Source organism: Eucalyptus grandis, chromosome 8, assembly GCF_016545825.1.
Source record: "Eucalyptus grandis isolate ANBG69807.140 chromosome 8, ASM1654582v1, whole genome shotgun sequence".
NCBI classification, from domain to species: domain Eukaryota; kingdom Viridiplantae; phylum Streptophyta; class Magnoliopsida; order Myrtales; family Myrtaceae; genus Eucalyptus; species Eucalyptus grandis.
The window spans coordinates 72,558,080-72,629,406 of record NC_052619.1 but is presented as its reverse complement, the minus strand read 5'-3'; the positions used below and the strand labels follow the sequence as shown (position 1 = coordinate 72,629,406).

Below are 71,327 nucleotides of genomic sequence, written 5' to 3'. Positions count from 1 at the left end.
TTCATCGTAACAGCCTACTCCCTTCTCCTGCTCACCTTGATTTCGGGAGTTTCCATGTTTCCAGCTGCTACTCCGTTTCTTCCTTTAACATTTTTGTTTTTTTTTTTTTCCTTATTTTCTTTTCCTCTTTCTTCGTCGTCTTGGAAAGGTTTGAGACGAGCGAGATGTTGGGGACTTTCCTGGCCTCGACGCCGCTGCTGAAGGAGGCGTGGAGGCTGTGCAGCACTGCGAACGCAAGGGGGTGTGGTGGCTTTGTGGTGGAGCAAGTCGGGGGCGTGGGGTACGTGGCATTCTCAGGCGTCCAAGAGCTGCCGGTGCTCGGTTGGGATCCGAACGACGGCATGCTGGTGTCGCTGGATGCGGCCGGCCACGGCCTGTTCGCGCAGTTGAAATACCATTTCGATAGCGAGGAGCCGGTCATGGTCCACTCCGGAGTGCTTCAACTCTTCCTTCGTCACCAGACGCGCTCTTTTCAAGACGAGGTTGGCAACTTCTATTGCCCATCTGCTCTATTGACTCTTCTATAAAGTTAAATTTTACATCGCTTACAGCTCTCATCATAAATTTATTGAATTATCTAAAGCTTTTGTAAGGTTTATTATACTTATGGTTAATCTTTCAATTTTTAATTTTTTCCTTTCCTTTTCTTTTTTTTTTCTTTTTTTCCTTCATCTTCCTTTTTGCGTTTTATTTTTTCTTTCTTTTTTTCTTTTCTTTCTTTTTCTTCTTCTTCCTTCGCCTTAGCCAATCATTGGCAAGCTTTGGCCTCACCCTAGGCCGACAAGGCTTCGTCTTACCTAATCGAGCAATGTCTAAGTCCCGCCCAACTCACCAAATCTAGCAAAATCCGAGCTTGCCAGCCTCAAGCAAGCTCGGTTTTGCCAGATCAGGCAAGGTTGGAGCTCGCCAAAGGCCGGTTGTCAACCGTCACCATAGCCGACAACCGGCTAAAAGAAATATTGTTTGGCGAAAGAAAAAGAAAACATACAAATAAAAGAAGAAGAAGAAGAAGAAGAAAAGAAAGAAAAAGAAAACATAAAAATAAAAGAAATATTGTTTGGCGAAAGAAAGTGAAATGGAAAAAGTTATGAAAAATGTTTTTCACTTTTTGAAAAGTGGAAAACATTTTCTTTATTTTTGAAGGTGTTTTTTTTCCAATAACAGAAAACATTTTCCTTGGCTAATTCATTTTCCGTTAAAGAGTGTCAAAAAATCCAAAAAAAACTTTTTCTTTAAAATTATTACCCCTCAAAAAAATGGAGCCTTAGTGATTAAAAAATAGCATAGTAAAATAGCTCAAATTTGCTATGTAATTATTCTCGATAATTGTAATTTTCTTATAGGTATGTATAAATGTCAAGTTACCAATCGCCATTCTCATATAGTAATTTAACTTAAAAGTAGTAAAATTGAATATTGGAATGATTATTTCAGGAAAAATCATGACCGATACCCTTAACTAATCAATAATGCTCTCTAGGCTTTTTCATAGGCTTGAAGTTTTGTGCTCACCTAATGTTAGTTTAATCATCAATAAAAAGAAGATAAAATGACACAAATAAATTATCCATGCACTTTGGTTCGATTTAGCAAGCCACACGCCACACGCCCTGATGTTCAAAGCCAGGCCAATTGCAACTTTTCTTTATTATATTCATGATAGCAACTTTTCATTTGTAAACTTTCTTTCTTTCCCACGATTAAAATATTTAATTTTATTAAGGCATGGGCTGTCCGAAGTGAGCTGGCCAAGCTCAGGCCCGCGATATTGTCCTTCGGGCCTGTCAATGTTGATCAACCTTGGGCAGCGGGTCTCACGGCCCGTTTAGTCCATGATAACCTCTAGGACCAAATTTTGAATTATTGTGAATCCGATGATTTTGGTTTGGAGTAATGTCAAACCGAACCGTTCATGCGACAGATCTTCTGGTCATGAATGGTACTCTTCTCATAAGATTATTCAAATGCAAGAGCCATACATAAAATAACACTCTATACGTGTGTTAAAACATATTTGCATACTTAACATATTTTGTTGAACATGTTAGTGTTGTTTTAATAGCATAATAAATAGTTCCACAAATCTAGCAATTGCAGTATGACCAATGATTTTCTATCTAATCAGTTCCCATAACTCTTCTAATCTAACATGATCTGGTCAAATTTAATTTTTCATTGAAGCTTTTGAAGAGTTGTAATCAAGATTTTTTCAAGAAGCATTTAACTACATCTTAGGAAATCTTATATATGGATGCAGATTCGTAGCTTGCTGGCTGAAACCAAGTCAATAGTGATCACAGGCCATTCCATAGGAGGATCAGTCGCATTCCTCACAACTCTTTGGCTACTCTTCCGGCTCAAATCCATCTTCCCACTCATCTCGATCTTATGCATTGGTTTCGGCTCTCCTTTCCTCGGCAATAAGTCACTTTCCCAAGTCATCATCCGCGAAAGATGGGGTGGTAGCTTCTACAACATCGTGTTGACACATGATATAATGCCAATGTTATCTCTCAACCAATCACTTGTTCTAACTCCCCAATGGCAGGCCCTCATAAGATTCTGGTACACATCTATGATGTCACCAAACTCTTTGAATTTCTCTAACCTCCAATTAATTGAAGAAGACAAAGCCTGGTTATTTTCCTTCGCTATGGCTGACATGGAGCGCTTGGCCAACAAGGGAGAAGGCTTGGGAGGGAGGTCATTTTGGCCCTTAGGGAATTACTTGTTCTGTTCAAACAAGGGCATGATTTGTTTGGACAATGCTGCATCTGTCAACAAGATGATGCATTTGATGCTAAGGATAGGCTCTCCAAGTTGTGTCATTGAGGAGCACCTTAAGTATGGGTGGTATGTTGAGAGACTTACTCATCAATCTTTAATCAGAAGCTTCATGGAAGGAGATCTCTCTGAAACAAGCTATGAAGCAAGTCTTTCAATGGCTTTGAACTCCTTGGGGACATCTCAACAGGTAGGAACACGGCACCTTAAATCATCGAGTGATCACAATTTGTAATTGTATCAATCTAGGCTTTTTATTATTGGGTGCAATTCCACTGAGTTTAAAAGTTTTTTGATCCTCTACTTTGTAGGCAGTCATTGCACTGGCAAAAGATTACTTGACAATGGCGAGGCAAATGAGGCGCCACCCAAACATAAATGCTGCCAATTTAGCCATTAGGCTATCCAAAATCACTCCTTATAGGATGGAGATAGAGTGGTATAAAGCCTGTTGTGACAAGTCCAATGAGCAAAGAGGATACTATGATTCTTTCAAGCAGAGGGGAGCCTCAAAGAGAGAGTCCCATGTAAACATGAACCGGTTCAAGCTTGCAGTCTTTTGGGATGAGGTCATATGCATGTTGGACAAGAAAGAGCTCCCACACGATTTGCACAAAAGGTCAGAATGGGTAAGCGAGTCGCAGTTATATAAGCTTCTTGTGGAGCCATTGGAAATTGCGGAGTATTATCGGTCTGGGATGCACCTTAGGAAAGGCCACTACATAAGCAATGGAAGAGAGAGGAGATATAAAATTTTCGATCACTGGTGGACCGAGAGAGTTGTGACCAAGAAACTGGGCAATAGGAGAATAAGGTATGCAAGCTCGACCCAGGACACTTGCTTTTGGGCAAGGGTGGAAGAAGCAAAGGAGTGGCTGGACAAATTTAGGAGGCAAAGCGACCCAAACAACCCAACTTTCCTTCGAGACAGACTAGATGAGTTTGAAACATATGCAATGAAACTGGTTGACGATAAAGAGGTGTCCACTGATGTAGTGGCTAAGAATTCGAGCTTTAGTTTATGGTTAAAAGAATGGAGAGCAATGAAATCACATATTTTTCCCTTTAAGAGCATCAATTGACGTGGCATCGAGCTCCTGCCTAGGCTGATAAGGGGTTGTCCCCTTCATATCTAGAAGCTTGGCTTCTGCGGCCATGGAGAATTGGCTCCCGTATATGTTTCTTTATCGTACGCCACTCCACTGGGGATTAATTCGTCATTCTAGTGTAATATTGCAATAGAGCAAGATTCCCTATGGTGCCGGGGACTGAGGTAGGTTATAAGTATGTTGAGCCCTGGCAAACAAAAATCTTTTATGTATGGATTAATATGCTGATGATAAAACTTAATATGATGCACCAGGAATGATATTTTGCAGTTACATCAACTTTCAAAACTTTCTCACCGATTGACTTAAGATATGTGACGGACTATTGAGTGATGTGAAGACAGGAAATGCAATTCTGCGCTATGAACAAATTCAAGCTTTCATGCTCTTTTTGAATGTTAACTAAGTGGTTATGTTTTGCACTAAGAAGATATAAAGTACAAATGCTCATGACATTGCCTAGGGCAGAACACAATAGAATTTTTTTCGAATTATTCTAGGGGCAACCATAGTGAAACATAGGATACAAGAGCATCGGATCATTAATTTCCGCTTTGTGCATCAATGCTCCTAACAGGTCCCTTAAACCATCTTTGGACATCAAAGACCCATCAAAGCATTATCATACCTAAACCTGCACCTTAAGCAACCAGTACATAGTTGAATGTGTCCAAAGTAATGGGACACAAAAACAGCAGAAGAAACACTAAGTAGATATAACATATCCACATAAACGCTATCAACCAGATTGTTCTACTTGCATTGCCCAAGTAAAATGGCCGGGATTGAAATGCTTCTCTTCCATGACCATCCTCACAAATATCGGGACCGCGTGTCCTCCAACCCATCTTATCATGCATATGGAAGTTATGGCAGTCAAGGTTACATTCACTCTTAATATTGGAATTCCAAGTAGAACGTAGATGGCTGGGCAGAGCCATACTACATTAGATGGGACTTTGTGCTTTGGATGCACTTTTCACCATATCGATGAAGTGGGATGCCCTTGTCTCTTGAACACATATACCTGAAGAGAGCCTGAAACTTTTCAGATGGTGAAGCGTAACAAAGGAAAAGAGGAATAGACATCGACCATTCTTGCTGCATTGGTAGTGATGGAAAGCCTGTCAAAAAAGAATGCATCAGAGTATTTGAGCAGGAACAAACACATCCGCCATCTCATTGATCGGATCATATAGATAGTCGAAGTCCTGAAAGTATCGACATGCACAAAATAGCATAATACAGCAAAAACAAATGGACCCCACGTGGGGCTGTTAAGATGCGCAGCCCAAAAATAAAGGGAACCAATCGTATGTTAAAAGTTCACTAAGATAAGATCATTGAAGATCATGAAAAAGCATCAACTCCTTCTTCGAAAGAAACCCTCCAAATAGCATAAGTAAAGCTTATATCAAGGAAAATGAAGCATTTAGTACTTTGGAGGACTTTGTTCCCAACTTCCTTTAAATTCTGTCAGAAAACAGACCAGCAACTAAGTTTCAACAAAATGGTTTTACATGCACCACTTTCCCTTCTAAGTGTTCTTGTTAGTTTTTTAGGGTCAGTTCTACTATCGTCTCTTGAAACGGAAGAACAAAGAATCTCCGTAAGGTTCAAATTTGCCAAACATTTCAGCTAAGGAAGAAGCTTTGCAGTTTGGAGTTACACCAGCATAACTCCCTGTATCCTTTCTTTCTTTCTTTCTTTCTTTTTGGGTCAAAATTCATGTAAGATGGCATGACTAGAGGAGTCTATTTTAGACCCAAAATAGAAAAGATATATCATGATGCTCAGATAAATAATATTTTTTGTTAAGAGTAATGACACCACCTGCATGACTTTCAAACAAGTTCTCAAGTGTCATAAGGTACTAAATGCACAAACAAACTATCCTAAGTTATCACCGAACACTTCAAAGATAATACTAGATTGACAGACAAAGATAGCAAAAAATAAAAAGGAGAACAACTGGCATGGAACAAACTACGAAAGAAAAGCAGATTTAAGCCATTGCGATCCCGCCAAACCAAGTGAAGAACGAAATTACAACCCATCCCCAAACCATGCTTGTAGGTCCTGCATACAAAAGGCTTGATCTATACAGAGGAGTGACCCCAGAGAACAGCGTCATCGTTGAAAATGATATTGCAAGAGTCTTGAATAAAGTCTGCCACCACAAAATATTTAAAAAAAAATTATATATATTTTTTTAAGAAACAACTTTTTATACAATTGAAGTGTGGAAAAAGAGGGGCAATATGCTAAAAATCGAAGTTACCATCTCTCTTCTGAGCTCTTGCTTGTAGCCCAGTTCATTAAACCGCTTCTCTCCAGTGACCATTTCTACGAATTGGTTCTTGCCCTCTGCTGCTTTATTGTTGACCCCATGTTGGATCAAAAGATTTGTAACCTTGTTCTTGTGTTCAAGATCATCTTCAAATTGTTAAAAACCAAATTTGCAGAGAGAGAGAGACAGAGGAAAGGAGAGGGGAAAAGGGGGGAAGCATTGACTCGTGGAGATTTTCCAGAATATGTAGATATGGACCATCATGTTCTAGTGATTTAACGCATAACCTGATCATAAGAAACATACCCAACCAGGAAAAAAAAAAAAACCGAAACTGCCGAAACCACACACTGCGGACCTGCCAAGAAGCTGAAACATCCTCCATCAAAATTGGACATTTTTCCCCAAAGCCAGAAGAACTCCTACTCTCAACTTGCTTATCCATTACGTTGCCAATGCCTCCGTTCTCATTTCTCAACTACAAGTCGCGGTTCAGCATTTAGCAGCCTCGAACGAAAGCCAGAAAATAAAAAATAAAAAGAATAGGACGAGAACGAGAACTTTACCCGACTAGCTTACACCCCTTCGCCCGAAGATCCTTGAACCTCTCCTGCGAAAAAAACAACAAACCAACCTCAGACTCCCCGTCAGACCAAAAAAAAAAAACCTCAGACACCCCGATTCCTCGAAACGAACCCAAACAGCCGTGGCGCCCGACCGCGATGTGTACTCACGTGATCGGTGGAGGAGATGACGTGGAAATCGGAGAGCCCCTTCCTGGACGGATCGCAGCAGACGAAGACGTCGGCCCCATTCAGCTTGAGCGCGTCGTGGAGGGCGTCGAACGGCTCGGGCGGCACCAGGTTCCTCGACATGAACACGCTCGCCCCCCGAGAGTACCGGAAACGCCCCGGTCCTAGCCCGGACATTCGGCTCTGTGGTAGGGGTAGACGCGTCTTTTCGCCTGTCGGAACGCAGCCCCGTCGGGCCGTCGCCTCTCTCTCTCTCTCTCTCTCTGTTCCCAGGAATTTACAATCTTGCCACGTTTCGGCGGTTTTCGGACATCACAATGAAGGATAGCATTTTCCATTTTTGAATATTATTATGATATTAGAGATTTTCATATGAACATAATTATATTTGTTAATAAAGAAATGATTTCATCACATAGATAATGAATTCAGGATATCTGTATTTGAAGAAAAAATTTATGATAGAAGAAAATGCTTTCGGAAAAATTATATTTTTAGAATAATGATTAATTTTCCTCTGTCACGCAGCCTGCCCGCCACCGGTCTTGCCGGCTGGCTGCCGTCCACCGCTCAAGGTGCCGCGCTCGAGTTCCCTCTCTCTCTCTCGCGCGCAACCAACACCACGGTCTTGCGTCTCGCCGTCCGGTCGCCATCCGCCGTCCGCCGACCCAACTTCGCGCTTGAGGTACTGCTCTCGTTTTGGCTCGATTTTCTTTCGCGGGTCCACCGCCTCTGATTTCGCCGTACAGCTCCTGTTCTCGTCCTCAGGTCTCGTTCACGAGACTGTTCATTCTTGTTTTTCACATCATTCCATTTTTCGTGAAACAAATGTGATAAATTTTTCTGCGAGGACCGGATTGTAAGAGTCGATACGGTGGAAATCGAGTGGAGGTTGAGAACTTGCCGATCTCCGTTTTTCCCTTTTTTCCTTCTCGTCTGAAGAGTGACAAGACAAAAGTCAAAAACCATCTACTCTCCTTCGCTTGAGTTCCGTTCAAGGACAAGAGCACCGAGTTTGCGTCAAATCTCCTCATTCCGATTAAAAAATTTTGTGTGAATTAACTGTTAAATTCTTCACATTGATCTGGCTTCATAAAGTTGGTAAGTCTCTCTTTAATTGGTATTGTAACGCACTTTCTTTCATCAGTCGACGCATCTGGCGCTCGCATTCGGTTTAATTTGAATTTGACATATACACTCTTATGCTGACATGCTTGAGCAGAGGTAAAGGGTTTTACTCTCCCCCATGTCACATGCTGAGTGTCCGTGGGTTTAGGATCTTGATCGATTGTCCACTAGACCTGTCTGCTCTCCCTGTTTTCGCCCCTACACCTCCTGGATTTTCTGCTGTGCAAGATGAAGAAGATTTGGGACATCCGGTTGATGAATCCGATGGCTGTAAATCTGGGAATGAAGAGAGGGAGAGTACTTAGAAACCCATGAATGTGAACGCTTTGATTCGTTTCAAACCGTGGGACAAAACTGTGGCGAACCAGCACTTGTGGAATCTCTCGTTCATTGATGTAGTGTTGATCTCGAGCCGCACTGGGATGCTTGGGTTGTTGTTTCTTACTTGAGCGAAGGGCTTCTCAGCAAAAATAATCTTCGTCTCACTGATTGAATTTGAAGTAATTTTTATGTATATGGTTGAGTGCTAGTTTAATTATCGCTTGGTCTTGGGCTTGTGCGTGGAAAGATTGTGACTTGCTTAAAGATTTGTCCTTTTACCTTAGGTATATGTAACAGAGGCGGCAGCAAAACTTGGGAAACTTATGATGGAGTACCTTGTTTCAATGCATGAGGAATTCAGTAGTCCTCACTGGATGAAGTGGGAGGAGCTGGAATCACTTCTGCATTGAAGGGGATAGTATTGGGCACTTATGGGATTGAGCTTTTTGCATGGATGCCATTGTATAGGTAAGGAGCAGCCTTCATGTAGAGTTCTGTTTTGTAGCTAAATCGCAGACAAGATGTGCCTTGACAGTTTATCATGGCTTAGATCCTCATTGTAACTATCTGCAAAGCACAAAACTCCCTTAGTCAGGATAGAGCCCAAGCTTTTTAATGGGCATCAGATCCAGATTAAATTTTGATGTTGGGGGTTTGTCCTGCAGCCAAGGCTCAAAATGCCTTTTCTTGTCAGATGACTTTCTTGATACGTCATGCATCTCTAAATTAAATGCGTAAAGCCTCACATCTCGTGGTCAAAAGCTTTGGCCGTTGAAGATTATGAAGTATTGGTATCCTTGCATTTTCCGAGTTGTGATCACGCTTGTTTCATACTACATTTTACCTTTCTTCCTAGAAACTGCATTTTCGTTTGTTTGATAACCTTTTAAGCGATAGTGATGAAGAGCGCCTCTCGGTGCAGCTAATGTAGAGGATTGTGTTAAGAAGGTTATAAGACTCAAATAAGCAGAGGTGGCATCCTATAATGGCAAGATAAATGTCAAACCAATCAGCACCTGGTTGGAAATAGGAGCCTGTTATTGGACAATAAGATATCTAGATAGAATGATAAGATTTGTCTCAAACCCTGAATTTGTTCCTGATCATACTTTGGAGTTTAATTATAGCACTCTTCTATCATGCGATGTACTAATATATTCAGATTTTTCATCCTAGATATTCTGGAAACAGCCAACAAGGGGAGTAATTACACTGCTCCTGAGGATTCTTTAACTTTGAGGCAACCCGTTTTATTGAGTGTATCTCCTCTTGGGTTGTGAATACTATGGCCAAATGCATGGTTGTATAGTGTAGTACCATATGATACTTCCGGCTCTTCGTTTTTTCTATTATGGTAGATTTTGACACTTGGCATCTAATAAATTAAGTTATGAGTTTACTGTGATGAAACTAGTGATTTGGAGGAGCTCTTACTTCATGCTGAGGAGAGCTAAGAGGAAATGGACAAATTGAACTTTATATGCTCCTGTGCACTTGATGTTGTTAAGCCGGTGATTCGGTACTCATTCCTATAGGACGACTTCGAAAATCCTACAACTCTTGGAGCAAATATCTATTTGCCTAGGAAATCACATTTTAATGTATTTCATTGGTTTGCCTTTAAAATTTATACTGTGACATTAGTCTTTTCTTACTTCAGTGGATATCAGATAAAGCTAATACTTCAAGTATGAAGTCCGAATTTCACTTGAAATGAACATGAACTTAATGATGGTGATTAAAAAAAAAACCGAACTATTTGTGTTCCTACGCAAGAAAATCACCTAGACCAACTTTATTGTTATTGTTTTGTTTTTTTTTTTTTTGGGGGGGGGATGATGAAAATAACCTAGACTGAACCATATGCTTATGTTGTTTGTTATAGTTGCACCTTCAAAAAAAGTCAAGTGAACAATTAGTATGCTATGTTTAAACTATCTGCTATAATCTTGAACGAGTTATATGTTGATAAAATAGTTATTTTCTTTTTCACATGTTGCTGATTTGGTTTTTTAGTTATTAGAGTTAGTGGAGTCATGTGTGTTGGTTATCCTAGTTTTTAGGTGTTAGTGGGGCAAGTGCTTTATGGAGAACATGGGTAGTTATGGTGTGTTTTACGTTATGTATTTTGTCTTTTATAAAAGACTTGGTTGCTTTGTACGTAAGATGGAGTTTCAGCCTCATCTCTCCTCCCTTTAGCAATTTAATAGTAGTATTAGAGCCTGAGAGAAATGTGAGAGTTTTTTTTTTTTTTTTTAAAAAGCTTTTGTGAGAGAATTGCAGTAGCAATATTTTCAATGGCCACCGACAATTTTGTTCAACCAGCAATTCCATGCTTTGATGATCACTATGACCATTGGAGTATGCTGATGGAGAATTTTTTACGATCAAATGAGTATTGGTCGATTGTCGAATCTGGAATTCAAAAGCCACCAGCGGGCATGGCTTTGACAGATCCCCAAAAAGCAGAATTGGAAGCTAGAAAGTTGAAGAACCTGAAAGCAAAAAATTATTTTTTTCAGGCTATCGATCGTCTCATCTTGGAGACTATTCTTTGCAAAGAAACTTCCAAGGATATATGGGATTCTATGAAGAAGAAATATCAAGGCTCTATTAGAGTGAAGCGTGCACAGCTTCAAGCCTTGAGAATAGATTTTGAGACATTAGCGATGAAAGATGGAGAATCTGTCACTAGTTATTGTGGCAGAACAATGGAGGTCAGCAACAAGATGCGATTCCATGGCGAGAAGATGGACGATGTCACCATTGTGGAGAAGATTTTGCGTTCCTTGACACCAAAGTTTAATTATGTTGTCTGCTCAATTGAAGAGTCGAAAGACATAGATGCACTCTCTCTTGATGAATTGCAAAGCTCCTTATTGGTCCATGAACAAAAGATGAACAGAAGTTCAATAGTAGAGGAGCAAGCGTTGAAGGCTTCTACCAATACTCATTCCAACAATTTCAGAGGAAGGGGTAGAGGTAGAGGTAGAGGAAGAGGAGATCGAGGAAATAGAGATGTTGGTAGGAATTTCAAAGCCAATAATAACTAATTTCAAGGCAAAGGCAAAGGACGAGATCCTAACAAATCCAAGGTAGAGTGTTTTAGATGTCATAAATTTGGTCATTATGCATCTGAATGTTATACTAGGCTACCTAATAATAAAGAAAAGGCGGAGAGTTCAAAATTTGTTGAAGAAAAGGAAGCAGAAACGTTATTGATGGCTGTTCAAGATGAAAAGGAGCGCGAGTCGGATATTTGGTATGTGGATACAGTCGCAGAACTACATGAGTGGAAGTAAGTCTTTTTTTTCTCATCTAAATGAAGATTTTCATTCCACTGTGAGTTTTTGGGATTATTCTACTATGAAAGTGATGGAAAAATGTGATATTAAGATAAGAACCAAGAATGGTTTTATGGAAACGATCTCTAATATGCTGTATGTTCCTAACTTGAAAAGTAACCTATTGAGTGCTGGCCAATTACAAGAAAATGGTTATGTAATCACCATTCAGAGGGGTGTATGTGAAATTTATGATTCTGTTAGAGGTGCTATTGCAATTGTTCCTATGAATTCAAATAGATTGTTTCCATTAAAGATTGAAAATATTCAGTTTTGTTTGATGACTGAAAAAAAAAAGATCCCTCATGGCTTTGGCATTTTCGCTATAGTCACTTGAGTTTTGGTGGATTGAAGACCCTCCAACAGAAAAACATGGTGATGGGTCTTCCTCAAATTATTGTTTTTTTTTTATGCTGGAGGAACCGGCTTGCAGCCAACAGCCACGCCGTAAACCCCAAGTGACACTTAAGCAGGAGGACCCACCACCCCTAAGTCACACTTAATACACCTAGCGCCTCCCCTGGGTTTTGAACCCTTCACCTCTAGGGTTGAGGATCAACATGGCCTTATCTAGTGGAGCCACCGCGGCCGGTGGTTCCTCAAATTATTGTTCCTTCCCAAGTCTATGAAGAATGTGTTGTTAGCAAACAGCATCATTCTCAATTTTCAAAAGAAAAGTCATGAAGAGCAAAAGATGTTTTGCAACTGGTGCATTCGAACATTTGCGGTCCCATAAATCCATCTTCTAATGGAGGTAAAAGATACTTAATTACCTTCATTGATGATTTTTCCAGAAAAACTTGGGTTTATTTTTTACAGGAAAAATCAAAAGCTTTCTCCACATTTAAAAGCTTCAAAACTCGTGTTGAAAATGAAGTAGGAAAGACCATTAAGACTCTTCGAATAGATTGTGGCGGTGAATATTGCTCAAAAGAATTTGAAGTTTTTTGTGCAGAGTATGGCATTCGAAAAGAGCTTACTGCTGCATATACACCACATCAAAATGGTGTATCTGAGAGAAAAAATAGAAAAATTCTCAACATGGTAAGAAGTTTATTGGTAAGAGGAAGAGTTCCAAAGACTTTCTAGCCATAAGCAGTAAATTGAAGTATTTATGTTTTGAACAGAAGTCCAACTTTTGCTGTTCAGAATATGACACCTAAAGAGGCTTGGAGTGGGAGAAGACTGGCTGTAGATCACTTCAGAATTTTTGGATGCATCGCATATGCCTATGTCCCGGATGTGAAAAGGAAGAAACTTGATGACAATGCTGAAAAATGTGTCTTTCTTGGTGTAAGTGAAGCATCCAAAGCATATAAATTATTCAATCCACTAACAAAGAAGATTGTGACTAGCAGGGATGTTGTTTTTGATGAAGAGAACACTTGGGATTAGAATAGGCAGTAGCCTATCCAAGTTCTTTATGACAATGATGCTGAACATGAGCAAATTTCAGCACCTTATATGCCCCAAAATTCATCAAATACAACTTCTACAACTGTTAGAATTTCACCAATAGGCACTGAAGTCAATGAAGAAGAAGCCCAATCTCTTCGCCGCATAAGAAGAAAGTCTGTTTGGATGGAAGATTATGAGGTAACTAGAATTGGAGATTCAACAACTCACTTTGCCTTATTTTCATACTATGACCCTGCAACTTTTGAGAGTGCTGTCAAAGAAAAAAAAATAGCGAAAAGCGATGGATGATGAAATTAATTCCATTGAAAGAAATTGTACTTGGGAGTTATCCGATCTTCCGGATGGACAAAAAACTATTGGTGTAAAGTGGGTCTTTAAAACAAAATTGAAAGAAAATGGTGAAGTTGACAAATACAAAGCACGTTTAGTAGCCAAGGGATACAAGCAGCAATATGGGATCGACTATATAGAGGTTTTTTCTCCAATTGCGAGACATGACACGATCAGATTGGTGGTTGCATTGGCGGCACAGAATTCTTGGCCTATTTTCCAACTATATGTCAAATCGGCATTCTTGCATGGATACTTGGAGGAACAGGTATTTTTCGAGCAACCTCCTAGTTATGTCAAGATTGAAAATGAGCATAAAGTTTATAGATTGAAGAAAGCTCTTTATGGGCTAAAACAAGCCCCTCGGGCTTGGTATAGTCATATTGAAACTTATTTTCTTAAAGTTGGTTTTCAAAATGTCCTTATAAGCATACGCTTTTTGTCAAGATTTGAGATAAAGGGAAAATGTTTATTGTCTGCTTGTATGTTGACGATCTTATATTTACTAGAAGTTGTGATGGCATATTTGAAGAATTCAAGAAATCTATGATGGATGAGTTTGAAATGTCTGATCTTGGTATGATACATTACTTCCTTGACATAGAAGTGGTACAATTGGATGATGAGATCTTTATTTCTCAAAAGAAATATGTGGGAGAAATTTTGGACAGGTTTCAGATGAAGGATTGTAATCCTGTAAACACTCCAGTTGAATTTGGCTTAAAGTTATACAAAGACCATGAATGGAGGAAGGTTGACAGCATACTTTATAAACAAATTGTGGACAGTTTGATGTATTTAACTGCAACAAGACCAGACATAATGTATTCTGTGAGTTTAATCGATAGATATATGGAGAATCCTACGCAAATGCATTTGTTAGCTGCCAAGAAAATCCTTCGTTACTTGCAAGGAACTAGAGACTTTGGGCTATTTTACAAGAATGGTGAAAAGTCTGATTTGTTGGGATTTACTGATAGTGACTATGCAGGAGATCAAGATGATAGGAGGAGCACTTCGGGTTATGCTTTTATATTTGGAACAGGTGCTATTTCATGGTCATCCAAGAAGCAACCAATTGTCACATTGTCAAGTACAGAAGCTGAATTTGTTGCTGCAACAGTTAGTGCTTGTCAAGCTATTTGGCTAAGGAGAATTCTTGAGGAGCTACAATCCAAGCAACTGGGACCTACTAAAATTTTTTGTGACAATAACTCAGCAATAAAACTCTCCAAGAGTCCAGTGTTACATGAAAGAAGCAAGCACATTGATGTGAAATTTTATTTCTTGAGAGATCTTAGTAATGATGGAACAATTGATCTAATCTACTGCAGGAGTGAAGATCAAGTTGCTGATATATTCACCGAGGCCCTTAAGATGGAGTCATTTGTGAAGCTCAGAAGGTTACTAGGTGTTTGCACGATGAAAAAAGTCAAGGCTTTAAACTGAATGTTAGCAAACATCAGTTTAAGGGAGGGATTGTTGATAAAATAGTTATTTTCTTTTTCACATGTTGCTGATTTGGTTTTTTAGTTATTAGAATTAGTGGAGTCATGTGTGTTGATTATCCTAGTTGTTAGGTGTTAGTGGGGCAAGTGCTTTATGGAGAACATGGGTAGTTATGGTGTGTTTTATGTTATGTATTTTCTCTTTTATAAAAGACTTGGTTGTTTTGTACTTAAGATGAAGTTTCAGCCTCATCTCTCCTCCCTTTAGCAATTTAACATTATAAGCACTCTATATTTGACATTTTGTCCACATTGGATGCCCCAACATGTCTTTATCTGGTTACAATTTGATGGTGTATTAGTTAGTTCGATTGCTTGTCTTCCTTTTGATGGGTTTTACAATGTAAAGATCTTGGAACTCCTTTTGCACATTCGAATAGCAATGCAATCTTGTGCTTCAAGGCCACAGTGAGCAACAAACATGATTCTCCTATGGTTTTTCTAGATAAAAATAATGGCTGTTGTTAACCTAGTAGTGTTATATTCAAGGTGATCTTGTAGTTTTAGTCTTGGGATTTTATTTTTTGCAATTACTTTTGCGAGCTAGAGTTCTGGTCACTCCCACTTATGCAAGCGAGGTCTATGTCCTACGTACTTCTTAAATGAGATATTCGAGAACGAAAAAGGCAATCGATATTTTCGAAAAAGTGGCTCTTTAGAGTTCTGCGTCTTATAACTAAAAAAAGTCCTTGTAATACCATATGTTATCTCAATAAGTTCCCATATTTGTTATCTCGTCGGTAGCGGAAGGTTATTGGCATATGCCGACATAATAACAAAGGCAAGAAAAATATATGTTATTGCACGTGTCGAGCTTTTGAATGGAGAAGGGCTGCAAGTGTATCCTGCAACTTACTCTCCCAAAGCTATCGTACGAAAACCTTGTCTTTTGACCGCGCAGCTTGTCACCTACTCGTATCCTCAGATAGCTATTAGAATGTGTGCAGACCTCGATGGCAGGAACCGTGCATTGTATTTTGTCCTCCTCACTGGAGTTCGCGATTTGGCCCACCTGTCCATTTGCTCAGACTCTGGCATGGGGATAAAAAAATGATTACTTGTCTGGGAGGTGCTAATATATTCTTTTAATATATTCTTTTACATTCCTATTTTTCAGCGAGGAGAACCATTGCACAAGATCTTTTTGTTCCATTTGCAGGAGGGCATGGGTAGGGATATAGCTCTCTTGCCTTTTGAGCATTTGATGGAGATGAAGATGAAGGTCCTTCGTAACGGATACAACCTGAGAAGCAGAGCGTCGGACGAAACCCCCACCCGTGGCGCCGATGAGCCCCGCGACCAGGTTCGTCATCCCGCCGCAACGCCTCGGCGGCGGAATCTCTTCCGCCGCCACCGGTTCCGTATCTAACCACCATCGCCGCCACCGGGTTTGAACGCTCTCTCAAGGAGTTCTCGAGACTAGAGCAGAGTGACGGACGGCCCTCCTCCCCAGCGGCACCGGCGAGCCCCGTGGCGAACGCTCCGGCTCCGTTTTTGACCGCCGTCGTCGTCGCCGTGTTTGATCGCGCTCTCAGGTGTCGTCCCAAGCGCGTGGGTTCCCTCTGCTGGCGACCAACTTTCTGTGCTGGTGCCTCCTTCTTCGGTTGATTCCAAGTGTTCAGACAGGTTTTTTTGGGCAGCGAGAGGCGCCTTGGCCCCCTCTCCAAGGCCTCCGAAGAGTTCCGCAAGTTCGTTTCTCTTTTAGGCCGGCTATGGAGGAGATCGGTTAGGGTTTTTCTTGATTCTGTTGCTGCTCGCCTATTTTGTTGCTGCGAATGGCCTCGCCTTCGGCCAAGGCCCATGGTTTAGATGAAGGCCCTAGTGCTTTTGCTCCACGTCCCCAACATCAGGGCCGTTCTTCGGTTGATGGGCTTCTTTTGAATGAGAAGGGGCGCACACCCTTGAACTCAAGCTCCCTAACTGCAACTGACAGATCGTGTTCTGCTCTTTCCTCCCTGCTGGGTTGCAAACCGGAAGTGATAATCAATCTCTGTCAATTGATATTGTGAATGAGAACATTAGTGGTGAAAACCAAGCCCCGTTTTGCTAGAGAAACATTCGGGTCACGCTCGCTCTCTCCACTTTGATGGACGTAGAGGCAGGAGCAAAGGAAGATCATCCTCCAAACGCCCCCAGCGAGCCTTCTCAAGGAGCTCGAATCTTCGCTCTTGGGAGAATGTGGCTGTAGCTAAAGTAGCCTCAAAGGGATATGACCTTGATTATTTCCCTCCAACCCGCGTTGGTAACCACCCGGTTGTTGAAATGACAGAGGACGACATCCTAGCTGCAGATCCAAAATTGCAGGAGTGTTTAGTGGGATACTTCATAGGTAGGAGGATACCATTTGTAGTTACTAAAGCAGCTTTTAAAAAGGTTTGGGGTACCAACTTGGCGAGAGTTATCTAATGGAAAGGGCTTGTTTTTCTTTCATATCCCAGATAGGGAATTTCGAATAAAGGTGCTGGAAGGAGGGCCCATTACCGTCTCCAAGATTCCCTTAGTTCTTCAACAATGGAGACCGGACTTAGAATTGAGAAAAGATGCTCACCTCACTGTTCCTGTATGGGTTAGACTCATAAATCTCCCTGCTGCATTCTGATCTGCACAATCAATAAGCAAAGTTGTTAGTGGTGTCGGGAAACCATTGTATGTGGACTCAAGAACAGAACAGATGCACATGCTTATCTATGTTAGAGTATGTGTAGAGATCACAGCCAACCAACCTCATTATGAGTGTACTGAGCTAGTTTATGAAGGCCAATCTTGTATGGTCGATATGGAATATGAATGGAAACCAACGGCTTGTGCAGGGTGTGGAATATTTGGTCATAAATGCAATGCGACTAAGGCTAGACATGTTGCTGTTGATACCTCTCCAGCTGCTGAAGCAACTGCTAGTGTTCAAAATGTGTCTGATCCTACTAGTTCTCGACCTCAGGGCCAATCGAGCTCCCAGCACATGAACCTTCGAACTACAGAGACACATATCAACCCTCTGATTACTATAAGGACTGTTCCTGGAAGCCCTCAAGGAGAGGGGGAACTCAGTCGAAATACACAGGACTATAGAAACAAATGCAGATGATCCTCTGTTCACAATCAAGCCTACTAAAGGCATTGTTGATGAAGAAAGACTAGTTTTGAGGATGACGGACGATCCATCTAGCATCTCTCCCCCGGGTGATTCTGAGTGGAAACAAGTCAAAAGGAAGAAAAAGCCTTTCACAAAAAAGACTGCCTCCACCAGTTCAGCTCCACTTGGTGAAGGAGGCCAATCGCTGAAGCTAAAAGACTTTGTTTTAAGGAGAGTGAGAGTTGCACCAGCATCTTGTAAGTCTGCTGGTGCGGGTGCAACACCCTCTAAAGCTAGTCAGGGCCCCTCTATATCGGTTAAAGGGAAAGCAACTACTCCTCATTTGTCAGTGCCTCATTATTCAGATGAGATTGTCAATCCCAGCTTCCACAAAGAGACAAAAGATGAAGACCTACTTTCGGTAGACTCCTTCCCACCGAAAGGCCCTCACTCTACTACCCCAGCTGTGACAATGCAAGACAAGCTGCTGCTGCAATGCCCGGACCCTCCTTCTATTGCGAATCCTCCTCCGACGGTGGGTAAGAATAAGGGTTCCAGAAAGAGGTAACCCTCTTCCCCTTCTTCTGTAAATATGTATATTGTTGTCTAGAACGTTAGAGGCCTTATGAATTCTGTTACTCGGGCTGAAGTGCGGAAGCTTGTCACTTCTCATAATCTGTGTTTGATTTGGCTCATTGAGACCAAAGTCCCTGAGGATACTTTTGATTCCCTATCCTCCTTTTTGCTGAATGGTTGGAAATGGATCACGAATTATGAACACTCCCCTCGTGAAAGAATATGGGTTGGTTGGAACCCAGACTATATAAATTATGATCCCATCTCGGTTAGTGCTCAAGCTATGCATGGCCGTGTAAGGATTATCTCATCTACAAAGACGTGATGTGTTTCTATTATATATGGTGAACACTCGTTTATTCATCATCGCCCACTCTGGGATGATCTTATTCGGATAAATGCCCTCATGCAAGACACGGCCTAGTTGGTTGCAAGAGATTTTAACGCTCTCAAGGATCCATTTGACCGTTTTGGCAATTCTGATACTTGGATTCCATACTTTGATAAGTTTGCGAACTGCCTAGCTCAAACTGAGTTGGACGACCTCAGGTACATCGGCCTTAGGTTTACCTGGTCCATCTCTGCGGGTGCAAGTAGGAAAATGCGGAAAATAGATCGTGTTTTGGTTAATACCACTTGGAATATGGAATTCTCTTTCTCCGAGGCCTATTTCCTAAACTCGGGCATCTCCGACCACTCCCCAATGGTAGTCAAAGTCATTAACCCGATTCGTAGGAGGAGACCTTTCAAGTATTTTGATTTATGGGCTCAGCACCCTAACTTCTTCCTCATTGTGTAGCAGTAAGAACAGAGGAAGCAAGGGAAGCTCTTCGCTCTGCTCAGCTTGATCTACATCTCAACCCTAATGATTCTGACCTCGCCAATACAGAGCAGATTTGCCGCAAGCTCTTTATTAACTTGCGTAGAGATGAAGAATCCTTCTATAGGCAAAAATCGAGAACCCGTTGGCTCAAGGAATGGGACCAAAATACAAAGTTTTTTTATCATTCTGTCAAGAGAAGACAACTTACAAACAGAATCCTTATGGTGAAGGACTCCTCGGGTGCTTTTATCGATGACCCTGAGGCGGTTCCCCAAGTCTTTGTTACGTTTTTTCCTAATCTGCTTTCTCCTCACTCTGGATTGTCCAAACCTTCCCTGCAGGAGTTAAGAAAGTTCATTCGCAATCCCTTATCGGTGGACCAGGCCGATGACCTAACCAGACCAGTGCTAGTCCCTGAAATTCGAGAAACGGTCTTCTCCCTAGTGAAGGGGAAAGCATTGGGTCCTGATGGATTCACTACCGAATTCTTCAAGAGATGCTGGGATACCGTTGGCTCGCTCAGTGCAGGAATTCTTCACATCAGGCTATCTGCTCAGAGAGGTGAATAATACCATCCTTACCTTAGTTCCAAAGGTCCCTAATGCTTGTGATGTCTCGGATTTTCGCCATATTGCATGTTGCAACACCATTTATAAAATCATTACAAAGATATTAGCCAATCGCCTAGCTGTTGTCCTTGGGAACTTAGTTGACTACTCTCAAAATGCCTTTGTCAAAGGGAGGAGGATTAGAGATAACATTCTTTTGGCTCAAGAATTATTTGCTGGGTTTCATTTGGAACCGTACCTCTCCAAATGTGCGATAAAAGTGGATTTCCAAAAGGCTTATGATACTATCGACTGGGATTTTCTTCAATCAACACTCACGGCATTTGGCTTCCCTGATGTTTTTGTTCAGTTGATTATGGCTTGTGTTTGGACTTCCAAATATTCCATTTCAATCAATAGAGAGCTTCATGGATTCTTTGCCGGAGGGAGAGGACTACGACAAGGAGATCCTATGTCCCTTTATCTGTTCACGCTTGTGATGGAGGTATTCTCTAGAATTCTAGTCTCCCAAACTTCTCTTAAGGAATTCAATCCCTATTGGAGGTGCAAGGCAACTCGGCTGACTCACCTTTTTTTCGCGGATGACGTTTTCCTTTTCCGCCGGGCTGACTAGGCGTCTATCACCTTAATGAAAAAGGGCTTGATATATTCTCTTCATGGAGTGGCTTAATCCCGAATAGAAACAAGAGTGAAATCTTTATGTCGGGAGGATCTTTGTCTCTTCGCAATTATATTCAAATGGCCTTTGGATTCCAAGAAGGTACCTTGCCTGTGCAGTACCTTGGGGTTCCCATCATCTCTTCTAGACTTTGAAAAGTTCATTGTATTGCTCTAATTGATCGAATCAATGCTAGGGCTCAATCTTGGACTCAAAGATTTCTATCATATGCTGGAAGACTATAGCTCATCAGGTCAGTCCTCCATTCCATTCAATCATATTGGTCAAGTGTGTTTACCTTACTGGCGTCGGTTCTAATTAGTATTAAAACAATCTTGAGACAATTCTTATGGAAAGGATCTGCACTTGGTAAAGGTGGAGCTAAGGTTGCGTGGGATGACATATGCCTCCCAAAAAATGAAGGTGGGCTCGACATAAGGAATTTGAAAGACTGCAATAGAGCGGCTATGCTTAAGTACATATGGATCCTTTTCACCGACAAAGAATCGTTGTGGTGTCGATGGATCCATTCTAATTTCTTAAAAAAAATGACAATTTATGGATTGCCTCAACACCTTCTACGTGTTCTTGGGGCTAGAAAATAATATTGCAATTAAGAACAGAGTTTAGGTCTTGCTTCGCTTGGAAGATTGGTAATGGATTTTTGATTTCTTTATGGCACGATCAATGGCTCGCTGATGGCCCCCTTGATCTTTTATTTCCGACATCCATCATTGAATTGTCGGGTCTCCTTAAGCATGCTGTTGTTGCAGATTTATTCTCCCCCCTCGGTCATGCATTTAAGAGTTCACTTGAGAGCTGTGGTTTCTCTGTCCTGGATCAGACTGATGCACCGGATTGTTTCACCTGGAATCATCACTCATCCGGATCCTTTTCTATTGCCTCTGCATGGGATTTCATTAGAATAAAGAAGGAAAGAGTTTCTTAGGACTCCTTTATTTGGAACTATGATATTCTCCCTAGAAATCAATTTAACTTGTGGTTGATTACCAAGAACAGATTACCCACCCAGGAATTCCTAATCCATTCTGGCAGAATCGTCTCGGGTACTTGCGCATACTGTAATGCTACTCCAGACTCTATTGATCACTTGTTCTTCAACTATCGTATCTCGGCCACGCTTGCTTATTTTTGGGCGACGAGATGCAATTTACCTTGGAAATCAAGGCCATGGATGGACAACCTTGCTTGGGCAATCAGGTTGCTCTTCGGTAAGGATTTCTACCATCGGATTGCGCGGTTCTCTTTCGGTGGCCTTTGTTATTTGATTTTGAAGAAAATGAATGATATTATTTTCCGAGGGGAAGCATTGTTTGTCCCTGCTTTGAAGAACCACCTTATGAAGATAGTCAAAGATAAAGTGACTACATTCACAAGTGTTCCAGACACTCCGAGAAATAGGCGTCTCTAGAGAAGCTGGGATCTTGATCCCTCCATCTTTACGGATCGGCTCGAGCATTAGTCTCCCCGCTTTCTTCTCTCGTTCTGCTACAAGCTTCATCATCACTCCATTTCTTCGTTTTTCGAATGTTTGGCGGAGGTCTGGCAGTTGTTTTTGTTTTTGTGTTGTAACTGTAGTTCTTCTCTTTTTGGTTTGCTTGCCTTTGGCTTTTGTCACGGCTCCCTTCCACTCTTTGGTCTTCCGTAGAGTGTAAGCCTTTGGTGCCGTCTTTTGTATTTTGTCCAAAGCTATATTATTCTTTACCTTTACCAAAAAAAAAAGAGATGAAGGCCCTTTGATGTTCATTTCTCTCGGGAATAGCGTAAGGACTAGGCATTAGCTATTTCGCCTTTTCTTCCTGAGAATGGAGCTGTATCTCACTTTAGGGAATTACTTGGTTTACACGAGTAGTGTCCGGTGAATTAACATTAAGGGGTTTTTCTTTTTTTTGAACAGATTACAATAAGGGTTAATACAACAAAGAATCTCAAACTAATATTCTTGTAATAAATTTACCATAAACTAGTTTTTTTACCACGAAAAACTCCAAATTAATGCACCTATGAGATATTTATTTTGAATGGCCACAAAAAATTCCAAAATTGCATACTTGTGACAAATTTACCAAAAACTAATTTTTTTAAACTATCAAAAACCTTAAACTTGTACATTTGTAATAAATATATTCTCCATTAAATTGGGTTAACACCACACCAAAAAAAAAAACTACAAAACTTGTACAATTATGAAAAATTGAGAGTATAATCTTAAACTAGTATATTAGTCAATTATCATGTGTCATCTAACTCAACAATTTAACAATAAAATTTAAATGAAACAAATAGATGGTAAATTTGTTACAATTATATTAGTTTGGAGCACATTTTCAAAGATATATTAGCTTAGGATTTTTAGTGGTAAAAAATTAGTTTTGGATAAATTTGTCACAAGTATACTAATTCGGGGTTTTTCGTGATATTAACCCTAATAATAAAGAAAAAAGTTTAGGGGAAAGTTTTGAAAATTTATTATGATACGAGCACCGGTACATATAATTCAAACCTAGACAAACCAAAAGGAATGTTATATTAATATGATTATACCTCACATGGTTTTATAGTTGCATGCATTTAAAAAGTACTTCATAGACTGGTTGTTGATTTAAGTAAAAGCCTAGCAATATCGAATCGTCAATTGTTTTGTTTGGCTATTTATGCAAGAATGATGCAATTTTTTCATTTGAATTTTTTAGGCAATCTTTGTTGGACATTTAGTAATCATACCGTGACGAGGCATTTTTCAATTCCAAGTATGGAAGTTCTTTCAGCCAATCAAATGGCTAGGACTTATATCGCACGCGAGTGGTGAAATTGAAAATTATCTTTGGACAATGATGACAAGATGAAAATTCACTTTTCTCGTCTTCCTCCTCCCTCCCTTTGCCGAGACGACGAAGGTGGGCAAGAGACCGATGAGGAGATAACCAAAGGAAGGTAGTAAAGAACATATATATATATATATATATATATATATATATATATATATATATATATATATGAAAAGACTAGTGAGGAGATGAAGAAGGGAAGACAATCAAAATAAAAAGGAAAAAGCCACTAAAAATTCCAAACTTTATCAAGCATTTACCCTAACTTTTTTTTTGGATATAAAAAACCTCAAAATTTGTCAACTGTGACACATTTATCTCAAACTTTTTCCTAATACAAAAAACCCAAACTTATACCTACCTAATATATTTATCCCAAACTATAGAGTATTTTCGTTTTTTATTTTCTAATTTTTTTCTTTTGCTTTTCTTTTTATGTTTGTTCTTTTTCTTATCTTATCTTTTTTCTTTTTTTTTCTTTTCTCTTCCCTCTGCCATGGCCAACGGAGGGAAGCTAGACTCAAGCAAGAACCACCCTTGTTGGTGTTAGGCCAACGTTGGGTGAGGGTTGCCCTTGCTTGGGTGGGTGAGTGTAGCCCTGGCCAGATCTCGAGAGAGCAACCCTTGCCCAACATAGGCGAGGGTGGCCCTCACCGGCGTCATGCGAGGGCGTTGCTCACCAACTTAGGCGAGAGCTACCCTTGCCTAGGGCTGACGGAGAGAAGAGAGAAGAAGAAAAAAGGAAAAACATAAAAAGGAAGAGAGAGAGAGAGAGAGAGAAGAGAACAAAATTGTAAAGATGAAAATGCCCTTCAACTGTAGAGTTTGGGGTAAATGTATCATAATTGACAAAGTTTGAGTATTTTGTGTTACAAAAAAAAAAAGTTTGAGATAAATTTATCACACTAGATTAAGTTTGGGATTTTTTGTGGCTTTTTCCCAAAAAAAAATATAAATTGAAAAAACCAGCAAGAAGATTGAGATAGTTGAGCCCAATATAAGGGGCATTGAGTGCCACCAAACCTAAGGCGCTCGGAAATTGTTGTTTGTGCCCACGATCACGTGTATCGAATCCGTCCCAACCTCTTGGTCCTATGACTTTTGGCGCAGAGTCCACATCTCCATTGCATGTCATAATTGCATCGATTTGTGTAATAGTCTTTCCCTACAATGTCGCCACAAAACCTCTATTCAATATTTTGCATAAACGATGAAAATGACAAACGATGTCTCGATTTTGGTTTATAATATTTATTTTTGAATTCTTAATTCATTCAATGTGGTCAATTAATTTTTAAATATTTTTGTATTGTCTAGGGACTATACGAACAAATTAAAGATTTAAAAATGATATTATATATTCGGTCAAAATTCAAAGATCACATTAAATAAATTAAAATTTCATGGACAATGATCATTTATGCTACTATCTCTACAAAAATGAAGGACGAGTTCATAAATCACCGGTCTTAAAAAGGATTTTCCCACTCCCATACGTTTCCAATAACTGACTTAAGCAGAGGGGTTGGTGGATCTGAGGGTTACAGTCGGCCTTCCATACTCCACTTTATTTATATACGATCAAGGACAATAAAGAAATGTCTCGGGCAAAGAATAACGCGATAATGCGTGGGGCCATGTTTTTTTTTTTTTTTTTTTGACTGACTCCCCCCGCACGGTCGAGCGGAGATAAACCACTGTGGGCGACACGTGCTTGCCACCACACACATGCTACGGTAAGTCGTCAAAGAGTTCAAAACTAGCCTTCCTACAACTTGCGTTGCAGGAGCTTCGAACACTAGATCTTCTCGATGAAAGTTTAGTGCTACCCAGCTGAGCCACCACAGTGGGTGGTATGTTTGTTTATCACTTTCTTTTCTTCTTTTTTGACATTTTTTGTCCTTTCCCGTTAGTATTAAATTACAATCGGCACGTTGTAAGAAATTATGGTCGGTGAACGTACGTGCCCATAATTGACTGTGAAAGTTTCGGGGGTCTCGACTTTAGAACTGATTGATATCGTAGGGGCCGTAAAGTTTGAATAAACGAAATGTCAAAAAGTCATAACACTTTTGGGGTTGACGTGGTGGTTTCCTGCCGAAGTCGGAGTAAAGATGGAAAACGCCAAATACGTCCTGCCTCGTGAAGCACGTTACTGTCGGGGCGACTCCTTTTGAGATTTTGGGTGGGGGCCACCGCCCAATCCTTGTGCTTTCGCTGACCCATTTTTCTTCCTTTTTGTCATACTCTTTACTTTTTTCAGAGAATGATTTAAAATGCGCATGATAACACTTCTTAGTCAATGAACAGTTTCTTTTTAAAATAATTTTTTTTTATCTATTTCTACTCTAAGAAATAATTTTTGAATAAAATAAGGTGTTTTGTAATTTATATTCTTGAAATAATAAAAAAATATAAATGTATTTTTACAATTTTTTATTATTTGTATTTATTTATTTTTATTTTTACTTACGGACCGCCGACCGCCGCCCGCCGTGACGGGCGGGGGCGGCAACAACCGGCAACCGGCAAGGTGGCGACGGTCGGCCACAACAACGGTGGTCGATGGTAGTCATCGAAGGTCGAGGGTGGCCAGTGGGTTGTGGGCGGCAACGACGACGATTAGACGACGGCAGCGACGACAATCAGACGGCCGCGACAACGGTGGTCGCCGCCGATAAGGCGATGGTCGGTGATGACCGCGATTGGCGATCGGGTGGCGGTTGGCAAGCGGCCACCCAAGGTCTTAACAAGTAAGAAAAAAAAAATTGGCTTATTTCTAAAAATTGTTCTCGAGAACAAGAAACTACTTTTTTTTTTTGTTTCTTGCTTCTATTTCAAATCTATTCCCGAGAATAAAAAAATAGAGAAATTGTTCCCGAGAACAAAAGTTTTACCAAACGGATTTTTATTCTTTTTTTGTTACAAAGAACAAAAGAACAGAAATTTGGAGAAACAGAAACGTTACCTTGCAAGCCCTTAGGTAACCCGGGGTAATGGGGATGGGGGGTACGCTAATCATGATCTATCTCGTTTGGACGAAAAATGGGGAGCAAGAAATTAGGAGAAGCTATCCATGGTGCTCGATCTCGACTTGGTACATAAGTTCTTTGGCTTCTTCTTATTGGTGCTCGGATGGGGATCATGTCGGTTCGGATTGATATTAAATTATATAGATATGAGGTTCCGTCTTTATTATCCCGAATGGGTCTAATTTATGATAATAGCAATTGTGATTGCACAATGGTTCAAGTCGGATTGGAAGTCACACCATTCGTACGCAAGCTGAAAACAATACAACTTTTTTATCAATGACGAAAATATCATCCGCTAGCTTATCTCTATAACGTGATATAAGCCATCGTTTTAAGCATAAAAGACGTCCCCTCCATTGAGAAGCCATTTAGGTCCCAAAAGAAAGGAATCAAACAAACAGCCCATTTTCGAGCTATACTCGCGAACTCCCAAAAAAGACCATGAGGAGGATACTCATGAAAGCAGCATGGGCACTTTAACCATTGATGGTTGTTGGTCTATTCTTCTCAAGAACCTCATTTACTTACCAGATTCATCATGCATCTGATTTTTCTAATCTGTAGGACGACAAGCTGTCGCTACTTCAGGGAGCTCTAACGCAAGTCTATAAAAATACTTGCCCAGTACAAGTATTTCTATCACCTGATTTGGGATAACGACATAAAATGGTCTCTGAATATAGTTCCTGAACTTTTAATTTGTTCAGTGTAGTTTCTAAACTATAACTCAATGTGCAATATAATCTTTGAATTTTTAATTTGTTCAATGTAGTCCCTGGAATTTGAGTATGTATTCTAGTCGTCGAATTATGTACATTATTGTCCTTCCATTAATTCAAGTTCAACGACAACATTAAATATTTCATATCGTTCGGGGACTAAATCAAACAAATACCAAAAGCTCATGGATCATATTAAACTAATTAAAATTTCAATGACCACATTGCATATTAAACTACAGTTCAGTGACTACATTGAATAAATTAAATAGGGATTACATTATTGTCGCGACCTAATTTTTTCGGGTTTGAACCACCTAGGGTTTGGCTAATGGATTGTTAAGCCTAGACTTAACTCGGGCTCTCCCAAGCCCATACCAATTCGCGACTTAGGTTTGAATTGTTAACATGCAATTTTTTTTATTTAGGAGTCGCCACTAATCTATTTTTGGTGGGTCGATTAGAAACCCAAGTAAAGTAATGGGAGAATTATTTTACTTCTACGAATCGAGATTATGGGTACGGGGACTTGGTTACACTAGATTTCTCTAATGCCCTTTCGGTACCATTCTTTTAATTTTGAAAAATGTTTGGCAAGGAGTTTGGATTGATTTTAAACTAATTCCCTAACATGTGAGGTGTTCATGCAGGTGCGCAAACCACCAATTTAACACTCAAGTAAAGCAAAAAATAAATTGCAGGACTTACCTCAAAGCAACGAAAGCATCTGCAATGTTAAATTAAAATCCACATCAACAACCCTAGATATGGTTTCTAATTAACACGCAATTTTTGTTTTGTTTTCACTTAATTAATGATAATCATGCTTTATGCAATGCATGCCACTAATTTAACATGAAATGATATGACATGGCAACATGACTTAGCTATATGACCTAAGCAATATGACATAACTAAGCATGTAGTCTATCATAAGCATGAGATGATTTATTCTAAATAATTTTTTTGTATTTTCTATGAGATTCGAAATTAAAGAAATGCAACATTTAAATATGCAATCTAAATTAATCTAATGACCTAATTCTAATGACAGGCAATTTCTAATTAAATGCATCTAACAAAAATCACTAAATGACGTGCATTGTATGAAACTAATTCTATATGACGTGCACATGATTTTTATTTTCCTAATAAGCATGCAATTTATTTAGGAGAAATTATCTAAACCTATAATATGCAATCTTAGCATGCAATGACGTGCAAAGAATGCCCTAATTCTACATGACATATGCATAATGACATTTTTGTGTTTTTCCTTTTTTCCCTTTTTTTAAATTTCGAAATTAATAATTGCCAAATAATTAAACATGCAATCCAAATTAAAAAAAGAACTAGCAACCTAAATTAATTGATTTGATTTTTTATTTTTGAAAATTCGAAATAAAATTCCTATTATGAACATGCAAACCCTAAAACTACATTTTTTGATTTTTTTTAAAAGAAAACTAATTTAAGTAACACCACAGCAAATCAAGCCATATTGATTTCCAAATCGACGAACCATATCTCGCGCATGAGATCGGGTTGGCCAATTTCACATAAATCACGAATCGGATCTCGAGCGGGAGATCGGATTGGCAATTTTTTTAAAGTAATTGCGAGTCGGATTTCGAGCTTGAAAATCGGATCGACAATCACTAGTTGCAATTTCATATCATGGAATTTCAATTTCACATTAAAGGAATAATTACACTAAAAAGATAAAATAAAATAGCAAAATAATAAAACAAAAATAAGATAAAGAAAATACCTAAATTTTCTTTTTTTTTCTTTTTTTTTTTCTAAAAAAGAAAAAGAAAAACAAAGCCGTGGCCGGTCCGGCGAGGGGGATCACCGGCTAGGGTTCCGGCGAGGCTCCCGGAGCGGCGTGTCGGGCAGCGAGGCGGCGAGGAGCATCGCGGGTCCGCTCGGCCGGAGGCGAAGCGGAGGTGGCGTCGGGCGGCACGGGCTGCGTCGCGGGGCTGCGTCGGGCGCTCGGATCACGGGCTTCGGCGGCGGGCGGGCGCGCAGGGACGGCGGGAGGCCTCGGTGGCTGCGATGAGGAGCTCCGGCGTCCGGATCGGGGCTGTTGGGCGCGGCGTCCAGTGAGAGAACCGGATCGGGGGCGAGCGTCGCGGCGAGGAGCAAGGGCAGCGTCAGATGTGGGTCTTCAACGAGGCTCGGCACCGGTGAAAGGGAAGCCTCGAGCTGGGTTCGGGCCTTCTGTCGTCGGGGACCTCGGATTTGCAGGCGGAGGGACTCCCGGCGGGGATCTCGGCTCGCCCGGCTCTAGGTCACCTGGCTTGGGATATGACGGCGGAGACAGATCTGCGAGAGGAGGGTTGCAACGGCCGGGGACCGCGCGGCGTCCGGGGGCTTCTGTTGCGGGCAGTGCAGGGTGAGGCGGAGGCGGCGGGGTCGCGGGCCGTGAGCAGCGGCGGCGTGTCGTCGAGGCTCCGGGCTCGAGCGTCGGGCGGCGCAGTCGTCGGGCTCGCGGCTCGAGCGCTCGCGGACGGAGATCGACGACGGCGACGGCGGGGTTCGACGGCGACAGGGGGGCGGGCCCCCCCTGCTCGGGAAGATGAACATCGCGCAAGGGGGCTTTTCTTTCTTTTTTCTCTTTTTTTCTACTTTTCCTCTCTCCACTCACTTTTTCACCCTTTGCTTTTTTACCGACGGAAAGGACCCCTTCTCTCGTGCTTTTCTCTCTGAATTTGTTCCCCTTCGATATGACCGAATGTCTCAAATGCGTGGCCTCCTCCAACCCTACGCATTTAATTTATTTATAAGCCACGGTTAGGGTTTTAATTTTCCAAATCCGTATCCACGAAAATTCCTTTTTCCAAATGCAATATTTGCTTTTGATACGATTTAGGATTGCAAAAGGATTCTTCCAAAATTTGAAATTTCACACAAATCAATCCGTAAAATCTTTCCGAGGATACGGGCTTGGGCCTATTTACTCCCTTTGTGGGCTTAGTCCAATTGTCAAATTAATATTCTGAACCATCAATTTGAACACATTTGTCACCGGCCCAATGTAAATGCAAATTAAAATGGATGCACCTAAAACTATATGCTATGCAATTAATTAATTAACTAATATTTTTTAGGGCTTAAAATTAATCCCTAATTTTTTAATGCAACTAATAATTAAAAGGGTCACCAAAATTTAGGTGTCAACACTGCCCTCTTTAAAGGTAAGTTCGTAGAGGTTGCATTCAAAGATAAATTGAGACCTAAATTTTGATAATGCATACATTGAATGATTTTATGTTGGAAAATGAATTCCATTTTTTGAATGCAATTATATGATGCATGGAAATGCTAATATAAATGATAAAGGAACTTACCTGGAATAACTTACCTTCGAGGAGGATAGAGTAACTCGAGGTAGTGGGTGTTACTTGTCCAGGACCCGTACCATTCTACGGTCGCCTAGAATAGTAACATGACTTTGTGAAGATGCTGCTTTCCCGTGACCCGTACCATTCTACGGTCGCCCGGTATGGCGAAAGGAGCTGCTTTCTCAGACCCGTACCATTCTACGGTCGCCCAATACAGCAGAAAAGTTTTGTAAGGAACTGCTTTCCCAGGACCCGTACCATTCTACGATCGCCCAGTACGGCAGAAATATTTTGTCTAGGACCCGTACCATTCTACGGTCGCCTAAACGGGGATTCATTTTCCAGGACCCGTACCATTCTACGGTCGCCTGAATAAGGAATAGGTGTTGTCAAGGACCCGTACCATTCTACGGTCGCCTCAACGAAGAAAATTATTTTTCCAGGACCCGTACCATTCTACGGTCGCCCGAATGAAGAAATTGCTTTTCCAGACCCGTACCATTCTACGGTCGCTGTTAGAGCAATAAATGTTGTCTAGGACCCGTACCATTCTACGGTCGCCTAGACGAGGTTTTGCTTGGCTAGGACCCGAACCATTCTTCGGTCGCCCAACCTTGCGACCCGAAATCATCTAACCAGGACCCGAACCATTCTTCGGTCGCCTTAATCGATTGAATCGGAGGAAAAATCTTTGGGGGACAACTCAATTGAGTGTCGGTATGCTTAAAAGGGAATACCTTGTGCAATGACAAATATTCAAGGTATGGATAGAGATATACTTACCTGGTGATATCTCGATTCCCGGGGATATGACTTTGAAATTTAGATATCATGTGGAGGTCTTCCACTTCATGGTGGAGGCTTCTAATATCATGAAACATTCTGAAAGGAACTTGAATTACCTGTCAGACATAGTTTAGAGCAAAAACTGATATGCATTCATCAAAGAGATAGAGAATCTAAGCTACTCTAGAATGCACATTTCAAAATTCAGTGAGATTTTTATCAACTCAATCGGGGTTCATGCATAATGACCTTTGCATCACCCAAATTTCCACGGAGAGAATTGTCGTTCAAGACAACGACATGGATTTCTTAAAAATGCTAAATGAGAGACTTTTAGTTAAAAAGGACTTTCACTCACTCTCGTTTAGAATAGCTATTTTGTGAGAATCACCCAATCTCATCATCATATCAACAAGGATCCAAGTATTCTCGCAAGCGGTACGATCTTACCAATCTGAGAGGTCTTTAATAGGGACCATAATGTGGGCTTGGTCAATGGCTTAACAAAGGGACTCTTCGAGTCAAGGCAATTAAAAGAACAATTCTATAATTATCTCCGGGTTTACAAGTCAAGAACCCTGCAAAATGAGAAAGAAATAATCTTGCTCGCACTTCTTCGAGCGATGCTTATAAACATATGAACTCCTACGTTAATTTAAGTGCCATAATCTGAAGAGACTTTGTGAGGGACGTAACGTAGGCTGGGTTCATGGGTTGAGAAATGAAAGGATCATTAGGCTCAAAATGTGTGTGAATGGTGAGAGTTGGTGATCATCTTGGCATTGCCACCAATTTTCTTTTTCAGTATTGGGGATTGTCTTCATGAAATGCCCCATTGATTGTAAAAACTCAACTTTTGAGTTCTTTGAGTATTGCTTCATCAGGATTCAATTCTTGCAATTGATGTCACCTTATCTTGACTCTCTTTTTCATCTATGGGCATTGGCCTTGCTTTTACCGCACACTGCTTTTCATGCCCCAAGTTCTTATTCTTCTTTTTTTTTTTTTTTCACCTTTTTTTTCATGGGCATTGGCCTTGCTTTTACCCGGCACACTGCTTTTCATGCCCCTTAGTTCTATTTTGATTTCTATGCATGCGTAAAATAATGACACTCGAACTTTCAAGGGTCTTCATCCGCCTTTTGCCTTGCCCCGGTGAGGGATGATCACCAACTAGGTTTAATGTGAAATGAATTCATAGGCTCAAATGGGCTATGCAATGGATAAAAGTGTGTACGATAGAGAAAGAACTGCTCTTCATCATTCTAAGGCACTTAAATTACCACATGAATTCAATGTAATAGCATGACAAGAAGATTGATGCAAGTGAGAGCAAGAAAATTTCAATCCATTTTCTTCACCTTATGGTACCATCTTACCTCCAATTTGCCCCGATGTGGGGTGGCTCTTGACAGGGGTAATTTGAAAAGAATCTCCACAAGTGTATGGGGCTCAAAGGGGTTAAGCAATGTATCACCCGTAGTGTTTGGGATAGAGAAATGAACTGCCCTCATCATTTCGGTCATCGTACATTTTGCGAGAGAACTCTTTACCTTATAGATATGGAACTTCCTACACTCATCTCACAAGTGTATAAGTAGGGGTTTGTGTATAGGATAAGACTTGCCTTTCATCATACTGACACGTCTCATTCAGCATTCTTAAGCAGTGATGTCACTCCATTAAATTGTCTATCTTGACAAATCTCCACATGAAATTGGTGAGCTAAATCAATATGAAAATTTTCTTTTCAAAAGAGTTCAGCAACTTTAAGCATAAAAAGCGTTTGTGACCTCAAAACAAACAATTTACTACACTAAAACATGATTTCAAGCATTCATTCAAGGAATTGTCCCATGAAGGGATTGCCTCGGCAATGGATGTCCCTAGATTGCCTCTATCGAAAGGGAATAAACATACAAATTGATCAATCGATGATGAAAATCCGATCTTTGATTTGATGAAATCTTGCTTTTGCCCCTGCACAAAACAACGTGCATGAATAGGATACTATGCAACATTAAAATAAATTCAAATTGCACAACCATTTTGGCTCGGATCGAGATTTTGTCTCGGTCATGTCACTACTAGAACTGTAGTGCCCCCATTCGTCATCTCGCAAGGAAAAGAACAAAGCGTCATCACCCAAAATTATTTATGTTTAAAGACGAGATGTACCTCTTTCATCAAAGATGGATGACTTCTTTTAACTTGCCCCTCATTTAATGGGCGAGAATGAAAATTCCGTCAAGCATGGAAATGGAACACACTTTGTTTGGCCCTTCAAGATGGATATTTCAAGTAGTATCGAGATGTGACCGACATTAACTCTTTAGAAACTTGTTGAGTAACAATTGAACCAATTGCAACCTGATGTGCCTTTTTCAGATGCTTTCTTATCGGGTCAAGAAAGTAATGCTCAAACATGAAGTAAATGAGTCAGAAAATTAAACAAGGCTAATCTAATGCATGCTTTTTGGAAAATGCTTGAAAAATGATCTTTTTTTTTTCTTTTGGAAATTTTTTGGATGAGGAAGCATGAAGAAGCCCAGTTCTCAGAATTCTCCTTGGATGATATTTTCTTTTCATTGTTGGATATCGTCACCGAGCTAGTTTGGTGTACCCCATCATGTCCTCAAAACAAAACTTGTAATTCTATTGATATTCATCAATCAAATTACATTTATTGGAATGTGATGCTCAAGCACGAAGAAATTGAAATCAATCCCTAAAAAGCAATAAGAATTTCCATGCGGGGGAAGGTGCATGCCCCTAATTAAATGAGGAAATGGAACAACTTAGGATCATGAATCATGTGTACTTGAATTCTTCACCCTTCTTGATCTTGTGAGGCGAACCCTTCAGGTCAGATATTTTTCTCTCTATATATGTCACTGGTCTCTTCATGATGGCATCAAATTTGGCTACCTCGGAAAATCATACGGTTCAAAAGTCTTCTTGGCTCTCTCCTTAGAGTCACAATTTCTCATCGAAGATAGATCGCAACACTTTTGCTTGATGAGATTAGCTCTTTTGATTCGTCATTTTAGCTCTCGATCATGAACAAATGGGTGAGCGGGATCGTTCCATAATCACCTAATTCAAATGAACGGGAACATGTAAGCATGAGGATAAATAAAAAGTCGATCCATGACAATGATCTAATCAATTTTTCCATTTTTTTCATTTATTCATGAAAAGTTCTTACAAGAAGGGCATTTCCTAAAAATGGACTAGGAAAATAAAGATAGACACCCTAACAAGACCAAATTTCCTAAACATGAATTGAAAACAAATTCTCCAAAGCTTCTTTTTTGGCAAATGATTCATTGGATAGCAATTTCCTCATTTCATTTCTAATTGACAAATGAATTAGATCAAACGACTAATCTAGATTGTCATGGATGGACCAAAAGTAAATTGCATAGTATAGGGATAGAAGACTTACTTCACCAAGGAAAATCAATGGCAATCACATAGACATGCGCATGATAAGTGGCTCGATTTCTACTCTATAAGGCTTATCAAGGTGGAGCCACAAGGATGATCGGACTAGCCACGAGCTTGTGGACTATGTCGGGTCCTCATGACTCCGGCTTGGTCAAAGAGCCGACCCGGGTCGCGAGCATGCGGACCGAGGTGGGTACTCTTGACACCATGAAAGAAACTTGGGATTGAGATGGGCGACTCGTACCGCGAGCATGCGGTCGGAGTGGCAAACATCTCAATACCATCCTAGATGATCCTAATGCGGCCCAGGTCCGGCGGCAGGTTGTGTGTGCAATAGTGTAGTGCAAATGCAAGGCATGCACAACAGTTTATATCAAGCAACACTTCGTGTATGAAAATAAACCATACATTCCTACATCTCCCTGCAAAACAAAGGTCGAAACACTTCCCCTTATACCTCCCATCCTGCAAGAACATTTAACACCTTAAATGTTAAGGACGTACTGGAATCCTCGCTGCCAAACAAAAATTCTTTCAAAAGAAAAGAAAAAATTGGCCTAAGTCCACTAAGAGTTTTAATTCAAGTCCCCAGCGGAGTCGCCAAGCTGTCGCGACCTAATTTTTTCGGGTTTGAACCACCTAGGGTTTGGCTAATGGATTGTTAAGCCTAGACTTAACTCGGGCTCTCCCAAGCCCATACCAATTGCGACTTAGGTTTGAATTGTTAACATGCAATTTTTTTTTATTTAGGAGTCGCCACTAATCTATTTTTGGTGGGTCGATTAGAAACCCAAGTAAAGTAATGGGAGAATTATTTTACTTCTACGAATCGAGATTATGGGTACGGGGACTTGGTTACACTAGATTTCTCTAATGCCCTTTCGGTACCATTCTTTTAATTTTGAAAAATGTTTGGCAAGGAGTTTGGATTGATTTTAAACTAATTCCCTAACATGTGAGGTGTTCATGCAAAAAGCAAACCACCAATTTAACACTCAAGTAAAGCAGAAAATAAATTGCAGGACTTACCTCAAAGCAACGAAAGCATCTCGCAATGTTAAATTAAAATCCACATCAACAACCCTAGATATGGTTTCTAATTAACACGCAATTTTTGTTTTGTTTTCACTTAATTAATGATAATCATGCTTTATGCAATGCATGCCACTAATTTAACATGAAATGATATGACATGGCAACATGACTTAGCTATATGACCTAAGCAATATGACATAACTAAGCATGTAGTCTATCATAAGCATGAGATGATTTATTCTAAATAATTTTTTTTGTATTTTCTATGAGATTCGAAATTAAAGAAATGCAACATTTAAATATGCAATCTAAATTAATCTAATGACCTAATTCTAATGACAGGCAATTTCTAATTAAATGCATCTAACAAAAATCACTAAATGACGTGCATTGTATGAAACTAATTCTATATGACGTGCACATGATTTTTATTTTCCTAATAAGCATGCAATTTATTTAGGAGAAATTATCTAAACCTATAATATGCAATCTTAGCATGCAATGACGTGCAAAGAATGCCCTAATTCTACATGACATATGCATAATGACATTTTTTGTGTTTTTCCTTTTTTCCCTTTTTTTAAATTTCGAAATTAATAATTGCCAAATAATTAAACATGCAATCCAAATTAAAAAAAGAACTAGCAACCTAAATTAATTGATTTGATTTTTTTATTTTTGAAAATTCGAAATAAAATTCCTATTATGAACATGCAAACCCTAAAACTACATTTTTTGATTTTTTTTAAAAGAAAACTAATTTAAGTAACACCACAGCAAATCAAGCCATATTGATTTCCAAATCGACGAACCATATCTCGCGCATGAGATCGGGTTGGCCAATTTCACATAAATCACGAATCGGATCTCGAGCGGGAGATCGGATTGGCAATTTTTTTTAAAGTAATTGCGAGTCGGATTTCGAGCTTGAAAATCGGATCGACAATCACTAGTTGCAATTTCATATCATGGAATTTCAATTTCACATTAAAGGAATAATTACACTAAAAAGATAAAATAAAATAGCAAAAATAATAAAACAAAAATAAGATAAAGAAAATACCTAAATTTTCTTTTGTTTTTCTCTTTTTTTTTTCTAAAAAAGAAAAAGAAAAACAAAGCTGTGGCCGGTCCGGCGAGGGGGGGATCACCGGCTAGGGTTCCGGCGAGGCTCCGGAGCGGCGTGTCGGCGCGAGGCGCGAGGAGCGTCGCGGGTCCGCTCGGGCCGGAGGCGAAGCGGAGGTGGCGTCGGGCGGCACGGGCTCGCGTCGCGGGGGGCTGCGTCGGGCGCTCGGATCACGGGCTTCGGCCGGCGGGGCCGTGCGAGGGACGGCGGGGAGGCCTCGGTGGCTGCGATGAGGAGCTCCGGCGTCCGGATCGGGCTGTTGGGCGCGGCGTCCGTGAGAGAACCGGATCGGGCGAGCGTCGCGGCGAGGAGCAAGGGCGCGTCGATGTGGGTCTTCAACGAGGCTCGGCACCGGTGAAAGGGAAGCCTCGAGCCGGGTTCGGGCCTTCGTCGTCGGGGACCTCGGATTTGCGGGCGGAGGGACTCCGGCCGGGCCGGATCTCGGCTCACCCGCGGCTCTAGGTCACCGGTGGCTTGGGATATGACGGCGAGACAGATCTGAGAGGAGGGTTGCAACGGCGACCGGCGCGGCGTCCGGGGCTTCCCAAGGGCGCGGCGCAGTGCAGGTGAGGCGGAGGCGGCGGGTCGCGGGCCGGAGCAGGCGGCGGCGTGTCGTCGAGGCTCCGGGGGCTCGGCGTCGGGCGGCGCAGTCGTCGGGGCTCGCGGCTCGAGCGCTCGCGGACGGAGATCGACGACGGCGACGGCGGGTTCGACGGCGACGGGGCGGCGAGCCCCCTGCGGGGAAGATGAACGATCGCGCAAGGGGGCTTTTCTTTTCTTTTTTCTCTTTTTTTCTACTTTTCCTCTCTCCACTCACTTTTTCACCCTTTGCTTTTTTTTTACCGACGGAAAGGACCCCTTCTCTCGTGCTTTTCTCTCTGAATTTGTTCCCCTTCGATATGACCGAATGTCTCAAATGCGTGGCCTCCTCCAACCCTACGCATTTAATTTATTTATAAGCCACGGTTAGGGTTTTAATTTTTCCAAATCCGTATCCACGAAAATTCCTTTTCCAAATGCAATATTTGCTTTTGATACGATTTAGGATTGCAAAAGGATTCTTCCAAAATTTGAAATTTCACACAAATCAATCCGTAAAATCTTTCCGAGGATACGGGCTTGGGCCTATTTACTCCCTTTGTGGGCTTAGTCCAATTGTCAAATTAATATTCTGAACCATCAATTTGAACACATTTGTCACCGGCCCAATGTAAATGCAAATTAAAATGGATGCACCTAAAACTATATGCTATGCAATTAATTAATTAACTAATATTTTTTTAGGGCTTAAAATTAATCCCTAATTTTTTAATGCAACTAATAATTAAAAGGGTCACCAAAATTTAGGTGTCAACAATTATACATTGAACCAAAGTTTATGGAACATTTATGCTGTTTCTCTAAGCCTAGGGTGTTTGCTTACATAGAAGACCAATACACTGGAGTCATTGACTCTTTTAGGCCGTATCAAGACTCGGGTGCAATTCAAATGAAATGGAATGCAATGTGCCTTTGTGCAGCCATCTCCATTCTAATTGGAATTCCAATATTGAAAGTGAATGTAGTCTTCATTGCCATAACTTCCAAATGCACGATAGGATGGGTTGGCGGATATGTAGCCACGATATTTGCGAGGATGGTCAAGGAAGAGAAGAATTTCAAGCCTGGGCCGTTTTACTTGGGCAAGGCAAGTGGACCAATTAGTTTGATAGTGTTTCTGTGGATGTGTTATACCTGCTCAGTGTTTCTCCTGCCAACTCTATATCCGTTACTTAGGACACATTCAACTATGAACCAGTTGATTGGTAGGTATGACAATGCTTTCACAGGTGTTTGATGCTCGGAGATGGTTTCATGGACCTGCTAGGAACATCGATGCACGGTACCAAAAGGTATGATCTGATGTTCTGTATCCAATGTTTCGCTATAGTCAATTGGTTGCCCCTAGAATGATTTGAAAAAAATTCTATCGTGTGGATACTATGGCCAAATGCACGGTTTATAGTGTATTGCCATTTGATTCTTCTAGCTCTTCATTTTTTTCTAATATGGCCGATTTTGATACTTGGCATCTACGAAATTAATTTACGAAATTAATTTACTGTGAGTTTACCGTGACGAAACCAGTGATTTGGAGGAGCTCTTACTTCATGCTAATGAGAGCTCTGAGGAAATGGACAAATTGAACTTTATATGCTCCTGTGTAGTTGGTGCTGTTAAAGCCGGTGGTTCACTACTCATTCCTATAGGTCGACTCAGAATCATCCTACAACTCTTGGATCAGATATCTATTTGCCTAGAATAATTACATTATAAGGTAATCCATCAGTTTGCATTTAAAATCTATACTGTGACATTGGTCTTCTTTTACTTCAGTGGATATCAGATAAAGCTGATGCTACAAGAATAAAGTTCGAATTTCACTTGAAATGAACTTAATGATGGTGATAAAAAAGCCCGAACTATCTGTGTTCGGCAAGAAAATCACCTAGACCATTTTTTTTGTTTTTTGGATGATGGAAATCACCTAAACCAAACTATATGCTTATGTTGTTTCCTCTAGTTGCACCTTCAAAAAAGTCAGGTGATCAATTAGTATGCTATGTTTATACTCTCTGCAAAAACCATGAACAAGCTATAATTACTCTATGTTTGGCACTTTGTCCGCATTGGATGCCCTGAGCATGTCTTCATCTGGTTAGGATTCGATGGTATATTAGTTAGTTCGGTCAGCTGTCACCACATTTTAACTGTAAACCAATCTAGCTCAATGAGAGTCACTACTTCTGCAGATTGTATATTGAGTTTACTTGTCTTGCTTGTGTGATGGATTTCGAATGTAAAGATCTGGGAACTGCTTTTGCATGTTCGAACAGCAATCTGATCTTTCAGAACAACAGAGAGCAACAAACATGATTCTCCTATTGTTTTGCTGGATAAAAATCATCAGCTGTGGTCAACCTGGTAGTGTTATGTTCTAGGTGATCATGCAGTTTTAGTCTCAGGATTCTATGTTTTGCAATTGCTTTTGTGAATTAGAGTTTTGGTCGCTCTCACTGCCGGAAGCAAAGCCTATGTCCAATGTACTTCCTGAATGAGATGTTCCAGAATGAAAAAGGCAATCAATAATTTTGGAAAAGTGGCCCTTCAGAATTTCATTGTCTTATAACTAAAAAAGTCCTTGTAATACCATTTGTTCTCTCTGTAGGTTCCCATATATGTTATCTCATCGGTAGCAGAAGAGTTATTGGTATATACCAACATAATACCTGAGTGGGTGTGCAAACAAAGGCAAGAAAAGGTATGTGACTGAGGGTGTATGATTTGTATGTATAGAAGTCTCCAACTGATCATTTACATCCCTACTAAAAGCAGATTTTCTGTTGATTTCATGTCCTTTACGGTTGTTCTCTGGCAAGCCATTATTTGCACATGTCGAGCTTTTTAATGGAGAAAGGCTGCAAGTGTATCCTGCAATCTACTCACCTAAGCTATTGTATGGTAACCTTTTCTCTTGACTGTGCAAGTGGTCACCTAACTGTATCCTCTGAAAGCTGTTAGAATGTGTTCTAACTTCATTGGCAGGAGCCGTGCATTGTATTTTGTCCTCACTGGAGTTTGCAACTTGGCCCAGCTGTTCATTTGCTCAGACACTGGCATGAGGATGAAAAATCATTACTCATCTGGGAGGTGCTGATATATTCTGTCATTCATCTAACAACAAAAAGTGCTTCTCTCTTTCCTATTTTTCAGCAAATAGAACACTTCAACAAGCAGAACCTTTTTGTTCAATTTTCGGGAGGGCATGGTTACTGATATAGCTCTCTTGCCTTTTGATCTGAATGAGATGAAGATGAAGGTCCTTCGATGATCATTTCTTTCGGGAATAGTGTAAGGACCGAGCATTAGCTATTTTGCCTTTTCTTCATGAGACTGAACTACTCCACTGCTCCAATTGCTTTGCATTCCATTAACTATTGAAATATTATGCTTGCACAATTTATCTCATGGATCGGCCTCATTTGTAGGTTGAAGAAGTTTCAACCTTTCATTGACGTATTGCAACTGAAGTTTGTTGTGGTAATAGGACCTAAAGCTTCATATATTCTCTTTCTGATGATGGTACTTCAGACTGATGACTTCTCTGTTCTTGCACTTTCTGTTGAAGATGGTTGCCTGAAGATTTTAGGCAGCAGATCATATCACCAGTCGCAGACTCATACTTGGTCCTTCAATACTCTGTGAATAAGACATTGAAGCTGCCAACCCTGAAGGAAGATTCAGAACTAGAAATCACAGCAGACTTGATCTCTCAATTACAGTGGAAAAACTTGAAAGGCCAAAATTTGAGCATCACAAGATTCAAAGGAAACCTCGGCATGAGTGATGCCAGAAGGTGGATTCTACCTAGCAACGAGCTATCCTGCTCAAAAAGTGAGCCCTCGTTGCTTGGGGTGGCTCTAGACTTGCAAAGGCTCCTGGCTCGTTTATCGCAGATGGGTATTGGCCGATCTCTACAAGAAGATAATGTCACAGATGGATCAAGCGATGCTCGTATCTTGCGCATCAATGCTTCTAGTGAAGCTGTTCTTGAAATTAGAAGCATAAGCACTTTAATCAGTGCCGCGAATGAGGAGTTGGCTTTCCGCATCAGGGATGCCGTGGACAGCATCCTGGATGGTAACTTGATCTCGTGTCTTATCTGTACTCTGACTTACAAATGAGCTAACCGAAGAAGTTGCTTCTCAACAAGATGTTGTTGGGGGTTACATTGTTGCTGGAATGTTTTGATGTAAGCTTGGAGAGCAGGAGATATGCTGAAAGCCAGCATCCAGGATGCTCAAACATTGCCTCAATCCTTGGTTGAATTTTAACTTGAACTCGAACCTTTTCATCAAGATTCTGGCAACTCCATTTGATTGTTCCGATGTCATTAATATTTTGTTTGGATATCTCAAACACCAGCCACCCTCATAAACCCCGGATCTATGCGCATAGGTACTCTTTTGGATGTTGCGGGTATCGTGCGGATTACCGAATGTATTGCAATACTAGCTCCAATTTGACCTGTGGACGACTATGCAAAGGATAGAGCGATGGTAATGAGCTGCGACTAATCAAGTTCTCAATCCCTTTGAACTCCATTAGGTGTAAATGCATAATCTAATTGAACTTAGAAATATAATAATTCAAGTAATAGATTCAACATTTATCAAAAATTCAGTAACATATTGAATAAATTAAAAACTTAAGAATAATATTACATATTAGGGTAAAATTTATAGGCCAAATTAAATAGATTGAAAGTTCAAAAAACCCTAACATTGTACTTTTGACAAATTTACCCCAAAATGGTACACTTGTGACAAATTTATCCTCTATTAATTTTTTTTTTTTTGTCAAATTATTAAGGCAAATGACACGTAACGATTAACTAGTATACAAACAAGATTTTAAAATTCCGAACATAAAATTTCCAATTTTTGTGATTTTTTTTGGGGGTGTCTTAACCAATTTAGAGGAAATTTATCATAAATGGCTCTATGATTTTTTATAGTCGTGCCAACCAAATCCGCTGCTCTATTTACTTCATGAAAAAAGTATACCACCGTAGTGTTTTTAATGTTTTTCAATATTAACCCTTTTATTCCAAATTAAATAGATTAAAAGTTTGAAGACGACATTGTGCATTGAGCAAAATTTTTTCCGATCATTTATGTAAATATCTCGTATTTAAACTTGAAATATATATGTGTGTAGTCGGTTTGATTAATCGGGCTAGACCCGACCCGGGACCCTGGTCATTCGGATTCCTTAGTCGTCTCCGACGAACGAACGAACGAGCAACAGAAAGACATCCTTAGCACGTTCGACAGATCAATCGGACAGTTCCGTTACTCATCTTACCCGATCCGACAAACGATAAAAATCCCTCTTTTGAATCGCAGGGATGCCGAAATCTCCGTATCCCTAGGGTTCCTCGATCGGTATCTTGATCGAAATCGAAAGCCTCTCGCTCATCGTTTTCCTCTTGCACAGTCGATAAGCATTGATCGAGTGAGTTCGATTTGATGTTATGGGGAATCTGTTCGTGAAGAAGCCCAAGGTCACCGACGTCGATAAGGCCATCCTATCTCTCAAGACCCAGAGGCGCAAGCTCGGCCTATATCAGCAACAGGTTCCCCTTCTCTTCTTCTCCCTTTCTCGTTCTTGAGCTTTTTGGGGTGTCCCCCGATTGGTTTTGTCGTTGCTTTCTGGTTCGTGGTTTCCTGTTTCGCTGGTTCTTGCATTTGAATTTGCGATTCTGGTTCTTTTTGTTTCGCTTGATTGACGAATTGGGCAACGGGTTTACGGCTCTGTAGTGTTTGGAATGAGGTGAATGGGATTGGTTGCGTTTCTCTTTGGGTTGCGGCTGATGCTTAGATGATTTAATGATTTGGGTTTCGAGAATTAGTTCCAATGAGGGATTGTGCATGCCTGTTTGAAGTTCTGTTTCCGTCCTTCGTTCAATTCGGGCTGCGCAGTTTTCTTTGTAATGCACATTGGACTCGGTTTGGTCCAATTGAGCGGTAAAATAAATAATGTGGTCGAATTGCTTGATGGGTGCTTAGTAGTTAGTATCCATTTTTGGATAAGGATTAGAAAATTTGTGTTGCTTCCAGTATTGTGAAATTGGAATTATGGGTGTTGCAAAGTACATAAGTGAGATCATTCACCGTGGCAATGGTGACTTGTCAACTCCTTTTGCTGTCACGCTGTTTCCAGCTCGAGGCTGTTATTGAAGCTGAAAAGCAAGCTGCTCGGGATCTGATCAAAGAAAAGAGGAAAGACAGGGCATTGTTGGCTCTGAAGAAGAAAAAGGCACAGGAAGATTTATTGAAACAAGTGGATGCATGGGTTCTTAATGTTGAGCAACAGGTAAATCTCTACTTCCGTGTATCACTTCTTCAGCAAAAGGGTAGCTTCATTTTTTCTAATCTATCCAGTTTGTGGCCTCTGACATGCTGTCAACTTTGTAATGGTCATGATTCTTGCCATTTATAATGAGTTGCATGTTCAGTTGGCAGATATCGAACTCACAAGTAAGCAGAGGGCTGTTTTTGAGAGCTTAAGGTCAGGGACCGAAGCAATCAAAGCAATTCAAAGCGAAATCAACTTAGATGATGTGCAAAAGCTAATGGATGACACTGAAGAAGCAAAAGCTTATCAAGATGTGAGCCAATCTCAATTTTGTCTCTCTCTTTTGCTTTCCCATGGATGTCGATATAGTTTTCTTGAAAGCCGTACCAGAACCGTACGGTTAAAGAGACTTTCTCTGATAACATAGTCTCTCTTCACATGTTTTCAACGCTTTCATTGTCGTGTCAGAAACCAAATAAGTTCAGTTGAGTCTGAAACAGAGCAGAGCGAATTTTCCATCTTTTTTAATTCTCTCTGTCAGAGAATAGCCAAGTTCTAATTGCTTCCTTTGTATAGGAGGCTTATACGTGTTCACTGTAACGTGCATCAAGTTATATGAGATTGCATGAAAGAGTACTTAGAGGTAGTGTGAAGGGTGAAGTGCAATGGCTTATGTAGTGACTAGGTCTTTGGTGGTACATTGGCTTTCACAAGGGGCTAGGGCTGGTGGACCTTGTGATGCGCTTTAGAGATTGCTATTTGCTCCACCACTTGAGATGGTTAATTTGAAGAGATGGCTTTCCTTTGGTGTCCATAGGCATATGCTTCTTTTCTATGGGTAGATATTGGCTTTGCCATGCTCTGGTACCAGTCTTGTATACTTTTATAGATTTGCTTGAGTTTGGCTATGTCTTGCAATCTGTTGCACACATGTCCAATAATGGCTGCATCGAACGAACCTCTTTTCATCAATGCATATATTTTCTGGTGCTTTTTTCTACATGAGATATCTTTTTGCCAAACAGAAAATGGAACTTGTGATGCATTGCTAATAAGATTGTATCTTCTCTCCTTAACCTGTAGGAAATTAATGCAATATTGGGAGAGAAATTATCAGCAGAAGATGAAGAGGAGATTCTTGCAGAATTTGAGACTATGGAATCACAGGTACGTTTGGTTCCCACTAGAGGCATCTTTGATTTCCAAGTGATTCTGCTTCTAGTCTGACTATCCTACTTCAAGTAAGCATTTTAGTTTATCTGTCTCGTGAGGGAGAATGTGGTTTTTTTTTCTGATGACATTTTGATGACTACCTTAGAGAAATGCCACATTTGAAATATAATATCTGTTGCCTTTGCAGGTATTACTTAGAGCAGAATGTGAAGTACTCGAATAAGATACATGCATTTTCATTAGTTTTTGCCTGTTGTTATTTTGTGATGTATAAAATCCTAAGGAAAAGAATATGATGCATGAAATTCTTTCTTCTCCTGTTCTTTGACCAAATTGAAGTTTTATGAAATTGTGATATGTTCTTTTTGTGTTCTCACACGTAGAATAACCTTTATCACTTCAGTTTAGATAAATCCAATGCAATAACTTACCATGCAAGATGTGCGTTTACTATGAAGAGAGTTTTAGCTCTTTTTTTTTAATATTAGGATTGCTGTTTGGGTGAGAAATTTTTACCATTAATTTTTCAGTTGGATGATTTGATGGAAGACAGTTTTTATCATGCAAAATCCTTTAGGTCGCTTGGAATCACAAAACTCATTCTTTTAGTTGGTTATGTTATGAATTACTTCACTTTGCCATGTCTCCGTTCTGGATTTAGATCTGATTAGGCATTCAGAATATATGCAATGAACTATTGGATTTTTCATTTGACTATTACATTAGAAGAACATATGATTTGGCTGACGAAAGAGGAAACTTTTTTATTGTAGATTGCTGTCCAAGATATGCCTAAAGTTCCTACTGCAGCTCCAACTCCTGAGGTAGTTGAAGAGACACTTGACCTTCCTGAGGTGCCAAAGAAGGCACCCGTGGCTGCCAATACTGCTGTAGATGATGCCGAAATTGCCTCAAAAATAAAGGGTCTCTCTCTCTCTCTCTCTCTCACACGCACACATTCACACACACACACACAAAAACTATGAATGCTGACTTGCTTGATTTGTCCTTTTTTCTCAGCGGTTATGGTGAGTATTGATGCACATCTTTTCTTTGAAACAGTTATGGAGGAACCGCTGCCTGCTTGAATTTGGCTTGAAACAACATTACCATCTGGTGATTCCTGGAGTGCCTTGGACTCTTCCAGTCGCCTACCCTGCATAGTTTCTATGCTATCATGCAGCTATTTGATTGGATTTTCTGATTTATGTAAATCTCAGTTTGTATTATAATGGAAAATACGGAATTTTTTTGCCATGCAATTAGCATACATTCTTTCGACTCTTGGTGCTGCTGGATTTCTCATGTTTTTGAGTTTTCTCCTCCGCCCCTGGTTCGGTTTCCAAGAATTCTCAAATCAGAACTATAGTCATGATTCGATCGCCACGTCCAAGGAAACTAGTTACAGTGCAGATGTTTGTATTATGATTTTTACTTTTCTCCGGAAGATGTTTACATGATGTAGGCCAACCGTATTGGTTATCATACTCATTATTTAATTTAACGAATGAGTGATTCTTTCTGCTGATGATTTTTGTCAATTCGGTGCGTAGTTTCCCTTTGCTTTGCCCATGACGTGTTATAGGGGCCTTTTGATGTAACGGAAATGTTGGCACGGTTGTTAATTGACAGAAAGCAAAGGTAAAATAGTGTCTATGCTATTCTGGTCAATCGAATAATTCTTCTTTGCTGGCATATTCACGCTTGTTTTGAAGATGATCTTCCATCTGTAATCGAGTCATCATTCTTAGATGCAGTTCAGATTTGTACAACTCCATTGCATAGTTTGAAGTGAATCGAGGTAAACCTTTCAGCAACACAGAATTGTCTGGAGGAAGTAAACGTATGACAACTCGGAGATGAGCTTGTGAGGATTGTTCCCACTTCATCATAGGTGAATTCGAAATGTAGTTGTCAACCAACGTGGCCAAAGATACATTGTTCTTGCTTAGCGAAACACAAAAAAAAATGTTTGCTGTACTCTGGAAGAGTTGAATCTGAGCCTACATACCATGAGTCCATTTTCAGAGAAATAAATCTGGAGAAAATAAGAACCTAAAGTTCTCTCATTTCTTAAATAAAGGTTTAAAATGTATTTTATTTTAAGTAAATGCTTGAAGTGTTCCCGTTTTCTTAAATAAATTATAAAGTGGAATTAGTTTGCAATAAGGGCATGAGTGGCCATATAAGTATCAAAGAAGAGTCTAACCTTATTTGCCGAAGGATCATCTTTCGTGTTTTGCATTTTTGATTTTTTTAATTTTTTCTTTTTTCTTTTTTCCTCCTCCCTCTGTCGACCATGGCAAAAGTTGCTGGACTTAGGCAAGGGCTGCCCTTACTGAATCTAGTAAGGAACTCCCTTGTCCTTGCCTGGGCTGTCTTGGCCCACCCAACCAAGGGTGGCCATGCCTCACATCGACAAGGGCAGCCCTCGCATGAGGCCGGTGATGGCCATTGACAAGGCAAAGTGATGGTAGAGGAGGGAAGGGGAAAAAGGAAAAAAAGAAAAATTAAAAACATAACATATAATTTTCTTAATGAAATATCCCTTTTTCAATGCCCAAGTCAAAGTCCTTATTTGGGATGATTTGACCATCTTATATTCTTATTTGATATGACTTGATCATTTTAATTCTTCATTTTAAAAATGACGGCACTTCAAATTTTTAATTGGAATTTTCTTAAAAATCTTGATCCTAAAAGATGGCTTAACTTAAAAGTACTGCTTCTGGTCTTCTGGCCCAAAAAGCAGAATAAAGAAGGTGTCTTGGTCCTAATCGCGCAGCCTTCGTTGAAATCCGAATTTGAAGGTCACGATTCTCAAGCAAATGGGCACGTTTTCCCAGATGAAAATTCCCTCTTTTCTTACTTTAAGCTTGCTATAACAATTAGCCATCCATTTGATTTAATCCGATGCTCATTTCTATCCCATTTTCTTAGCATCATTGATTATAGAAAAGAGGAATCTCAGACGAAATAAACAAACGAGAGAAAGACGACATTTTTTTTTTTTTTTGGGTGAAGAAGACGGCAATTTTCGACTCTTGGATATTGTGAGATTCTCAATACAGATGCTTTGTGTTGGAACCCTTTGACTGTGGAAATTCGGAAAGATAATTCCCTCCAAATTCTTTCATTTTAGTATTTCGTGGTCTCTGTGATGGCTTGTGTGGAATGGTGTGCTAGTTGAGCTTTAGAATTAGCTCCGGTGGTCTTTTTAAAATTGCACGATCTGAACTGTTTGTGGGCTACTCTAAACATGAACCACACACTACAATTCAGCTTAATTCCTTTCCCAGTTTTAGCAACTGTGCTGTCCAAATCTTGTGTGGCTAGAGCTCAACATCCTCAGGCCTCATCCTCATCAACTAGTTGTATTTTGCATGGCAAAAAGAAATTAAAATTCCGGGTTCGCCACATCCGTATTTCTCATTGAAATGCAACTGTAAAAATTTCTACAAATCGTTGTGTTTCAGTTGCTTCGGTCAACTTGATCATTTTCACCCAATAATCATGTTTTTCAGTTGGTTTTGTCATAACCCTAATCAAAGTAAACCGAAAGCACAGCAATATTTCTCAGGATGTCCCGAGAATGTATGAGAAATAGCTTTGGCGTGGTATCGGCTATAGAAGCTAGTCCATTTTCTCTTTATGATCTTTCAACCAGATTCCTGAGAAGCTTTATTTGTCGTCTGCAAATATGCTTTTGAACTTTTCCACAATGTAAACTGAAAACAGCTAGATGCTTGTGTCGATCTTTACAATATGTAGTAGTACCTATAATAACAGTGAAAGTGAAATACCTGACTCTTTCAAGGACCTCAACAAGAGGAGCCCACACCACTAAAGCAGCACTGAAGAAGGCGCTATTGGCGATTGCAATGACAGATGCTGTCATGCTTTTGATACAAAAAGAATCATCCCCATTGAAGGAGATCTAAAAATCACCTATCAATTCAAACTTGCATTGGCATGACAACCAGCTAAAACTTCCCTAATTTAATCCAAATGCACATGAGTTTCCTAAGCCTGCCTTTGCCTGTCACACAGAAGAGTAAGCACATCTTAGTCGCCTATCCATCCAAAACCATAAATATCATCCATTCAACTCCATAAATCGCCATGCTTGTGAAAAACAGGGGATATGATTGTATAGACGATCTATTAAAAATATCCGATCATAGCCATGAGAGAATGAGCAAGATGTGCAGTGCATGATAAAGACAATGCTTAAATTTGCTTCATGTGAAGGAAGTTTCTTTATGAAAGAGTAGGGTAGTCAGAATCATATTATCAATATGGCTGAATCTCAAGTGATCAGAAGTGAGACAGGACAGCCCACACATCGATTCTCCAAGAACAATTCAAGGCAATCTCCGCGATAATTATAGTGGCAGTTGAACTTAAATTTAAAAGTAAAGGTCTACTAAAACCCAATAGGGAGCTCAAAACCCAAAATTAACCAGAGCAGGATTCCACCACAACATAGATAGAAGTGATTCGTACCTTGGTGATGACAAGCAATTTGAAGTGTTTGAGAAGCCAGCAAACACATTTGAGTATGACTTGGTCAAATATGTGAAGTTGGTGATTGCAGCTAGCGCAGGCACGCGTTCACCTTTCTTTAAAAGGTCTGGTAAGTTAAGTCTCTGTAAGGTCAAGACGGCATTTGACTCCTTCCAAATGAAGGCAATTAGACCATTATGCAATACATAGAGTGAACCTGGCTTTGCACCAGGATACCTAAAACCATAACCATTTGCAATGCCCTCCCCAACGAAAGCATGATCTGTAATCACAGGGAGGGAATTAGCATCACTACTCCAAGGAAATGGATCCGGTGATGGCTGATCTATATAGGCAATAAACATTGCCGAACCGTTTGGATGAAGAACATAGTGGGTGCCTTCTAATATTTTGGTTGCGATGAGCAAGGGCTGACCCTGGGACTCCTCGTAAGAGAGCATGAGAAGGAATAAAGCCTTCCCAGGTTTATCTTCTGTAGGCTTCCCAGGAGGCCACCCAAATGTCCCACCCCACAAACCAGCATATTCTTGGTCAGGTTTCGGTAGCCTCAGCGGTAATTTGTAAAGGGCAAAACGACTATCATGCATATTTGGCCATGCTCGATATGATGATAACTTGACAGTGGATGCATTCAGCGTTAATCCAATCATATCACCGGATTTCAGAAACTCATGAAGCTGCGCGTGCTTACTCTCACTACTTGAAGAACTATTTCTCAGAACTGCATGGCCGCCATTAAACGAGATAGATTTCCCGAGGATCTGCTTTAAGCCAGACCTAAAATACCCAACGAGTGTTTTTTTTCTGGCGCATTGTCCAAGAGCATTATTGCTACTGAATGAATTGACAGCGCTGCCTGATCGGTCAAGATTCTTCCTGATTTCACTCAACCCACTCAACCCCAACTGAGTCAGATCAGAAGGTTTTTCTTGACACAAATCACCGTGCCCTCCGCCAAACGTACTAGATTGCATATGAATTATTAAGGATCTTCTCTCGTTCAGGAGCAGCATGTCTTTCCGAAAGTTCTCATCATCATCCCTCAGACGGGCAAAGAGAGGCCCACCGGCTGAGTCGGGCACCTTTTGACGCACCTGGTTGGTCACAACCTCGAGCAACTTTCTCCTGTCACAGAAGGCCAGCCTGCTGAAGGGCACCTTCGTCTCATTCTGTCCTAACGCCCTCTGTGACCTCGACAATCCACTGTCCGACCTGCAGATCTTGCTTGAATCCGAGTACCAAACAAAGCTCTTACTGTGCTCCAATTTACCCCCATTCTTTTGCAAACTCGGCTCCACCTCAAGCAGCAACACATTGCAATTCCTATCTATATGTTTGAGAGATCCGGGATAAACATAGTCAGTTCCCTTCTCCCTTCCGTGCAGGAAAAACAAAGCAGAACCATCAAAATCCCCGATGATTTCAAAAACCGGCGCCCACAATATAGGGCCATCTTCAATCCCCAACGGCCCCAACTCTTGCGGAATTATCCTGCACCCGACAACCGAAACAAACCCCGGCATGACATAAACCACATTACCAAGCTCGGGATTCTGGTGAACCCAAATCCCAATCAGCGGCTGGACGCCAAAGAGAAAGCGGCAGAGCGCCTTATACGACGACACCCCCTTCCTCCATTCGATCAAATCCCTGCGGGAGATGACCCCCAGCGCGTCGCACTGGGTGAGCCAGACCTTCTCGCACTGCACCAGAGCACTCAAGCTCCGGCAACATAGGCCGAGATTACACAAATCTCGCGGCGACAGCGACTGGGAGACGATGGCCAGGACATCATCAGGAAGAGCTTGGAACAAGCTCAGATCATAATCATCAGACACCATGACCAATCGAGGGCACCACCCCAGAAAACGAAAAAAAAATCACCAATTCAGCCACGAATCTATCACTCCACGCACGAACCGGACAAACCCATTCCGACCCACTTCCGAACTCTTGAGTCAATCGACAGAAACGATGCTAACAACAACCACACAGGCCCGGACAAACAGAGCTGAAGAAATGGGCAACTAGTCCTCGACCTCAGGACCCTTCATCCAAGCACGGAAACGTGGGGAACCCACATCAGTTTTTCAGCGCAGCTCGCCGAATCTGTCAGACCCACATCAGTTTTTCATCAGGTGAGATCTTGGAATGAGCAGTAGTGAGCAGCACACGAGCGCATGTGCGGCGAGATTGATTGGACGAAGACTACGGGGTCAAGTCATCGCCACAGCAGTCGCAGCCCCCGACTGACTCTCTCTCTCTCTCTCTCTCTCTCTCTTCTTCTTCTTCTTCTTCTTCTTTCTCCTCGATTAATGGTGGACGAAAACGGAGAAAGATTGAAGGAGTGTTTGAAAAGACTCCATTTTTAATTTTCTCCTTTGGACGGCTTTGGAGAAAGTACCGTTTCTTTTGCGTCGCGCCAGCAACTTACGGACAAGACAAGGGGAGACCGAGGAGCTGGCAGCCAGGCCGGTGCGAAAATGTCCATTTTGTCCCCCGGCGGGAGCGTTCGTCGGTGGCAATTATGACACCGGCCACCAATTTAGAATTCCAGGATTCAGTGTGAATTGACATAAATTAATTCGGAGAGGCGCAGATTGATATGTTACCGTCTACTACCATTATGAAAGAAAGGGTTATTTTCAATGTTTAATTTTCGTTAAATATTTTTTAATTAATATCATGAAAATTTCAAATTAATATATTTATAATAAATTTGCTCCAAAAGTATACATATGACAAATCTATTATTAATTAGTTTATATTCAATCTTACCATCAAATTATTGAATCAATAACATACCACGATTGAAAAGAGTATCGTTTGAGGTTTTATCTTTTATAATTGAAGCTTTTGTAATTAAAGAATTAATTTTAAATAAGTTTATCATATATATTAGTTTGAGATTTACTATAATAAAAAATTAATTATAAGTAATTTATCATAAATATACTAATTTGATGTATTTCGTAATATTAATAAAGAAAAAAATTATGATACTAGTGGTTAAGCGACAAAATTAGGAAGAGACGAGAATCTGGTCTGAAGGCGAGGGCAAAAAGGTCCGAGGGAAAAGGGACCCCGTCGCTCTGTCAATCACATTAGTCTCGCTCGGCATCAAACGTCCAATGATTCAACGAGGTCAGTGGAATATTAGGGGCCTCCTGCAGTTGTGGGGGCCCATGGGGAGATTTTGTATTAATAAAGTAAGCTCTTTTTCTATTGAATTATCATGCCACATCGTTATCTCATATAAAGGTTTGATATAAAACAACCCTATTAATCTATAATAAATTTTCGCAGACTAATTTTTAACTATAAAAATATCAAATTAATTTTCATTAAATTTTACCATCAAATTATCAAGTTGAATAATACGTAATAATCGATAGATACATCAATTTATAGATATTATTTTAAGTTGATAGAAAGTAAAATTATTACAAATTTCATTGATTTGGGATTTTTTTGAGATAAATTTTTCATAAATATGTAAATTTAAAATTTTTTGTGATATTAGATTATATTATATAATATGTGCATATGGATGGGAAAAGTGTCCGGAGGGCTTGAGAAAGAAACTTCGAATTTTAATCTCCCATTAGTAATAATTGAACAAATCAGATGCTTAATCTTTGAATTAGTGGGTAGTGATTGATTGATGGATTGATGGATGGGGAGAATCCAAGTTGATATTTATGTTTGCCGCCCTTTTCTGTTTGGCAGGAGATATTTTCCCTTGTTTTTTCTTGACACGTGCTTTGGGAACTTAGGGAAGAAGATCGAGGGAAAGATTGTTCCGAGGATATTGATCTTTTTTTTATTGCAAAAATTGTTGATGAAAAAATTCTTTGTTATTTTTTTTTTCAAAAGAAATTGTTCTATAGAGGGTGGGTATTTAATTTTTGCTTCCTTTCCTCTTTACTTGGATATATTTTCCTATTTTTCCCTATGGGTGTAAAAAAAAAACACACACAGAGAGATGAAGTTGAATTTGGGTTCTATTATTTGCCCCAAAACAAATGAATTTTCGTCGATGAACATGCGGAAAAATAGCTCAAAATTACAAATTAAGTTTAACTAGATTCATGTGTGTCCAAGAAAAGAAATTGTAATCATCACCGGATGGATCGGGACCACATTCGTACGCCAGCAAAGTTTATGGGTAAGTTGAACCATTGAAAGTAAATAGAACAGTAACATAAGCAGCGTTGAATAAAGTAACAAGCTAATCATCAAATTGACGCAAATAGGTGCAAATTTTGACTTCATTGCGGCCTAGAGGGTCCTAACAAAAATGTAACTTGTAATAAGAAAAGCCTCTCCATTTCCTGCGCTTTATTTACTTTCAAAGATGTGATTTATACGAACTTTTGTTGGTTTGCGATTTGCCAAGTCCAAAGCACGTTTCGGCCGGCACAGAGCAAGGCCAATTCCTTGTTCGGCCACATTCCCTCCACTTTAGGCCAAAATTATTTTATGAAAAACAAAATATAAGTGTCTATATCATTGACACTTTGTACATGAAATTTTCAATTGGGCACTGTGTTGGCTCGCCATCGATCAGGTCCAATCTAGTTTGCCTGTAGCTTGTTTGTTTCTTGAGTATTGTCCACGTGTTTCTTGTCATCAATTGCCTTATTAGGTATATGATTTTTCTGGCCACTCCCTATTAAAATAGTTGACAAATTGAACATAAAGTGAACAAACTGTACATATCTTGTTAGGAAATTTAACGGGGTAAATATTTATTCAAGAAAAAATCAAGTTCTTGCACATGCCAAATAATTAAAGAAAAAAAAAACCCGTTGCGAGATTTTTGGAAGTGAATTTTATAATTTTGAGAAGGGTCAATATCACAAAAACACTAAATAAGTATACTTATATTAAATTCATCCCAAATTAATATACCGATGAAAAATTTACTCTTAATTAATTTTTGTTAAATTTTACTGTCAAATTATTGAATTAAATTGCACATTACTGTTAATGGATATACTAATTTGAAATTTTATCTTCAAACAGATATGCCAATTTGTAAAACTTTATAATGTAATTTTAGTTTAGCGAAAATTAATGAAGAGTAAATTTATACAAGCGTATCGGTTAGGAGCTTTTGATGGTATTTGTCATAGATGTATCGGATTGAGATTTCTCATGAAATTAACCATCCTAAGAATCATAGAAAACTTAGAGATATTTAAGTAAATTCGATGGTGTATACTAAACTTTAAAAAACAAAAAAAATCCATTTTATATTTCAAAGAAGCCATCCTCCCTGTCTCCAAGAAAATCAGAAAGGCGGGAAAACCCTCCTTTCCTCGCAAAGCGCAAAACCCCTCTCACTCAATTCAACCGCCTCCGGTCGGCTCCGGCGACCGCCGCCACGACCGCCGATGTCCGGCGGCGGGCGGGCGATCAACGTCCTGAACGTGGCGGAGAAGCCGTCGGTGGCGAAGTCGGTGGCCACCCTGCTGTCGAGGGGCCAGGGGATGCGGGTCCGGGAGGGGCGGTCGCGGTACAACAAGATCTTCGAGTTCGACTACGGCATCCGGGGGCAGCGCTGCCGCATGCTGGTCACCTCCGTCACCGGCCACCTCATGGAGCTCGAGTTCGAGGATCGCTTCCGCAAGTGGCACTCCTGCGACCCCGCCGACCTCTACGCCGCCCCCGTCCGCAAGTCCGTCCCTCAGGTAAGGAACCGCAACGACGAAAGACCGCCGAAAGGAACTGACTTTTTCGTGTCGCGAAGATTTTTGATGGGGTTATGGCGTAATTCAGACCATAAGTTCGTTTTTTGTTTTCTGATTAGAGTTGGGGGAATAGCCTGTGGATTGTGTGTTTTCTGTTTACTTGTTATGGAAATTACAGGACAAGTTGGATATCAAGAGGACATTGGAAGAGGAAGCTAGAAGGTGCCAGTGGCTCGTTCTATGGCTTGATTGCGATAGGGAAGGTGAAAACATAGCATTCGAAGTTATCGACACATGCACCGCAGCTAACCGTAATCTGACCATAAAAAGGGCTCGGTTCTCTGCTTTGATTGAAAGGTCTGGTCGGATTAATTTTTTTTTGTTTTTTGGGGGTTATAGGTTCTCGGTTTTGACGTCCTATCTTGTGATGCTAGGGAAATACATGACTCTGTGCAGAATCTTGTCGAACCCAATCGATGGTTTGCAGATGCTGTGGACGCAAGGCAAGTGAGTGCCCTCCCATTTCTGCATTTCTGGTGAAGTTCTACTGTCATTAGTGCTGTGAAGTCTGTTCGGCAAATGGCTGCATCCAAATACTACTCAGAATATTTTTTGCTGCATGTGAAACTAGGTTGCGTCTTTGCATAAGGTGCTTCCTCTCTTCGATAGTTTGCTCATTGTGGGATAGGGAACTGATTGGAGCTTTGTGCAGGAAATAGACCTCAGGATAGGTGCATCTTTTACAAGGTTCCAGACTATGCTGCTAAGAGATGCATTCGTCATTGACTCTGCTGCAGATGACCGGAACCTAGTCCTAAGTTATGGTCCATGTCAAGTATGGTGACTTAAGAGCACATTCCTCATATTCTCAATTTATACACTGTCATATATATCCTATAGTTATTGTTCTTCATTATTGCAGTTCCCTACACTTGGCTTTGTGGTCGAACGATTTTGGGAGATACAATCTCATGAACCTGAGGAGTTCTGGATAATCAACTGTTCTCACAAATCTGAAGAGGGCATTGCCACGTTCAACTGGACGTAAGCTTTGACTGTCTTGATGCGTAATATTATTCTTTCACATGTTATTGGTTCTTATTGAAATGGGAGTCTTTCTTCATTTTTCAGGCGTGGACATCTCTTTGATTACACTTGTGCAGTTATAATTTATGAAATGTGTGTCGAGGAGCCACCTGCAACTGTATGTTATGCTGATTATCGTGGTTGGATCAACTACTGGTTTGATGGTAATACTCTAAATTACTACCTCGGTCATACAGGTCGCAGGAGTTAGGCAACAGGAGAAATACAAGTATCCTCCACATCCTTTGAGTACCATTGAGCTGGAAAAACGTGCTTCTAGATACTTCCGGATGAGCTCTGAGCATACCATGAAGGTGAGCAGTTGTAACCTGGAAACTATCTATCCATCTATAGGATCATATCTAGCTGTATGCTGATTAGGACTATGTTTTTCGGTAGATACTCTGCTTTTCAGTAGATGGTGAATTAGAATGGCTGCTATCAATGAATGTTTCCTTTCGGAAATGATCGTGGCAGTTTGCAAACTCCGATCAATGTATGGCCCAAATTACGCCAGTTGTTTCAAATTCACGTTGTCAATTTGGTTTTTTTAACTCTTTCAATTTTTTTTTTTAGTGAGAAGGCTTCTTTGCTCTTCCAATCTGAGCAACTGAGTTACTTTTCTTAACAATGTATACTCTTCTTAATTCCCTGAAGGATAGCTATTCTCTTCTGATAAACAGTATTTTCGCACTTTTCTATAATGTGAAGTTTTGGGTCCTCATACCTCATTGTGCGTTCTATTCCTCTTATCATTTTTTAGAGCGAGATTAGGAAGCTCACTTTCATTTGTTTAGAATTGTTTGGTTTTCATGACTAATTTATATCAAATCTAGTTCTGTTTACTTCTGTTGATGATACATAGTCCTTTTGATTTTATCTTCTTAAGATGCTGTGGTTAGCTATTAAAAAGTTTCGGATCCTTGCATATCGTTGTGCATACTATTCTTTTACCATTCTTTATATGAAGAACAAGAAGCTCACTGAGCTTAGTTTGATAACCACTGATTTGTAATTGAGAAGTTAGTGGGGTACTTCACTTGCCAGGGTTTACCTAACCTTAAGCAAGCTTCTTCGTTATAGAAGGGAGAAAAATGATTTAAAAAATGTTCTGTTTTCCTGATCTCTTGCTTACTTTTGAGGTTTTACATTATGTTATAATAAGGTTGCAAATTGAGAAATGCTAATCGTTTCCTGTCACTAGCTTGTGTCCAATGACTTCCTCCTTTCCTGCTGTTTTAGGTTGCGGAAGAGCTTTATCAAGCAGGATTTATAAGTTATCCTCGTACTGAAACTGACAACTTCTCTGCCAGGACTGATTTGCATGTGAGTATCTCTTAGATTATGAAGGTGGAATTGCAAATATTTCTTTTTGATTAAAATTTTGACTAAAATACAGATGATAGAAATGCTTCTGCAGTTCATGAATGGAATTATGAATGGAGAATGTTGGGGCAAAACCAAAATGGACAGAAATAATTTGTAACTGCATTTATCTTGGTATTGTGATGCATACATAGCATTAGGTCAGAAAGAACAAAAAAATAGTACTCTGGAAATGAAAGCCCACAGACAACTTCTATTGTCTAGTTAGCACATTGCCAATCAGATATACTGATTTCAAAGCTAACTAGAAATAAGTAGTGGCAGGTTTAAAGGTGGTAAGGGAATTCTTCTTTTTGGGTATTTTCATGATAGCAAAACTAAATAATCTGAATTGAGGTCGGTGCATCTTTTGCTGCTTTTTAATTGATTGTCTGCTGATGAGTAAGTTAGGAGTATGATTTTATAATAATATGGCTATCAAATCCTAAAGGAGATTTGGTGGTTAATTGCCATCTTTTCTTATGATTGGATAAGCAGAAGAATTTGACCTGCCGCTATGAATTGCTTATTTTGATATGTACATTAAAATGACATATTTTGCCACCTCGTTCATGTGAGTAAAGGGCTCCCTCCCATTTATGAAGAATAAGTTGAAAAATGGGTGTTTATCGCTATGCAGTGTTGAATGTGTGCAAGGGCTGGTAACTTGTTTGTCTGTTTTTATTAATTTTTGGATGCTGCAATTGGAGTAATGGAATTGCTGCGGAATTTTGAAGTCTCTTGGTTTGGAAGATGTCCATGTTGATGAGATAACGCAGATTTTTGGAGGCTGGATGGCGGTTCATAAATAAGTCACTTGGTGAGAACAGTATTTGAGTGGATGTCCTGCGTCAGTGAAGACATTACAGATTGGTCTTATTTCAGACATATAAGCTTCTTTCGAGCATATGATATGAGGTTTTGGGTTAGAATTAGGATCATGCCCCAATGTCACATTTATATGTAAGATCGATATTCTAGGTAGTGTAGGTTCTTTTAAATTGAGCTCTCTAGTTATTAAGACCTTCCCCGTTTCCACTCTCATGTAAGTGATGAAGTCAGCAGGTTATGAGCTTTTTTAACTTGCCGAGCCTTGGTAGAAGGCCCCTACTTCAGGCTTTACTATTCAATAGCCGAGACTTTGGCTCTTGTTGCATGCATTTATGATATTTTCTTTTGCGTTTTCTAATTGGTCATGCATTGTTTTTCCAGCTCCTTTTGGCTACTTTCCTCCCTTTGAATTCTGTTTATTGGTCTGAGTATTTGTTGACACGTAGGCTATCGTGCAAGAGCAACAAGGGCATCCTGTATGGGGATCATATGCCCAGCGTTTATTGGACCCCAGTTCAGGACTCTGGAGAAACCCCAGCAATGGTGGCCATGATGATAAGGCCCATCCACCAATTCATCCAACAAAATTTTCTGGTGGGGAGAGAAATTGGAGTCAGGATCATCATGTAAGTGACTTCTTGTGATTTCTTAAAGGAATCTAAGGAATCTTTCCTTGCTTTGGTGGTAGACTTTAATTTTGACATGGCCCCGCTCTCCTCTATCTCCCCCCCAAAAAAAAAAAAAAAAAAAAAAAGGAGAAAATACAACAAACACCCATGCACACCGCACTTAATTCCTATATGTTTTGTTTTTTTATTGCAGAGACTCTATGAATTGGTCGTTCGCCATTTCCTGGCATGTGTTTCGCAGCCAGCCGTGGGGGCAGAAACCACTGTTGAAATTGATATTGCTGGTGAGCAGTTTGCTGCATCAGGGCGCGTGATCATTGCTGTGAGTTCTGTTCCGACTTTTGAGCTTGCCATTTATTTTTTTGAGGAAGGAAATAACTTATGTTCTCAATAATTGGATTTTACATGATTCATCATTTTAAGAAAAAAATTGCTGATATAGAAGCAATCATTTCAATTTATTGTTTACTTGGTGACTGCCCCTTTTATGTTTCTTAACCCCACTCTGAAAGTCATGCTGGTCATTTCAGTTTTGAATTTTGATTATCTAGAGTTTGCTTTGCACAAGGATTTTGATGGAACCGGATAAAGCAGTGTAGGTTTATGAGGTATACTGGCTGCCTCTCTAGTTTTTAGTATCATAATGAAGGAGTTGCCACTTTAGTTGTCCCTTCTTTTCCCAATAATGTGAAGGTCTGCATAAATTATTCTGTTAGGTCAAAAATAAAAACCGATGTGGTGATGCCTTTTTTCACAGTATTGCTTCACTTTTCTGTGGGTGCTGGATTAATTCTTTCTTAAGCAAAATGGAAAAGTGAAATTAGTTGGAGATTCATTTGTACATAACCTTTTCGTATGTTCCCATGGCATTCCAATGAAGTCAGAACTATTGGATTAGCCTTTGTTAGATTGAATTCCTGTAATGACCAGTGACTGGGAGGCTGCTCATGCTAATTGAAATGAGTTTCTCAGCATGAGTTCGTTTTATAGATGGAAGGTTATCGCTTGTGACCGAGAAGGTCATGGGGTTGAGTTGTGGAAACATTCTTGCAGTAATGCAAGGGTAAGGTTGCATATAATAGAACCATCACCTGACCCTTGCATAGGCGGAGTCTCATGCAGTGGGTCACCCTTGTTGAATGTGCTAGAGGTGAGGCATGTCAGTACTCTTGGAAATACCATGGCCTTGCATACCACCTCTAGAAAGAATGATTCCTTTTTGGGAATTGATCAATGTTTCTGTCAGTGTCTCTCAACAAACCATCGGGTTTTAACTCAATGAAATATTTCACCGGCATCTATTTGATTTAGCTATTTTTCAATGTCATGACCTGTCTGTCTTATCTGAGAATGAGACTGTTCTCTGCTTGGAGTAAAATAGTTATATCACATTAGTCCTAGTTCTTATTGAATCTCGCTGTTATTATGATATTGTGGTGAATCTAAATGGTCTTGTTGGCCAGAAAAATTACTTGGACGTCTACCGGTTTGAATCGTGGGGAGGTTCAGTGATCCCAACTTATGTGCCTGGACAGCAGGTTTGCCACTGAATATTGCATTTCTTTGAATTATATTCCTCCATTTACAATGATCCATCCTCATTATTCATCTGCCTCCCTTTGTTTTGTTTCTCCACTATAATAGAATGTCTAAAATAGCTCTCATCATGTCTTAGAATCAGTCTTTCATTGTTAGTGGATCATGCATTTATCAGATCTAGAATACCGTGGCCCTGGACCATTTGATATAGTTCACTTCCTGATTCTTTATCATCTTTCTGAGGGACAAGAAAAATAAATTTCAAGGAGATATGTACACACTACGAGTTTACACTATGGCAAAGTCTTGCTTTCATCTGGTATTGACAAGGAAAACTAACTTTGCTTCCCAAAATTAATTTGGTTCCTTGTGGCTCTGTAGGCAAGTGTAAGTCCCTTCAAATGAAAGGCTGCCATTTTGGAATTATTAGATTCTCTTTCAGTCCCACTGTTGAAAATAACATTGATTAGAGACACGATAGCGCATTATGCTATCGGGCTTGATCCACCTGTTGATCACGTGGGTGAGCCTGGTGCAAGAGGCTCATCTTGCTCGTCCAATGTGTACTACTTCATACTTCTGGTTTATTGGAAGTGTTATGAGAAGTCTTTTGTGTGCAAATTTTTGTGTATGGCTGGATTCCCCTATGAAGCCGTCTTGTACAGGGGCAGCACCCTTGCTACCCTATTAATGAAATTTTGTTTGTCATTCAAGACTTACCAACTCTGAGTAAGAGTTCTGACTCATGTGATCAACAGGTGAATCAAGCCTGATAAAATCCGAAGAGGATTGAACTCCTTGAAATGCCATCCTTTTTTCTCCTAATGAGCCAAAAAAAGTGAGGAATTATTGTAGTAGTTTTTTTCTTTACAACACAAGAACAATGGTCCCTCTCCAAGCCTAAAGTTTGTGTTGCACCTTGCCTGCAGTCACCCACTTTACACCTAAAACCATAATCCAAATTTGTCTGTTCTAGCTACAAGGTAACAGTAGGTGATACACACTCTCTGCTTCAAATGGATCTATTTACAAATGTTTTTTCGTTTCTTTTAAAGATTATGCAAAGTGAGAATAGGTCTTAGGCTGCTTGCTCTCCAAGAGAAAAGATAGCCTTCGAGGAACCCTGTCTTTCAACTTTCAAATAAATTTTCATGGGAAGAGCATATTCTGTTGCATTTGCATTTGCATCTGAGTAGAGATGAGATTAGAATAGTAGGATTTGACCTAAAAAAAGAAGTTTTACTTCCAACGGTACCATAGTTGATTGATATTAAATACTAGGCTCAATCATTAGCTGTGGGGCCCGATCACCACACGAGATCCTTTTATTGGTTATCCTTGCCTACAGTATGCTCATTTATCAGGTTTCTTTTTATGTCTAAGAAAGTTGTGAACGTGTTGTATATTGATTGGGAGTTTTTTCCTCTTAACTTTTTACAAGAACTCATCCACTAGGTGGAATATTGGTTGCAATCAGTGGTTTTCTAATTCTCGACTACAGTTGCAGTTCTTATTCTCTTATTTGAATTGATTTAATGCACTAATTTTTCATCGAGATGTGAAATATGATGATTATTATCTATAAAAGTGGGGTGTGATTTTATCAGTTAATATGTAAGAACCAACATAAAGTGCCTGAACAAAGAAATGAACTTAACAAAAGCACATACCAATGGATGCAGAGAGCCATAGAGTCAGAAGTGAAACACAGATTTCTGTAGAATGTTTTGAGGAAATTTATTTTGAATAATATTTGTCAACATTTCAATTTTCCTATAATTTGCTTGGAAGTTCAAGACATAGATGTGTGCTCATACTGTTGCCATCTATATCACAGTTCATCCCTACAACTTTAACACTGGATTCAGGAGTTACCAGGCCCCCGCCACTTCTAAGTGAAGCTGACTTACTGAACTGCATGGACAAGGTGAAAAAGATAATTACTATTTTTATTTTTCGGTCAAATTTCTGATATAAATGATCGTTGGTCATAGGTTTATGCTGCAGTAGATGTATGTTGTAATAGCATGTCTTATAATTTGCTCATCCACTTTGTCTCTTCAGGCTGGCATTGGCACCGATGCCACGATGCATGATCACATAAAGAAGCTACTTGATCGGTTCTATGCAACCAAAGACCAGAATATGCGCTTCTCACCAACTAACCTGGTAAACTTTTTGCATCTACCTCCTTACCTTTTAATTATCAGTTTATAGCAAGGTAGTATTTCCTTCTTTCTAGCACTGTTTCTCTGGATTTTGACTCTTGCTTTGGACAAGTTCAGAAACAACACTCGTTCCCATATTTAGTTGGCTTTGTAATCGTAAGAAACTTATTGCGCTTGATTGGCGTGTGGCATATTGGGTAAATTTCTCGAGACTCAGCATTCAAGCATATACAGACTCGCCTATGGGATGTAGTCACACCATTCTTCCTTATTTGATTGTTTTAGGTCAATGAACATTATATTCTTGGAGCAACGTTAACTATCTTAGGTTTTATCTCCAAATGGCTCAAGTAATTGTATTATGGAGAGAACTCGCTTTGTTTGATTCAGATCAAGCAAGCACAAAGTAAGTCATCTTTCATGTTTTTATCTTTGCTAATTGGTGAATATATGAACAGGGTGAGGCTCTAGTCATGGGATACGATGACATGGGGTAAGTAATTTGCCTTCTTTTCAACTTGAATGAATAAAGTCTTCTAAATTTTTTGCTTGTCTATCCTTATATTCATTTTCTTTCTTAAGTTTACTTTATATATAGTTGAGTTTCTATTTTCTTTTTCCTTGTTGGCAACTTTTGACACCGGTCAAATTACTTTTTACACACTTAAACTTTCATCTGCTTTTGTTTTTGAAGACTTACCAAATGCTTCCTTGGAACTTTGTAGTTTCATGTAAGTAGAAGTAGCTTAGTTCACTCAAATATGTATAGGAGACAGCGTAAGTTGGATAAAAATATGAGTAACATGCCATCGCAACATCTTAGTTAGATTGTTCTTATAGCCCTATATGTTTAGCTGAGTAAGATGCACCATATTGTGAGAGCGCTATCATTTTTCGCTCAGGTACAAGCTATGGAAGCCTAACCTCAGGTCAATGATGGAATTTGACATGAGGGCAGTTAGTGAGGGTGCCAAGACAAAAGCTGAAGTTCTGGAAACATGCTTGCAGCAGATGAAAGCTTGCTTTCTAGATGTACGGTTGTTACTTCTTTCTGCTGCTTGTTGCAACAAATCTATGATCGACTTCAATACATGTTTATGATTACATAATGTGTGGAAGGGGGACTTTTGTTTAATGGATCCTCTCGTTAAACCAAAGTCAGAGAACAGTCTTATGTTCATTTGAAATCAATTGTTTAAGAAAGATTGTCTGACATATGGAAGCTGAGAACGGCAACTGACTAGTTCTGCTTCAAACTTTCCAACACTGGATGCATACTAAATTTCTAAAGAGTTGCAGAGGTCTTGCAGAAGTCTTTCTTAGATATTAACCAAATAAAGTGAGAAGACTTCCCAGAGGCACTCAAGACTAAATTTCTGAGTGTTGACGTACTTGGATATTCAAGTCTTTAATTGTCTTCAATGCTTGTAAGTCCCATGGTACTTGGTGGGTTTTGAATTTTCTTGTCTCTAGTAGAAGCAGAAAATGTAGAATGCATGACAACAAAGTCAGTCGATATATGAATATCCACTTCCCTCAAATGAAGCATACCGAGGATGATTGCTATTTGTGGTAGCAAAATTTTTGGGTTTCAAATGCATTTTCTAGGCAGAGTTGTTGATAATGATACGGGTGAAGAACAAGAAATGATGATATATAGGCTACGGTGTGAATTCTTGCAGGCCAGGTCAAATAAACAAAAACTGATGGAAGCCATGGCTGTGTTTTTTGAGAGGTAGATTCCCGACTTGCAGATTCCTGATGCATTTGTACTGCTGTTACTGTGCATCTATCATTGATGCTGCAGGGCCGCTCGAACAGCCAGAGATGAGCAGCATGTGGTGGGAGAATTTGTTCGGTTATGTGGACTCTGTCATCAATCAAATATGGTGCTCAAGCGTAATCGAGTAATGGATTATTTATCCTTTGAGAGCATAATTGTATTTTTCTCTTGTTCATTTGGTCGTGTCATTGGATTTCACAATCACTTCTGTTTCCGCATTGCACTCAAATTATGTTCCTGAAACATGCTTACTTTGTTTTCCATATCTGTATTTTTCTCTTGTTTTGTGGCATGGATTTCACAATCGCTTCTGTTTCCACATTGCACCCAAATTATCTGCTGTTGCTTTGCTTAAATTACGTAGATACACTGAACCTTTCAAATTGTTGCAAGTATCCCTTCCCAGATATATTTTAATGGCTTCCCTCCACTTATCTTGAAAGGATGTAACTAGTTTTCAAATGTAGGAAGTGCCTTGTGGCTTCAGTTGAAGAGCAATTTGCCTTTTGGGCATGGATATCAGCATTATCTCCATTTTAAAATAAAAGTTGGACACTTTCTGATTCTAATGAACAAAATGCATCTTTCTTAAGTTTTTCACAAGGGATATTTTTATCAAAATTATTTTAGGGCTTTTCTGGAATGCGGAAGAAAAATCATAAAAGATTGGCTCTGTTTTTGAAAATATTTCAAACACTGGGTAGTCCTAATAGATCCAATAGTGTTGGGCGCTGTGCGGATCATGCTATTATCTTCAGTAATAATTCTGTACTACTCACGTTTGGTTTTTTTCTCAAAGACAATTTCAGCTAACTCCTTCACTTTGAACAGGATGGCAATTTTATGGTTGGCTGCCTTGGTTTTCCACAGGTTTTCGTTCTTCACCGTACTTTTAATTTAAGTAATTAGTACACTGCTAATTTAGTTTCTGGGACATTTCTCGCACACTCTATTTACAGGGCTACAAAAGATATTAGGAAAATAGAGTTCATGATCGTTTCATTGTAATACTACAAGGATTCCATCAATTCATTCTATCAAGACAATCTGTTGGGTTCATGTCTAACCATCTAAATCTAGTTAGATGGATGCAAACTATCTACTTCATTAACATCTGTGTTTTTTTTTTTTTTTTGGAGACTCCTCCCAGCAGTTGAAAATAGCAATGGAGTACCCTATTGTTTTACCAACTCAAGAATCCTTTAAATGATTTTAGAGGACCATATAACCTTTTAATGCCATTGTTAAGCTGGAAATGAAAAGAAAACAGGAGAATCATTGCATAAACAATCAGGATATTCCAATAATTAAGTTATGTGAAAATGATTTTGAAACTAAGATTGTTACACTCTTTGTTCTGAGGTTATATTTGTATGGTCATATTGCTCTTGATCCAATTTTTGCTGTGCAAATTCAGTGTAGGAATGTTGTATGGCTTCCCGGGTCAGTATCAGAAGCAGTTGTGACAGCCAACATTTGCAATTCTTGCAGTCCAGGTTTTTCTCAATCTAATGCATTCAGCTTTAGGAGTCTAACTGGAAAATTGTTGTTTGAAATACCTCATGTCCAGTTTAAACTTGAGATTTTGGAGTAAGGGGATGTATCTGTGGTGTGGCCATCTTCCTGTAATCTGAGTGTTGTTTTCTCGTACAGCAGAAGAAACTGCCTAACCTGGTTGTCATGGAAAACTGGATGTTTCCATTTGCGTTGTCTTTACTATTTTGTTTACTATGTTGAACTCTAGCTGTGGCAAAAAGAAGAACAAACCTTGTGGACTCCTCTATTTGTATAGTACATTGAATGAAGAAACATCACTAGAACAGAGTTTTCCTTCTTTTGTGGTAGCAGCTGCTCTAGGTGCCCTGAAAATTACTACTGAAATGGACCGTTTTAATAAACTACTTATGTTTACTCCTGGATATTGTTACAAATGTTGAGGGAGGCCTGATATCTACATATATTAGAACTTTTATTATATCTTGGTTCTTCATTCTCCGTTGTTTGCATGAGAATCTTCTTCTTGGTTTTGGTGATTGCTTTGCAATTTCATCAGTAACATATCATTTCACATTTCCTTTTTACTAACTACAAATGTTATTTTTCATTTAAACAATTCTTTAGGTCCTATCTACATGATTCAGTTTAAGTTTCGGCGGCTGGAAATTCCTCCATACTTCAGTGTCGACCACCTAGGTATGTGCTTTTGTCCTGGAAAGTAAGTGAATGCTGTTACAAACTTTGAACTAACTTGTGGCTATGTTTAAAATATTACAGCTTCTATTTTATTCTTCATCTTACTGGAAGCTCTCTTTTTTAAGTTTTTGAAGAGCTCTTGTTTTTGTAGAAAAATCTTTGCCACTAATAGTAAGGCCTGTGGCTGCAGTTGTTGGTCTTTTGAAGCCTGACCATTTCATTAGCCCATAGAATTGTCAAAAAGCTACCTTTCTTACATATGCAAATGCTTCTGTGAATTTCATTGATTGGCTCTCTTTCTGTTGCTATGCCGCTTATTTATGTCCGCCATACATCTTCACAGGCCTTTCCCTTGTCAGATCATCCAGTTGTCTTTCTTTGGCTATAAGACTGCATCTATTAATTTTAAAACTGCTGATGCCATCCCTGAACCTTTTGTTCCCCATACTTGTTTCTGTAGCTGGATTACGTTCAAATGGAGTTGGTCAATTAGTTAACAGGAATATAATTGCATGCCGTCTCCTTTTACATACTCGAGGATAATTCATTTTGAACTTTCTATTTGGCTCAATGGCAAATTAACTGCGAAATTCTATCAGGATGCATAGGTGGATGTGACGACACTCTTCAACAGTTGACAGAAATATGTGGAACGGGTTCTCGTATGTCAGGTTGGTAAATTTTTTTTGCAAAAGTTACACTTTGCTGAAATTGAAAAAAAGGATAAAGATGGTGCTTTGGAAAATATTCTTGCTGTAGCATGCCATGCTGCTCATGGGCTTGCATAATCATGGTGTGTTCGTGTGTTTGTATTGAAGTGGATGATTGATTTGAAAAATTCATAAACATTAGTTAAATTTTTTCTAATAACTTGAATTTACTTTTCAATATTTTGTTTATTAATTGTACTATGATCCTTTCGTTTATGTTTCTTTGGCTTAGTTCTCTATGGCTTGCCTTTTTCTTTTTTGTGTAGCGTAATTTATATTCATCTGTCTTAACTGTACTTTTCATCTTTTAAATAAAAAATTTATTTCTTACGTGGCTTAACTTTTGTAAGAAGTTTTTACCAAAAAAAAAAACTTTTGTAAGAAGTTTGCTTAAGTTTTGGTTAGTTCTTAGAAAACTATGTTTGGTTTTTTGTTCTAAGAGACACCTAGTACACTAACCTTAACAGGAGTAGTAGAAAACATGTTCTATTATTTGTCTCTTCTGAATAGTGCATGCCCTTAAATTGTTTAACAGACTCTTCTGACTAATGCACTTCCTTAGAGAGGGTATTAATGAGGGTACAGAATTTATTATTATCCCCAGTATTTTTGTTTTGACTTCTTGGTTTTGATTTTACATCATGGATCTCTTTGTTAACATCAATTAGAAATTTGTTAAAGATTTGTGTGCATGTGTATGTTCAAAATGGTAATTGTTAACTGAGTAAATGGTCTCTTTTTGAAGAAGCTGTTGATTGGTAAAGATAGTCGGTATCTCTCTCTACTCTGCTTCACTTGTAGGATGTAATTCTGATTCTGGTAATGTAGAAGTTTCTCAAGTAATTGGTGTAGTCATGGAATTTCGTACCTCAAGATTAGTTATTTCCTCATTTTTACAGTTTTCTGCTTTCATGAAAAGGAAGAATTAAGAATAACTGACATGGACATCATGATACTGTTATGGCATTAGTAAATTGCTAGCTTTAATGTTACACCTATGATGAACCCCTATCATGATCTTGGAATTTATATTTCACATGATATATCCAGCAGCAAGAGGAGGAGGGCCCACTCCTTTGTCCAGTTCTGCCCAAAGGAGTAACAGTAGACAGCAGGCTTGCAGCAACTGCCGGCAATTGGGGCATTCTTCCACCGATTGTCCCTCAGTCATCTCTGGCACTCGAAATTCTCGGTCTCGCAGAGCAGGCCAACAAGATGGTATGCTAGTCAACTTAATTCTCTCTTTTGTTAAAAGATTAGGAAGGTGCCGATTCAATTTTTTAAATATGTCTGCAACTTTTGTATACCCAGCAAGAGGATTGCAAATAATACAACAACAGGTCAAGAACATCCAATACTATTTATCTTTATCATGATGTAAGGACTTATAACTCCAAGTTAAAATAAAATTAAAAAAAGAAAAAGAAAAATGAAACAGCTAATGTTTCTTTGGGTCAAATGAAAATTTGCGGTTGGTTTGAAGGCAAGTTTCTTTGAACTTCATGAAGATGTACCTTTAGCAGTTAGACACACTGAAAAGATAACTCTTATCCCATTTTATTGTTGAATCATATAATCTCTTATTAAAGAAGTAGAAACATAATCTGTTAGCTATCATTGATGATTAAAAAGGTGGCTAAACGCTTATTTTCCATTTCTTCCCAGCACACCAGATGTTGTAAGATGATAGGAAGAATTTTAAGGGCCATCAAGAGAAAGCATTGAGTACAATGATTTTGAGCAGTAATTGTTTTAACTTCCGACATATGGACTCTTCTTACACTATCTGTATCGAATTCCCAACCCAAGAGAAAGCAGAGAAAACCCTTCTCCCAACTCTCTCCTTGACCAGATGTAGTTGCTGGGTTGCAGTCACTTTCAATGCTGCTTTCATAGCAATATCCAGCACAATCTTGTTCACTCCATATTTTCTATTTTAGTATCCTTATTGGTCTCTACATCCTTCTGTTTACACTGGAAGTACTTGGTCCAGTTCTGTCAAATATATCCTCTTGCTTCAGATCGATTCCATCCACAGTTATTTTGAAGATGCAAAATAACTGGATATGTAAATGCAAGTAGTCATTTGCAGTCCGGGACTGGAAATCCATGTCTTTGCAACTACAACTAGATATTCCTCAACAAGAATAACTTAATGGTCCTCAAAGAAACCATTGCGACAGGAGTTGCTGTGATATACTGATTGCTAATTGTGCATTTATGATGTGAATTCTTACATTGTGCCATCCAGTTAGAACTTCCGCCTAGTTGATAAATGCTAATTTGGTGCATCTGAATGCAGGAGGGTTGTCAGTTTCTTGTGATACTTGCGGAGCATCATGTCCTATGCGAACTGCTAACACCGCAAATAACAAAGGACGGAAATTTTACTCATGTCAGTCAGAAGGATGCAATTTCTTCGCGTATGAATCTACTTACTATCCGCACTATCCATCTTTCATCTTCAGTTCCAGTTGGACCGCATTATATGATATTTTATCCCATCACTCTCCCTTACCTTGTTTTTGTTTACTAATTGTCATAGAATCCTCCCTTTGTCCATCAGTTTTTAAGTCTTGAGGACTTTTTCCCAATGTCTGATGTGTAGGTGGGAGGATAGCCTTCAAAATGGTGGAGGAAGACATGGTGCAAATGGAGGTGCCAGTAACTCAAGAGCTCGTTCCAATAGTTTGGGTGGCCGTGGAAGGGGTGGACGAGGTGGTAACAACGCCACCAATGGGACGTTCGTTTCTGCGACTGGTGACCCCATTACCGGAAGATGTTATGTTTGTGGAGATCCTTCACATTTTGCAAATGCCTGTCCAAATCGATTTACTTAATGCCTTCCCCTACATGAAAATCTAGCTGCCTAGTCTTTTTTCAATGTTTAAAATCCAAGCGAAGGCAAGAAGTTTAAGATTGTGGTTTGGAAGGTTAATATATTTATCTCTGGGTTTAGATCTAGGTAAGTCTTTGTTTCTAACAAGAATTTTTCACGATCTGAGATGTAAATAGGATTTATGGACAAAGCATCTCCGAGGAACAGATGGAGAATGTCTAGCTGCTGGTTAGGTGAGTTCTTGTTAGGAGGAGCTTGTCTGTATCAGTGTTTTCTTGACGGAGTTCAACCACAATTGCATTTGTCTAGAAGTGATTTTTTTTTGTTATAAATAGCTTAGCCATGTTGGGAAGCTGCCCTAACCAGGACGAGATGATTAAATTTCCAAACAGCTAAGCATCTAATTGTAAGCCTTGAGCAAACATGCAGCAGACACGATCAATTCTCATTACATAAACGGTCATCACTGTATATTACTGAGGATGATTTATGGAACTCTGACGAAACTTGATTTTTGTTTTCACACTTCATCATTATCATCATGGTTGAGCTCAAGAGAAATTAGATTCTTCTAGTAGTGTTGTTGGCTTTAGCAAAATCACATCACAGCGCATCACAACATGAAGTGGAGTCTTCTGCTTTCTTGTGTGAAACTTTGATTAAACCAGGTTCTGCCACGTTAAAGGAGCGATGCAAAATAACGATAAAGGTTTATTTGTTATGCATTCTCTCTATTTTCAATTGTACAAGCCGACCATATGTGGGACATGCAATAGATGTCCCACCAAACCTAATAATGTGTTCTCCCACCACCTGATTTCATAATGCTATCTCCTCACGTTTTACGTTAATTTCTT

At 39.7% G+C, this 71,327-nt stretch overlaps 4 protein-coding genes and 2 pseudogenes across 5 annotated transcripts; 4 read left to right on the top strand and 2 right to left on the bottom strand.

Annotated features, from left to right (window-relative positions):
- Positions 1-2,662: 2,662 nt before the first annotated feature.
- On the top strand, positions 2,663-3,866 carry LOC104417949 (lipase-like PAD4). The gene is made up of 2 exons (XM_010029135.3): positions 2,663-2,974; positions 3,096-3,866. Exons 1-2 carry the CDS (start codon positions 2,663-2,665, stop codon positions 3,864-3,866), a joined length of 1,083 nt encoding a protein of 360 aa, XP_010027437.2.
- Positions 3,867-4,365: 499 nt separating this feature from the next.
- On the bottom strand, positions 4,366-6,237 carry LOC120287523 (annotated as a pseudogene).
- Positions 6,238-8,119: 1,882 nt separating this feature from the next.
- Positions 8,120-9,204, top strand: LOC120287522 (annotated as a pseudogene).
- Positions 9,205-42,829: 33,625 nt separating this feature from the next.
- Positions 42,830-46,606, top strand: LOC104416015 (vacuolar protein sorting-associated protein 20 homolog 2). The gene is made up of 6 exons (XM_010027459.3): positions 42,830-43,209; positions 43,797-43,949; positions 44,092-44,244; positions 45,015-45,098; positions 45,878-46,028; positions 46,167-46,606. Exons 1-6 carry the CDS (start codon positions 43,108-43,110, stop codon positions 46,190-46,192), a joined length of 669 nt encoding a protein of 222 aa, XP_010025761.2. The 5' UTR covers positions 42,830-43,107; the 3' UTR covers positions 46,193-46,606.
- Positions 46,607-48,795: 2,189 nt separating this feature from the next.
- Positions 48,796-52,026, bottom strand: LOC104416016 (F-box protein At5g39450). Its single transcript, XM_010027460.3, has 2 exons — positions 49,611-52,026; positions 48,796-49,143 (listed from the first exon to the last, which is right to left on the bottom strand). The coding sequence occupies exons 1-2, from the start codon at positions 51,470-51,472 to the stop codon at positions 49,128-49,130; spliced, it is 1,878 nt and encodes a 625-aa protein (XP_010025762.2). The 5' UTR covers positions 51,473-52,026; the 3' UTR covers positions 48,796-49,127.
- A 2,908-nt stretch (positions 52,027-54,934) lies between these two features.
- On the top strand, positions 54,935-70,965 carry LOC104416017 (DNA topoisomerase 3-alpha). 2 transcript variants are annotated; one of them, XM_010027462.3, is made up of 24 exons: positions 54,935-55,327; positions 55,506-55,684; positions 55,762-55,834; positions 56,040-56,162; positions 56,250-56,371; positions 56,459-56,531; positions 56,611-56,727; positions 57,656-57,739; positions 59,056-59,235; positions 59,432-59,560; positions 60,702-60,776; positions 62,615-62,704; positions 62,842-62,946; positions 63,404-63,438; positions 63,848-63,977; positions 64,628-64,680; positions 64,753-64,852; positions 65,560-65,598; positions 66,146-66,224; positions 66,850-66,921; positions 67,521-67,592; positions 68,685-68,849; positions 69,934-70,054; positions 70,240-70,965. In XM_010027462.3, the coding sequence occupies exons 1-24, from the start codon at positions 55,031-55,033 to the stop codon at positions 70,469-70,471; spliced, it is 2,745 nt and encodes a 914-aa protein (XP_010025764.2). In that variant the 5' UTR covers positions 54,935-55,030; the 3' UTR covers positions 70,472-70,965. The 2 variants fall into 2 exon arrangements, with proteins under 2 accessions (XP_010025764.2, XP_010025763.2); XM_010027461.3 differs by having other exon boundaries at positions 68,682-68,849.
- Positions 70,966-71,327: the final 362 nt, after the last annotated feature.

Bases quoted from the DNA above. Each gene is read 5' to 3' on its own strand.
- LOC104416016 (XM_010027460.3), bottom strand. From the start codon at position 51,472: ATGGTGTCTGATGATTATGATCTGAGCTTGTTCCAAGCTCTTCCTGAT.
- LOC104417949 (XM_010029135.3), top strand. From the start codon at position 2,663: ATGGAGCGCTTGGCCAACAAGGGAGAAGGCTTGGGAGGGAGGTCATTT. The intron at 2,975-3,095 runs GTAGGAACACGG...TCTACTTTGTAG, and splicing joins CCTTGGGGACATCTCAACAG to GCAGTCATTGCACTGGCAAA.
- LOC104416015 (XM_010027459.3), top strand. From the start codon at position 43,108: ATGGGGAATCTGTTCGTGAAGAAGCCCAAGGTCACCGACGTCGATAAG. The intron at 43,950-44,091 runs GTAAATCTCTAC...TTGCATGTTCAG, and splicing joins TTCTTAATGTTGAGCAACAG to TTGGCAGATATCGAACTCAC. The intron at 46,029-46,166 runs GTCTCTCTCTCT...TCTTTGAAACAG, and splicing joins AATTGCCTCAAAAATAAAGG to TTATGGAGGAACCGCTGCCT.
- LOC104416017 (XM_010027461.3), top strand. From the start codon at position 55,031: ATGTCCGGCGGCGGGCGGGCGATCAACGTCCTGAACGTGGCGGAGAAG. The intron at 56,372-56,458 runs GTAAGCTTTGAC...TTCATTTTTCAG, and splicing joins ATTGCCACGTTCAACTGGAC to GCGTGGACATCTCTTTGATT. The intron at 66,225-66,849 runs GTTTTTCTCAAT...ACAATTCTTTAG, and splicing joins TTGCAATTCTTGCAGTCCAG to GTCCTATCTACATGATTCAG.